This window comes from Nothobranchius furzeri, chromosome 5 (assembly GCF_043380555.1).
Source record: "Nothobranchius furzeri strain GRZ-AD chromosome 5, NfurGRZ-RIMD1, whole genome shotgun sequence".
Lineage (NCBI taxonomy): Eukaryota > Metazoa > Chordata > Actinopteri > Cyprinodontiformes > Nothobranchiidae > Nothobranchius > Nothobranchius furzeri.
This window is the reverse complement of record NC_091745.1, coordinates 11,112,813-11,178,579: the sequence shown is the minus strand read 5'-3', so window position 1 is coordinate 11,178,579 and position 65,767 is coordinate 11,112,813. Positions and strand designations below refer to the sequence as shown.

Genomic DNA, 65,767 nt, shown 5'->3' with positions numbered 1-65,767 from the left:
GAAGTGGACGATGCTGGAGAGGATCAGAAACTAAAAAATGTCATTTAACAAAGTATTTTTCAGCACAAGCCTGTTTCTACTGATGCATTTACCTCATGTTTGATGTCTGGTCATCTTCTTCAACACTCTGAGCCTTTTCACATGAAACGAGCTGTAGACTGTGCTTCTTATCCAATCATCAACATATTTAGTTTTACTGAATACGTTACATGTCTTTTACCATTAAAACCATGGTCTTCATGAAACTGACTGAATAAAACCGGTGTGTGTTTGTTTTGGGTGTGCAGTTCATCTCTTTGTGTCCCGAAGTTCATGGCGGGGTCACAAACCCTGTATGCAATTACCATGTGAATGGAGGTGTGTCCGTGCACACGTGCACTGTAGGAGCTATTATAATAAAACTACTATGAGTAGTTCCATTTTGTCGTGTTGGAATGTGTCCACTAGCTGGCAATAATTCGTTAGTGACGTACAGATTAATTGCAATTTTATGTTATATTCTTATTCATTTGAAAATATACTTGTTAAAAGTCCACTCTAGGCTAAAAACACTGCTGGCGCGACTTTTGGGATCTTTAGATCAGCTCGCTGCTCCTCACTGTGGGTGCTCAACTGTATTAAACAATGAGATGCTAAAAACACTGAGATGCTAACGTGAAAGGCTAACTGCTTTTGCCACGTCTTAAACAATGAGACGCTAACAAGAAAGGCAAACTCCGCTCCAGCCTCATGTACACAACAAGGACACGCTAAACATGAAAGGCTTAAATCACGAACAGCGTGTTAAAAAACACGAGGGAATGCTAAATGAAGGTTAACATAAACACGAGGGGATGCTAAGGCTAGTTAACACGAGGGGGTAAATCCTCTACTTGCTGGGCATTTCTTAAATAGTTGCTGCTATTATTCAGTGTTTTTGGTGCTGCAATGAATGGCCTGCAGAGCTAAAAAGACAACAAAATAAATGCTTACCAACTGGGTTTACGAGTGACTCCAGGATAATGGTCGCCGAGTCCAGGCCTCCTTCGCCGCCTAGGTTGGACGGTCTGTGTCCATAAATAGCGTCCACCACATCGTACCACTTCCATGTACTTCGCCCATTCCCACTACAGCCGTTGCTGTCCTTAACTTTTCTGTAGTGGGCTTTGTTTTTTTTCAGCTTCGCATGACGCTGTTCGAAGGTGTGCTGGAATCCTTCAGCTGCCATGCGCGGAGAAACTTCTTTAAAGACTTTCTCATTGTCATCCCATCCAGCTCGGCCTGAATGTTGCTATCTCCGATGATGGTGAGGAACGTTTGAAGCTCCGCATTGGACCAAAAGCTATTACTTGCAGGCATTTTCGCACAAGGAGCACAGCCAAACACAAACACTGGAACTCAGGTAGCTCTTTTCCATCTCCTGGGATTGTTGCGGGTAGTTACATAATCTCTCCCCCAATCAGAGGACTCTAGACCTTTTACGCTGTGGCTCCGCCCAGACCAAAAATCTCTGAACCCACAACAGAAGGGGTCCCGGTCTGGCCCGCTACTGGCCCGGTCCGGGTAGGTTTTCTGGACTGGTTTAACAATCGAAACAAAATATTTAGCGACCCGATCCTTCCCATTCCAGGCCAGTTTGGTCGGTGGAAAAGGCCCATAAGGGTCAAGACATGATTCTGTGTGGGTTACATGCAGCCGGAAAAAGAAGGAGCAGGAGTAGCCTCAGGATTACATCTGTCCATCTTTAAATGGAGAAAATGGGTGTAGCTTTTTCAGTAGGAACTGAATAAATCTGCACACAACATTTAAACGTGGAATCAAGCTTGGAGAATTTCTCCCTACAAAGCATTGTTCACTGCAATGGCCTGTATTTGATGCAGCGCCTTCTAGAGTCCTGGAACCCCCCAAGGCGCTTTACAACACAATCAGTTATTCACCCATTCACACACACATTCACACACTGGTGGGGATGAGCTTCATTGTAGCCACAGCTGCCCTGGGGCGCACTGACAGAGGCGAGGCTGCCGAGCACTGGCGCCACCGATCCCTCCGACCACCACCAGCAGGCAACGTGGGTTAAGTGTCTTGCCCAAGGACACAACGACAGCGACAGACTGAGCGGGACTCGAACCTGCAACCTTCTGATTACGGGGCGAGCACTTAACTCCTGTGCCACCGTCGCCCCGTCGCAATGATCAAGTTAGTCACACCGTTAGGCTTCAGAATGTGCTGTTTGTATTTTCACAGCTTTTTTTTAAATCAAATAACAAAGCTACTCAAAGTCATCTCAAAAATGGCCGTCTCTGATTTTTGGTAGGAGGAAATTAAATGGCAACACAAAGAAAGATCCAACAGAAGGCATAAAGAAAAATATGAAAGAAATGACTGAAACCACTACAAGAAAAAGGCAAATAACAAAAATAAATAAATAAATAAGTGTACTGTAGCATCATGAATGCCCTGTTTTTGACCTAAAGGTCATGATCTGCTGCGTCTGCTCGAGCAGAGACATAAAGTCTCTGACAAGCTAATCTACATGAGATAGTGGCCAAGGTCTTTCATGCACTCTGCTCATCTGAACTGCTTCTTCTCTGTTACAGCTCAAGGCGAAGACGAAAAACAATTTTGATAAACACATAAACAACCTTGTTAATTACCATTAATAATGTGAGCCCAATGTTCAATCAGTCTGTGAAATGACAATGCTATTACTTGATATTATAATCCTGTGATCAGTAGTATTTTACAAGTTATTATAATCTTGGACATTTGCACTAGACACTAAGGACACGTAATGCTAAAGCCACTCCACACATTTCCTTTTGTCTGATCCAATCAGAACCTTCGTTTCTGGCTGGGCGTGGTTGTCTGTGGTGTTTGTATAAACCCTCTTTTGCATGCCAAATTTTGATTAGCCAGTAAACCAGAATATCACAATAATAAAAACTATCCCACGCCACCTTTTCTTTAGTTCAAAGCGTTCTAGAGAAGTCTCGGACCGGCCATCCGGACTTCCTCTTCAGCCAAAAAGAACCTCAGACAAGCTGGATAAAATCTGTTGCAAGTTACACCTGGCCGCAACGGTTCCTTCAGAATAAAAGCTGAACCTCACGACCCCTTCAGGGTCTCGGAGACGCCAGTGATAACCTGTCGTGACCTGGAAGCATTCCAAGACTACTTTGGTCGGCACTGCTGCTTTTGTACCAGCTTCGGTACCAAAGAGGGTTGTTAAGGACTTGCACAAACCAGCCAGAGAAGCACTGCTGATGATTCTGAAAACTCCATTTTATTTTGGAGAAGCTTCAAAATTAACATGAACTTAACCTATTCAATGTAAACTAGTCAGAATGACACCAGCACAAGACACACGTTATCCAGAGGAGAAAAAACAACATTTCAGACACACCAGGTTCAACTTTAATAGTGGCTGATCAGACCACTCTACAAACAAGAGGGGAACAATTAACATACAATTAACACACACACACACACACACACACACACACACACACACACACACACACACAAACACACACACTAACCCGTCTAATCAATTCAGGTAACTCAAAGAACTAAATCATAATTACAAACTCCCTATCCATAACAGAAATTATCTACATTAAATTAAACTCAAGCATAAATGTGAATCTCCCCTCCCTTGGGAGTAGGTAGATCCCAGGAGTGCTGATTAGGCTTCCTGAGGAGATGAGCTGCAGGTGTGAGCTCCATGGGCCACTCCAAGTCACTGGTAACTCAAATAGAAGTAGAAAATTAACACATGCATTCATAAACAGAAGACTGTGTGCACATCAACCAGTCATCCTGGACAGAACACAGAAAACAAACATTACCAGAAGACCGTGTCCCTGAGGTGACAGACACCGCTGTCACAAGGGTCCATGAGGACCTCGGCATTCTGGATCTAACGGAGGCTTCCCCTGGGGTACGTAGACCAACAGATGGCGTTTCGTGTGTGTTATAAATCTCCAACTAAAGTTTAGAGCGAAACATTCACTCCCACTCAGAACTAAATGCTTCTCCGGATCCGCTGGTTCTGAATAACATTCCACACACACACCATCATAATTCATCACGTCTCACTGCACCTTAGTCCATCAGTACACAGAGTGTTAAAGTTAGTCTTGTTTAAATTGTGTAGAAATAAATTTCTTAACTATTATAAACCTGACTCTCTCTCTCCTCGGAGTTAATATGAAGTGTCGCTTAATCCCTGCAATAAAAAGTTCTGATCTTCCGGTTAAAATATTCAAAGATCCATCAGATTGATATTTCATATTTCTATGGAATCTCACATTTTATGGTTCATAAAGTAAGAGGTAAACGACTCATCCTTTACATTACAAACACTGGATCCCTACAGCAAATATAATCCCAAGAATCTATGGAACCCCAAAACACACAAACAGAACACCCTGCTCAGACCAACAGTAGACAGCACAGGTACACCGACACACAATATAGAACAACTTTTCTTTTCTGTGTTTTAAAAGAACCAAGAAATGAACATTGTAGTTACTCAAAATATTTGGCTCTGAAGCAAATCTGTCCGGAGTTACTTCCAGCTGTATTTGTTTTTTAGAAATCATCTCAAGACCCACAACAAGGTCCCAAGTCCAACCTGGGCCCCTCTTCTGGTCGATACAAACTAATCTCCCTGCTTTTGCTCCTCATCAGCTTCTTTAGAACATTTATTATCTATTGTCGTCTTCTATTTATTCCTAATGAACTTGTTTTCTAAAAGTTTTGAAGCTTTATAATTTTTTTTGCCAGAACTCTTAGATTGGGTCTTTACTATGAAACCAGCGGCTGTCAGCTTTTAAAATAGCTCTCACCGCTTTTCCAGATTGACTTCTTTATTTATTTTTCCCTTCCAGCTTTGTTTTTCCTCCATAATAGATTATTTTTTCATTAATAATGATCTTTCAGCTCAGAACCTTTTAGTAAAGCTACTCTTGACATAAGTGTGACTGGAACATTTATATGTCTGCTTGAGTTAAATGGACCAGCTGTAAGAACAAAAGAACGTTTCCTTAGAAATAAGCTGTTTTTATGTTTTTGTGCCAAAAAAAACCCAAATAAATAAATAAAACTATAATAACCAGGACTAGAGTTTATAGAAAATTATTTGTGTTGCATATGTTTGTGTGGGAAGGGCCAAACACAATCCCAGCCCTTATGTTGCGAACAGAAAGAGCATCACAGAGAAGACACGGGAGGGGGAGAGATGAGGGGAGGGGCTGGAGGAGGCAGACGGGAGAGAGAAAAAAGAGAAAGAGGCAGCCTCTCTGTAGCAGGTTTATTAGAGCAGCAGCCAGAGGAGGAGGAGGAGGAGGAAGAAGAAGTGAGGAGGAGACATCTGAACGAGAGTAACTGTCTGCAGCCAGGAGCGACACAAACCAGGACGGTAAGACCGCAGCTTGTCCCTGTCCCCGTCCATCATCCTCTTTCGGTGTGAACACGAGGCATCAGCTGGAGGATGGGAGAGGAAGGGGGACGGCTATCCAGTGTGTGTTTTCCCCTTCTTTCTCTGTCGGCCAGCTGACGGCACTCTGTGTGTGGAGAGAGCAGAGTGCTGTAGCACTGCAGAGAGGTGGAGAAGAGCGGGAGGGAGGATGGGGAGATGGAGGGCTGCATTATGCTCCACAGATTACAGGAAGCAGAGATGGAGAGACTGGGAGGAGGAAGAGGAGTGGAGACAGGAAGAGAGAGCTGAGATCTGCCTCTGTGTTCCTGTGCAGAACTGAGGGGTGGTGTGTGTGTGTGTGTGTGTGTGAGTGTGTGTGTGTGTGTGTATGTGTGTGTGTGTGTGTGTGTGTGTGTGTGTGTGGGGGGGGGGGGGTCAGCTGTCATCACCATTGGTGGTTCCTCACAGTGTTAGAGATGGGAGAAGTTTGTGTGTCTGGCCACACCCTCAGTGGGATGGGAGGCTTCTCTCTCTCTCTCTCTCTCTCTCTCTCTCTCTCTCTCTCTCTCTCTCTCTCTCTCTCTCTCTCTCTCTCTCTCTCTCTGTGTGTGTGTTCTGGAAAAACTGTTCTGTACTAAGTTCTGACTGGACTTGTGCATTTCCCTGAATTTGATGCCTCACTGCTTGATCTGTTTAGGCACCAATTAAACCCGAGAAGGTGGTGGTTTGTAGGTGTAACAGAGAGAAGGTTAGACAAGGAGTGTTTTCAGTTCTGAAGAAGTTATTGACGCTAAAAACGAATAACTTGCTTCATGTGTTTTTTGTCTCATTTGGTTGATCTAGGGACAAGAAAAAAAATTTCTTCTGCCCCCTAACGGCCTGTCTCCTATTGAAATGAGCTTGTTATCATTTAGGACTCTGGTGAGTCTTTTGTTACACCCCAGTGTTGCAGCTGTGTGTCACTGGGCCTCGGCTCCTCTCAGCTTGGCCGTCCTATATATGAAAATAATCTGACCACGACCCATAGACAGAGCTCAGTCGTGGTTGTCTTTTAAACTGTCTCTGCATGCTACTGGACAACAGACAATGTGACATACTCACTATGGATGTATGTCAACGGGTCGGTCCATCATACACAGACACACACAAATCCATCCTTTTCTAAATAAAGGACTTAAGTTCCTCTGTCTGCTCTAGATTCAAAGAAAAGCCCACGTCTAAATTGTCCAAAGCCGTTTCAAATGGTCCGCCGCCATCTGAGTTTCGCTCAGTTGCAGTAACATCTCGCCTACCAAACCGATAGAGCACTGTGATTGGCCCGCCACCAGAATGACCGGGGCTGCAGAGGTTTTAATGGAGGCTAGCTTCCTCTGCCTCTGGAGATCTGGTGGAGAAAAGTTTACCTGTTTCAGGGATTTCTTCGTGGTCCATAAGAGGACTCCACTTGACCAGGTTCTTGTTTTCCACCGACTTCAGGAAGTTCCTGTTCTGAGACCAGACTCACTCAGTCAGTCATGTTTGTAAAAAGAAACCGTCTCTGTCGTCGGTTCAGCTTATATTTTGTTGTTGCTGATTCATTTAGATCAAATTTAGATCGAATTCCAAATGGTTGAAATCTATTTCACCTTACTGTACATTTTTTCTGGGAATAATTATTTGAAACATCTCAATATTTTTATGTATTTGGTTCTTTTTTGGTTCCATACAAGATCTTGTAAATGAAGATGCTCTATTTCAGGGACTTTATCACCTTCCAATGAAACATTCCTGTTTGTACTTTTTCCACAGATTTCATGACTTAATGTTGAGAAACTATTTAGTGAGTCCGTTTATTTTGATGGTTCATTTTTAAAAATGTTGTTATCCAAATGGCCAAAATCACTTTCTATGTGGTCTATTTTGAAACTTTTTAAAGAAAGTTTTCACATTGAGATGAACACTTTTCTCCTTTTTTTTAGTCAGATCCATTCTTTTTGTTTTATAGTTCAGTTTTTCCTCGTTGATCCACAAAGGTTTTCGCTGCATCAGCCATAAAGTTTAGTGGATAATGCTGCAGGTCTTCATGAAGTGTCCCATCTGTCTCTGCTGCCCCCTGCCTGTCATCAGTGTTGGGAGGAACGCGGTACAAAAGTACTTAATTACTGTAATGCATTGCTTTTTGCTGTAATGTGGTAATGTAAGGCATTACAGGGAAAGAAAACGGTAATATTTACTCGGTACAATTGCCAGTAACGTGGTAGTTACAATGCATTTTTAAACCCAGAATCAAGATGTGGGTTTCCTAAAAATTCAAACTGCGGGAAGCCTGAAAAAAGATCCAGTATCCACATTTATGACGTCATTTATGGACTCAGCTTTGCGGGCATTCTATGAGCAGAGAGGACGCAGCGGTAATGGCTCAAATACTCCAGCTGCGTCCTGCACGCGGCCGCTGTTATATTCACAAAATCGCTCCACCAAAACAAAGTCATTCATTTGCGATCGTTTATATCAGCCCATATTCTCTGGTACTTCATGTACTTTTCAGCTGAGTTCATAATCTGTGGCCTGGTGATTTCAACTCATTGCTGCTGGAGCAACGCTACAACATATTAAGCTTTTTTTTTTGCGTTCGGTAGATCCTTTTGGCTGATTAGTTAGAAAGTAGGAAATCTAGGAAACAGTTTTTCTGGAAGACTGAAAACATGCAGCATGCAGGAAGGTTAGAGAGAGAAAGGGCAGGAAATTATTCAAATAAAATCAAGAAAACAAAACAAAGTGCTTGAAAAGAAAAAAGGTAGGTAGATTTATCCCCAATACACATATTTACCAGTGAAAAGCAATAATATGTAAGCATTAATATTTATACATGTGATGGAATCAGATCACCCCAGAAGTCAGTCCCACATCCAGGGCCGTATCAAGGCATTTGGGGACCAAGGCGAATATAGGCTTGGAGCCCCCACCACCTCACATCCTGCTCAGTTAATATAAGATGGCAGCATGCTGAGAGTACAGATTGTTGTTGCTTTTATTTAATAAACAATCATTTTAAAGCACTGTTATTATATCTGACTGTTTTTAACAGCAATCCTAGCTCAGACACCACATCACCTTCCTCTGGATGTGTCATGAGTTCACTGAGCATCACATGACCAGATTCATATTGAAGTTGTTTTGTGAAAGTAACTTAAAGTAATGCAAAAGTAGTGTAATGCCTTACATTTTAAAAATCATTAATATTGTAATGTAATGAATTACTTTAAAATGAGGGTAACAAGTAATAAATAATGCATTACAGTTTTGAAGTAACTTGCCCAACACTGCCTGTCACCTGCCCTTATCAAAATTCAAAGCCTTAATCACTGTCACCAGTTTTCCTCCATAAACTTAGCAGCTTAGGTTGTTGGCCCTGCTCGCGGTCATCGTCACGTTAGAGACTGTCGTCCTTGCAAACAGTGGTCATAAAGTTGGTTCCTATGACAGAAAACTGTGTGTGTGAGGATGAGATGGAAATTGAGAGAGTGTGTAAAAGGCTGTCCAAACATGCGTTGTGCTGCCTCCCTTCGCTGTCAGGCCAGTGGATAGTCCGTACAGGAGGGGACCGGCCAGGATGTGCAGTCACAAACACACCAGCGCGTCTCACTGAGATGTGTAAATGTTTACAGCCCTCTGTTCTTCACATCCGGAGCTTTGTGACTGAAACAGATGCCTAGACGTCCGGCTGCGTGTTGAAGAAATCCCCAGAAGGCAGGCTCCGTACGACAGCTCGCCTGAACATTTGTTGTTGTACTGTCCTGATGTCGAGGCGTTGTTGCATCATGTTGGCCATTTCACTTTTATTAAAGGGTTCGTTATTCAGGAGAATGTGTTTAGTGCTTCCACACACACACACACACACACACACACACACACACACACACACACACACACACACACACACACACCAACAAACAGCTCAGATGGCACATTTTGTGTTTGGAACATCCTCAGATAAACAGAACATATTTCTGCAGCAAATAAACAACAACGGCAGTACCACAGCAGGATGTTTCATTCAAACACACCAAAACATACGCTAACCTGTCAATTCAGGCTCACCAACATCCTAAAACAACCCCGAATGGTCCTCAGATCATCTGCATCCGAGATGAAGCCTCTGCATTCTGGTCCTGAATGGCTTCAGACAGAATCATGTTTAACAACTGTAATTTGTCATTTTGAAAAGACATATTTCTTTTTCTTATGTATGGAAACAAGCAGCGATGGAAGCTTAAGGAAAAAGTCATCTAATACTTGTTTAATTCAATTTTTCCTTTTTATTTACAGAAAGCTACAACATTTTAGTTTCAATTTAGATTTAAATAATGTTAAGAAATGTATGCCTAGTCTGATTCTGTTGCTGGAAGGAAGCAGAAAAACTCCTAAAGACACACATAAATGTCATCAATCTAAATGTCAGCATTGTTATTTAAGGGCAAATAAAAGTAGACACAATGCAGAGTACAGCCCTTGGATGGTAGCAGCTAATTAAAATAGGAAGAAAAAATGTGTTCTTTTAAATAACTACACTAATTATAAACATACAGTATCAAATACCTTTCATAAATAATTTGTTATTATTATTGTTGTTGTTGTTGTTATTACTTATGATAATAAAAATAATGAAGCAAATTAACATGCATTTATTGTTTACATCAAAGGGATGATCTGTTTGGCTGACCCATCTGCATTTTAGCAAAATGTTTCCACAGAATTGATGCTGTTATCTAATCATCTGACTTCTGGGCTTCATCGTGTTAGAGTGAGCTGAAGATAAGCTCTTAACTAGATTTGAGGCAAAAAACCTCATTTTTATTGGGATGAAATGCAAAGAGACTCATGTCTGGGTCTATTTCTGGATCAGTGACGTCTGATGGTTTGATGTTTGGAGTTGTGCTGGACTGAACTCTGCAGTTTATAAAGTGAATCAATCCAGGGAGAGGATGACGTTTTACATCAAAACGTTAAGGGCTGCAGTGTTAGCTCATATTTGGATCTGTTGGAGTGAACTTTGTACTGGTCTGAACTTAGTTCAGAACAAAACAAAGAAACAAACCAAACCAAACCAAAACTGTATATATATATATATATATATATATATATATATATATATATATATATATATATATATATATATACACACACACACACACACACTATTTTCCTGTCACAGGCTTCCTGTCAGTCAATATTTTGCTTACCACTAAAGGTTGAACTTTTTTAAGATGCACTGGGAAGGTTATATAAAAATCTAAATATTCAACAGACTCTATAAGAAAAAAATCATTGAACACAAAATAGGTTTTCTGCTTCTCTCCTACTGGTTGAAAGCAGAATTCCAACTGTCGTAAACAGCCCCGCCACAGCCCGCTGCAGCTAATGCTTATAACAAGCTAACACTAACTGATACTAAAACAAGCCACAAGGTAAAAAGATCCACAATGTTGAACATAAATATTATTACTTACAAGTCCAGTAAAGCCAGGTCACCATCAGTCCGTGATTCTGAGTCTATCTCCGTCAGTGTAGGCCACGCCAAGGTTCTGGTTTTAGCTTTTTGCTTCACCTTCAAAGACATTACTATCTACTTTTTACTGCCAGGCGTGTCCATGATACAAAACAATAAAATAAAATAAAATAAAACTAAATTCTTCTTCTTATGCTTTTTATTGACAGTCAGTTAACTGAAAAAGCTAACTGCTAGCCTTTATTGTCAGGATCTGCTCCTGCAGCACCTTGTGCCTCGTCTTCCCTTCTTACATGATGATGCGACTCACCTGCTGTAAAGGGTTAATTCACATGATATGTAATGAACCATTAGACATAAGATTCCATAGAAAATATGAAATCAATCTGATGGATCTTTGGGTACTTTTAACCAGAAGATTGGAACTTTTTATTGCAGGGATTATGTAACACTTCGTATTAACTCAGAGACAAAAGAAAGAGAGTCAAGTTTTAAAAGTTTAAAGATTTATTACTAAACAAATTAAAACTAGACTAACTTTAAACACTAAATGTATGGTGTAACTAAGGTGAGATGAGACAGAGAATGGTGTAATGTGGAATGTTGTTCAAAACCAGCAAATCCGAAGAAACAAATAGTTCTGATGGGAGTGAAGGTGATGTCTTCGCGCTAAGCTTTGATTTGGAGATTCATAAACACATAAGACACCATTTTTGTCGCTCCACACATACCATTAGAATGAGACCTCCGTACAGATCCAGACTGCCAGGTCCTCGAACCCCCCTTTCGGTACCGGAGCCGATGAAACAGCGTCAGCAGTATGACAGACTAGTCTTTGGATTGTCTCCAGGTAAAAAGAGACAGTTGGTTGACAGCGTCAGATGGACCCGGAGGGTCAATGACTTCAGCTTTTACTCTGAAGTTTTACTTACCCTGTGGATTCATCAATAAAATTTGTAAATATAGAAATATTTACCAAGTTATTACTTAATTAGGATATCCGTGGATATGCCTCAGGGCACCACCCCTTTTAACAGGGGAAAATGAATCCAAACCTCTATCAATCTGTCTAAAGTTCGTAAAATTCTTTTAACGAGCGGTGGTCATATTCTATCCAACACAGACAAATTCAATTGAGACAAAACTTAATTGGTGATAACATTTATTAACTAATATAACCACCTTAGCTCCTCCAAGGCGCTAGCCAATCAATATGTCAACCAACAGATTTTATCAAACAAACTACAAGCAAGGAAACAATGGAATGATACTGTGAAGAAACAATCTAATCAGACCGGTGGGGTGAGATGGTGATGTAATCAAGCAAAGGTGGGGTTGCTTGATGATGTAATCAGACAGAGATAGGCTGATTACCAAACTGGAGGGAGTTTTGAAAAACAAAATGGCGGATCCTTTGTTTGGTTGAACAAAGGATCAAAACTAGGTGTGTGTGTGTGTGTGTGTGTGTGTGTGTGTGTGTGTGTGTGTGTGTGTGTGTGTGTGTGTGTGGAATTTAGCCTGGCTTCCCAAACACGTATAATCAGTGGGCGTGGGCCCCTGATCAGACGCGTATTTGACAGTGTGAGCAACATTCACAGTAAACTTGATCAAAACACTTCAAATCGCTTCACAAAGCTCAAGAGAAAAAAACAACAACAGATCAATCATAAAGGCAAATTCAATATCTAAACAGTCTGTCTGGCCTGGCCACAGAGTGAAACAAACTTAGATATTAAAAACAACAAGAGAAACGGAGCTTACTTCGAGATGGTCCGTTGGGGAGTTTGGTACGGAAGCGAGAGACAGTCTAGTATTTTAAAGCAGTCACGTGGTCGACCGCTTGTTTTGGACTATTAGAGAAGCGGGAGAGAAAGGGAGAGAGAGAAAACAAAGAAAAATCTTGAATGAACGGACACAAGGCGTCCCTCTGTGTCCAGGGCTGAGCAGATCAGATGGCGTTGGTCCGTTGATCCCAGCAGCTAGGCCTCACACACACGCCGTCTGGAGCGGTAGGAGCAGAGGCAGGGGTCTCCTTACACCAGGTGAACTGGACAGGGGAGAGGAAAAGTTCCGCTCTGCGCCTCGGCTTTATAGACTCGTCCAGCGGGCGGTCTCTGTAGGGGCCGGTATCCACCGGGGGCCGGTCAGACTTGGTGTCGCTTGATGATGTCATCAAGCCAGGGCCGGCTTTGTCGACAGGCAACACAGGCGGCCGCCTGGGGCGCCATCTGATGGATAGGGCGCAAAATTTCAAAAAAAAAAAAAAAAAAAAAAGTTTCTTAAATTCATGTTTGTAATATGAAATGCACTCTCTGCATACTCAAAATTCCCCTTTGAAATGACATGAAATTAAAACATCAATATTTAAATTCTAATGATCTGGCTGCATTTCGAGCTCCCGCCGGCTCCTGCTTGAGCCACCCCTCCGAAGCATTTGACCGTTAAGGTTGCCATAGTTACGTGTGTGGGTGGCACTGTGAAGGACATCCTGTTGTCGTCGCGTTTAAACGTTTGATATTTTACGAGGAAAAGAACGCCTAAGCCATCGGGATCAGCATTCCGAAAGCGAAGGAAGGAAGAAGAATATAAACGGGCCCAAAGCAGAGGTATGTAGACTTTATAAGTTTTGCAAAGGAACTTTTTGCGCCTCTCCTGCCACGCACGGTCCACAGACGGACCCTCGCTAGCTGTTTACACACACAATACAGTATCTGTAACTTTAACCCATTCATTTTACTTTTGAATCGTCGTGTCCAGATGCAGTGAGACAATGTTGAGTCTCACTGTGATGATGAAGAATGTAATATTTTTTACTGGTTTTTGGAGCTTGATTGCAGCCTTTTATGAACGTTGTTTCAAGTTTTAAGTACGCATACAATATGAATTTAATATTTGTATATCAGAAGAACGTTAGGTGTGGGTGTAGCAAATTTTCAACTTTGTCCGACACATCGGGCGGGCGGCACCGCCGAGGCCATGGCGGTGACTCCCCCGCTGCCGCCGGGCCCGGCGGGGAGTGAGAACTGCCTAAACACAGCATGACATCTTATGCCGTCTCTTTCTTGTTTACGCTGCAGCGTCTTCTATCCAGGCATCACGCAGCAGCAGCAGCACATTTACTGAGCTACAATCTCAGCATCTAGAACCAGGTGAGTAAGTTACTTGTTAGGCTATTTGTAATCAGCTGTAGAAACGGACTTTTTCAAATTAAACGGCTTAACACATATATCGATATGCAAAATTAATTTATTTAAATCCACACCAGACACTTGTTTTTGGCACAATCAGTGCAGCATTGATTTAGCATTGAGAATATTAAATAATCTCAACATACACATCTGAAATTGTCTCCTTAAGATGTTATTGTCAATTAGGCTGTAAATTTGTAAAAAAAGGATGGACGTTAGTTTTTGTGACATAGTGAGTCATCTTCAAGGTATAAAGGTTTATGCCCTGAAGAAGGTCGTACCGAAACGCGTCGGTGTTTCCTTGTTTAATAAATGAAATCCTGCAGAGTGCCTCAGATCACCGGTTCTTCTTCCTCATATTCTACAATTTATTTGATGCTGAAGAGCACCTGAGAGTGAGACATAAGTTTTTTCAAATATTCCCCACTTCCACCTGTTTTTGATAATTTTATTCATGTTTTCATAGAACAGATTAAAAAAGATCAATAAAATAAAAAGTCCAGTAATATTAAAAATAGTGAAAAGCATCACTGCACATGACTGAGGAATATTGAATGTGAAAGTGGCACTGTTCTTAATTCATGCATCAGAGGGTTAAGTTGCTTTGTGTGTGTGTGTGTGTGTGTGTGTGTGTGTGTGTGTGTGTTTATTTTCTCACAGAAGAAGAACCCAACACCAGCAGACTCAGTGCTCCAATCCAACAGTCTGAAGAGACGCCATCATCAGCTTCAACAGATGTCTGTGAACATGTATGAGCTGCTGGCCCCATGGATCCTGCTGACTGGTCACAGCAGTTGAACAAAATGGAAAGTAGAACTTTCTTTATGATGACACTTTAATATTTGAGTTTTGCTTTTGATTGCACAGTTTAATGTTGCTTTTGATTTTGCATCCCCCCAATGACATTTGCACAACATTTTGAGTTGTCGGTTATTGTAATATTCCCAGGTTACTCATCTTTCAAGCTTACATTTATTCTTCAGGCTGTTGACTTTAAAGAGTTGCTGTGTGAATATTTAAAATAAAAAATTAGTAACTAAAGAATAACTGTGGAGTTGCTCTTTCCAATGTGTGGACTTGGGTTTGGGTGAGAAGCGGGGGGGGGGGGGGGCGCAAATGGGCACTCTCGCCTTGGGCACCAAATTACCCAGAGCCGGCCCTGCATCAAGCTGCTGCCAGCTGCAGAGGATCATGGGACATGGAGTCCCTGCTGGTGCTGATATTAACATGCTTTATTGTCTACGCTTCAGGGCGTAGATGGCACAGTCCTTTGGAGAAAATAAGCAGTAATTTTCTCATGAGGGCAGGACCCCAACATTATGTTTCCTTCTACAGGAGCCCATGAGGACAAAACACATTTACCGGTTTATAACGAGTGGTTACAAAATCTTTGCCATTCATGAACATTGTTTTACACATTTAACTCTTCACTTGTTGCCAGTGACAATGAGTATGATGTGTTTGTCATTTTTCTGGAGGTTGAATGATCCGACAAAGTACTTGATGGATGGATGGATGGATGGATGGATGATGGATGGATGGATGGATGGATGGATAGATAGATAGATAGATCGATAGATAGATAGATAGATAGATAGATAGATAGATAGATAGATAAATGGATGGATTGATGGAATGATGGATGCATGAATGGATGGATGGATGCATGAATGGATGGATGGATGGATGGATGATGATAGGATAATTGATTTATGATGGATGGATAATTGATGGATGGATGGATGGATGGATGGATGGATGGATGGATAATGAATGGATGGATGGATGGATGAATAATGGACGGAAAAATGATTGATGGATGGATAATCGATGGATGGATGGATGGATGGATGGATGGATGATAATGGATGGATGGATAATGAATGGATGGATGATGGATGGATGGATGGATGGATAATGAATGGATGGATGGATGGATGGATGGATGATGATAGGATAATTGATGTATGATGGATGGATAATTGATGAATGGATAATGGATGGATGGATGGATGGATGATGATAGGATAATTGATGTATGATGGATGGATAATTGATGTATGATGGATGGATAATTGATGAATGGATAATGGATGGATGGATGGATGGATGGATGATGATAGGATAATTGATGTATGATGGATGGATAATTGATGTATGATGGATGGATAATTGATGTATGATGGATGGATAATTGATGGATGGATGGATGGATGGATGGATGGATAGATGATAGATAGATAGATAGATAGATAGATAGATAGATAGATAGATAGATAGATAGATAATGGATGGATTGATGGAATGATGGATGCATGAATGGATGGATGGATGGATGGATGGATGGATGGATAATGAATGGATGGATAGATGGATGAATAATGGACGGAAAAATGATTGATGGATGGATAATCGATGGATGGATGGATGGGTGGATGGATGGATGGATGGATGATAATGGATGGATGGATGGATGGATGGATGGATAGATGGATGGATAATGAATGGATGGATGATGGATGGATGGATGGATAATGAATGGATGGATGGATGGATGGATGGATGGATGGATGATGATAGGATAATTGATATATGATGGATGGATAATTGATGAATGGATAATGGATGGATGGATGGATGGATGATGATAGGATAATTGATGTATGATGGATGGATAATTGATGAATGGATAATGGATGGATGGATGGATGGATGGATGGATGGATGATGATAATAGGATAATTGATGTATGATGGATGGATAATTGATGTATGATGGATGGATAATTGATGAATGGATAATGGATGGATGGATGGATGGATGGATGGATGATGATAGGATAATTGATGTATGATGGATGGATAATTGATGTATGATGGATGGATAATTGATGAATGTATAATGGATGGATGGATGGATGGATAATGAATGGATGGATGGATGGATAGATGGATGGATAATGAATGGATGGATGGATGCATGGAATGTTTGGGGTTAGAATGCACTAGAAATTGAGATGTACGGAATCACGTGACAAAGTCTCCATCCACAGAAGATCTGTAGTTGGTTCTCCAGCATGACTGGAACAACCCAGGTTCAGAGACAGAGGCAGATGTCACACCAGATATCAATTTCTCTTTAGTTCATTCACAGTTTTTTGCTGATTGATGACACTAAAAGATTAGCACTTCCATTTTTGAAATCATTCTTTTTTTTACAGCATTTCCCCCACACCAGTATAAGATCAAGCTAATTTCAGACATTTTTATGAACATATTTTGTGACACAAACTAAATGTGTAGTTTTTCTAAACATCTTTACTGCAGCACTTTCCTGGCATTTATATAAACATTTTTTTAAATGACTAACATACATTTCCAGTCAATAAATATGCTAATTATTGTGTAATGAATAGGAGTAATATATCAATAAACACTGCTTTTATGCAGCATTTTCCCAGTCATGTTGTTTTTTGAGTCTCCTCTCAGTCGATGCAACAGCTTTCCTATCAGAGTTGTGACACTGTGATTGTTTCCTGGTATCTGCTGCTCTCACACACCAACACAGAGCTCATGGGGCTTGGTGGGAGCTGGTGTGATTAATAGTTCAAACTGTTTTCTTTAAGCAGACATACACATCCACGCCTACACGTTCATGATCAGGGGAAGAGGAAAACTGCAGCCTGGATTTATTACTTAAAGCCCAAAAGCAGATGATGTATGGCTGTAATCAGACACAATTAGTCTCTTTCATAGTTAGCATGAATTAGTTTTTATGCTCTTGGATTTTTAAATCCCTTAAAGAGTCCGAAGGGTAAAGTTGAATCCTGTTTTTTCTCCCCACAGATTTCCCCTCTCACCTCACAGACCCATGGTAGAGGCCATGCCAGTTCTCACAGCAGGAGCAGGTGAGTCAAGCTGCCATGGAGACTCAACAGCGTTCATATAGCTCGAATCATGCTGCACTCCACCTGTTAGTGTTAATGCACATAAGTGAATCCTGTCCTCCGCAGGGCTCCACGAAACGCTGGCCCTGCTGACCTCTCAGCTACGGCCTGATGCCAACCACAAAGAGGACATGGTCTTCCTCAAGGATGTCTTCAGTGAGAGAAGTTTGGGTTACCTGATGAAGGTGAGGACTATCTTAGAGCATTTTGATGTTGAACTGCACAGCTTAGATTTTCAGATTGTTGGTTTTTAAGTTTAGGAGCATCAGATCTAAATCCTGTCTTCCCTTGTTGGTCCTACGTAAACAGTCCCTGGTGACCTGAGGGGTCGAGATGGTTTATGCCTGAAAATCTGAGATAAATTGGGTCACCAGCTTTGCCACTAACTCAGCATGCAGGCATCTTGCTGCATCATTTTCTCCATTGACATCTCTCACCAGGAACAGTGTGTCAAACCTTCTCACTCCTATCTACTGCATTCCTGCAGGACCTTTTTCCTCCTAACCCATACCTCCTATGGTAACAGCAGCTGTAGCTCATTTGATTGGTGCTTCACTAACATCAGGTACATTTTTGACTTCACTCAGACACGCTCAAACCCAACTTGTCCCACAACTGAGCTGTGTCTATGAGTGACGGCCAGACTCACATGAATAAGATGACTTGCCAGCTTATATCACGGCCTTAAAAGAAGCCAGGTCAGCCAAGTCCTCTGTACTTATAATGCTCAATTTATCAGTTGCATTTGCCATGACGGGAAGAGCACACTCTTTCTCTTTGTTTCTTGTACCATTGCTAGGCTGACGATACCAAGCTCTGTGATTCCCACCTGATGACCTCACAGGTTTAGTGCAAATCTTGGACTCTCTCTGTGACAGATGCATGCTCAACCTCTATAAAACTGAACTGCTTGTCTTTCCAGCCAAACAAACCATACTGCACAATATTTTTATCCAAACTGAATCCATATCTCTAACCATTAGGAGCTGTGATCAAAGACTAACTGACCTTTAAAGCTGCAAACAAGCTAGGTCTTGAATGCTGACATGGTCACTGAACACTCACCCTTCGCCTCAAGTGTCTTACCTGGATCCACATCCAGCAGAACCGGAAACCCACATTGCTAGAGGAAATGAGAGAGGATCAAACACCAGTCGTCGTTTTCTAGATCCAAACGATGTCTTTGTGGATGATTTCTAATGGTGTTTTTCTTTCTGGGACTCTTTTGTTCTGTTGCAAAATACACAAGTGTGTGGAGGACCCAGGGAAGTGCGGCTGGATGGTCCAATAGTTGCTTTCGGTCTGAAACATGTTGTTAGTGGTTATCATTGGTGAGGATTTCAGACAAATGAGAGAAGCACCTTATTAATAATTTTCCTTTGTTATTTCCACAATGTATCTATAGCTATGCTACATAAGTTATGTCTAAATTAGCGCACATTAGCCTTTTGTGCGTTGAGCTCCGTCAGCCACCCTTAACTACCTGCATCAAAAGGTGTGTTTCCGCAATCTGAACTTCAGGGTAATTTTACCGGAACTTCCCGGCATGCATGTCTCCACTTCACCGGGCTGGCCAAACGGGCCGTTTACTGGTCTTTTTTTCGGGAACCAATGGAGTACCTGAACAGGGGTAGTTACTCGTAAAGCTCTGTCGAGTTGCTGAGCTGGACTTTAGGTTACCTCAGGCTGATAACTCAAGTATGACATGACATTAGTAGACGTCATCCAAAAGTTGCTTGAGAAGCAGAATGGAAGCAAAAGCAAATACGCTCCTTTCACGCTGCTTACAAATCACCATTACTAACTCCCAACACCAGAAAACGAAGCGGAATTCCCCACACAACAACATACTTCATGGGGCTTTGTGGGTGTCACAGAGCACCATAATAAACGATGCTTTCTCTGGTCATTGAACACCACATCTTACATCACACAGCAGTTCTTCTGGCCCTCAGAGGTGATTACATTATGCTGTAGGGATGAGCCGGATACTCGTCTGAAACGAGTATCCGGTACGGATAAAGCATTTTTGACGAGTACGAGCATGAAACGAGTAAAACTTGTTAATATCTGTAATCGTGCTGAAGGAAAATCCTCATTGGGTAACTGACTGTCTTCACGCTCTGTGATTGGCCAGTCAAATAGAGCGCCTGCCCCTCCCTACACACAAAACTCTGCAGCCGGGAGCTCACAGCTCAGTCCGCGTCCGGTCCATCCACGCACACACACAGACAGTAACGGATCTCTCTGTGCTTGCCTTACTGTTGCTCACGTTTCTTCAGTACTCCCTATGTTTTCTTCAGTTTGCTTCTTTTTAAAGTTACTTTAAAGTTTTTTAAAGTTACTTTTGTCGTAACGTACGTGGTGCATTTGACAAGACAGAGCTGAAAACGGCTCGTGCTGCGTCAGTCACCGCCTCCGCTCTGGTCGTTTTTTTTTCTCTCTCTCTTTCCTCTTCCTCAGGATGCACTCCCTCTTTCCTATTCACTCTCTCTCTCTCTTTACATTTTTAATCACAATTGTCTATTTTTTTGCTCATTTTAAATATATTTTAATCATTTTCTAAATTCTTTTTTCTATTTTACGTTTTGTTTTTGTGAAGCGTCTCGTGATTCTTATCTTAAGAGGCGCTATAGAAACGATCTTTTCTTCTCTCTCTCTTAATCCATGCACTTAAATATTAATGTTCTGATTTTATTTAAAAACTTGTTCTGTAATAGTTCCTTTACTATTGTGATTAAAAACATTTAATCTCAACTCTGAGGCTGCTCTGTAAATAGTTTTCAAATAAACAATACACATAGCAACTTCTGATCAGACTTAAAATAACGCATTGATGTAAACCACACCCACTTCCGGTTAAACTACACCCACTTCTGGGTTAGGCCACGCCCACTCCGAGTACAGATACAGATAATTTAGATGGTTGAACAGATACAGATACAGATAGTGGTGTACTCGCTCATCCCTATTATGCGGTACCTGCTGCTGTATTTGCTTTTTGGTGTGACATCACTCACTGCTGAAGCAGTCGGTATATGCTAACATCTGTGCAAAGTCCTGAAAGGGCTGAATTTGAATATAGACACAACAGATGAACGGATCGGGTCATCTTATCTCCCGGTCAATTACCTTCTTCCAGAATTTTCTCTGAAGTTCCAACAATGTAAACACACCTTAATTTGTCACTGATGCTAGCCTGCACAGTCCGGATTTGAAAAGCTCCCATCTATTTGAATCCTCTTCCAAAGGCTTACGCCACAACCCGATTGCTCCGGGTATCAAAGGTCACTAAAGACAATCCAGACTCTCCTCCTGAGCCGTTCCATATCGGTGGTTTGGCCTACCGAGCACTACCAGAGCTGGGGTATCCCTGTCTATCTGCATGAAACTCTTGAAGTCCTAACTCACCGACACTAGCACCTACTCTGAACTTCCCTTCTACTACTGCACTCATTTTGCTCTTCCGGCTGCGCTTGCAGTCTATTTCCACTGACCCTTGTCACCCCTGGCAGAGCCGGTCTAGTGTTCTTCCCTCTAAGTAGTTAATGCTTACCCATCACTGCTGTGTTACTTTCTCAGTTGGAAGAGGCTTTGGATGGAAGTGTCTGTCAAATACATTAGCATAAGCATATTTAGATACAATACAAGAGAGTTTTTAAAGATTTTTTTGTTCCAACCAGGAAACCAGTGCAGTGAGCTAGCATTATTTTGAATGAGCTCCAGCTGTCCGGCCAATTGCTTCTTAGCAGCTGTATATAACAACAACATCACTATGACAATATAAGTTTTTTTATTTTACACTTTAAACAGTTTGTTGTTTAATTTTTGTTTTAAGATGATAGTAAGCTGATTTAGTAATAAACTTCATATGGCCTTACCTTTAACTCTGAGTCCCTGATAACACCTGGTTTCTGATACAAGCTTAATTATTTCGTGCTACTGGGTCTAGATGAATGCTGATCACTGGTCTCAGGCCAAACACAGTGACTTTTGCTATTACTGGATTGGGCAAAAGGAAAATCTGACTCATCCACTCATATTTAATGGATACACTCTTTCGTCACTGGATGCACATCTTCAAATAACTTAGAAGAGACATAAATGGCTAAAGCCCAAAACATTTTTGAAATATAGAACTAATATTTGGTATTAATAATGCTATTCTACCTCACTTTACAAATCAGTTAACCTCTGGAGACATTTCTTTCAGAATTTGTTCAGTGTCCATGCACAGAAGGCTGAGGGTTGAAACTCTGGTGACTCCAATAAAATAATCCTATATCGTTTTTGTTAATCCGTCACAGATCCATGAGAAGCTGAGACAGTATGAGAGGCAGAGTCCCACCCCGGTCCTCCACAGCGCCTCCTCTCTGGCTGAAGACGTGAGTTTATCATTCACACTTTTTTCACTTAGGCACAGTTAGCCACCGGGAGTTAGCGCTCACAGAGAAGCAGAGCAAATATCTGAAGGGAATTTTAACGTTCTCAGAGTGCTGAGTCATCATGATGCTGATCTAATAAAAGTTCACATCCTGGTTTTCTCAGTGGACAGAAACTGCTGAGCTGAGCTGCTTGCTGCTTATGTCTGATTATTAGCTGTGTGCTTCTCAGGGCTCATGCATGTGGTGGTTTTCAGGTGGCAGACGAGCTGCAGGGTGGACCAATGAGCACAGAGGAGAAGGAGCTGCTGCACCTGCTAATATCACCTCACCTGAAGGTAAACACACTTTGAGCTGCTGTTGTTAATTACCCATCTCAGTGTGTGCACCACTGATTTTGTTTCCTTGGTTAAAGTTTTTTTATTTTGCTGACATCACCCCAAGAGCTGCTTAGCACATTTTTGCTCTCAGTGTTTCTCAGCAGCCGAACATCAGCAGTGTAAACTCAGCTCTCTCCTCATCAGGCCGTGCTCTCGGTGCATGACATCGTAGCGCAGAAGAGCTTTGACCCCGTGCTGCCGCCGCTGCCCGATGACTTCGAGGATGAGCTGGATGAGGAATCTGTGAAGATAGTCAGGCTGGTGAAGAACAAGGAGCCACTGGTGAACTGAGACTGGAAACGGATTCAGAAAGCAGCTGAGGATGACCTCAGTGGACAAAAGAAAGATGTTTTCTTTTCTTCACCCATCAGGGAGCAACCATCAGGCGGGATGAAGCTACAGGAGTGGTGATCGTTGCTCGAATAATGAGAGGAGGAGCCGCTGATCGAAGCGGTAAATTTATTTATCATCTTCTTTTGTGTCAACAGAGGGATTAAACCAACTGTTGGTGAGTCGTAACTGTTTGAGGCAGTTTCACTTGCACACACAAAACAAACGTCTTAAAATTAAAACACGACAAGAAAATTGTCCCAAATAGTTTCTATGTGAGTCAAGCAAAGAAGGATTAAATATCAGGACTAGGATTATTGCGGATGAATCTCAGTAATAGATCCAGTAAAACTAACAGTGTTAACAGAATAAACAGCTGATTGTTTTTGTAGGTGTTGTGATTTGATCGCAGAGCCGTTACAGCAGAGTCAGCTAATCTAAAACGGTGGATTGCAATGTTCAGGAATTTGAGCAAGATTCTGCACGAAGGTCTGTAAACTGAGAACTATTGATTTCTGTTTATCTTGCTTAGGCTGTCAAATTCTATAAGGGAAGTTTATTTTCTCCCTTTTAAAACCCGTCAGAGCCTCATCAGATATCCAGTTTATTAGTAAATTACAAAAAGACAATAACAGCCTTGTTTGTTCTGTCACATGGCGGTTTAGACCGGTTCTTATGAGGATTTTAAAAACAAAGCTGTCAACAATCAGTTTAACAAACACTTAAACCAAACAGGACAAATACATATATTTATCTTTTGAACTTCCTGTTTTATAAGCCTGCAAGGAATCTGACTTGGTTAAAAATGGTAAAGGTCTAACAAATTATTAACATTTTACCGTAATTTCCGGACTATAGAGCGCTCCTCAATACAAGCCGCACCGGGCTAAAAGCCGCAGATATCTACCGAATTGAAAACGTAGTTTAACTGAACGTAACTGAACTGATCAGTTTCAAACAAAACAGAAAAGTTATTGATTAGTTTATTCATCGTCATCCTGCTCACTGAAACCACTGAAGTCATCTTCTTCAGTGTCGGAGTTGAACAGCCTCAGAAGAGCTTCGTCACATACCTTTTCTGTGGTGATGTCAGTGTCGCTCTCCGTGTTGCTGTCATCATCCCCGGGTGACGCTGGGAAAACAAGCAGCGCCGTTTTACTTTGAAAAAAATCCTCCTGGGCGCTTTCCGTAACACTCCTTTAACCATTCCTTCATTAGACTTTCTAGCATCCATCCTTTCTGGTTGACTAAGGCCTAGTCCACACGTAGCCGGGTTTTTTAAAAACGAATATCTGCCCCTCCAAAAACGTGCATCCACACCACCGCGTTAAAAAAAAAAACTGTCCACACGTACCCAACTACCCCTGACTGCATCCCGGAGATCGGGGCGGGGCTAAATGTGGGCGGGGTCAAACGTTTAGAGGTGGGCGGAGACAACTATTTGACTCCTGCGTCCTGCCCCTCTCAATGGAACCAGGAAACCGCTATGCAATGTGTGTGTGCAATGCTGTGACAGGTGTCGGGACAGAGGGAAGTAGCTGCCAAAATGGAGGTAAGCTAGGATTTTTCTTTCTCTGTTTTAACAATATCGAGGACCAGTGTTGGGCGAACGTTTTATAAACTTGGAAATTAAAGGTTTTTTTCCCATTATGAGTTTTAGATGATACATATAGCCTATTTTACACATGCGGGGCGACTTACTTTTGAGGAGAAATGTTTATAGGGTTCCCACGGAGTCTTAAAAGCATTGAATTTATGAATTTGAAAGTAATACCTTTAAAAGACTGGAGAAACCCTTCAATTTTGGCATCTGGGTCTTAAAATTTGTGTTGGATGTAAGTTTTCTGTACTGCATTTTTCTTCTGAAGTTCATCAAAATATTCCAAACAAGTGATGACACCAAGAGAAGCACTATTTTTAGACATTTATTTCAATTTTGTGTCTTTACTGTTTGCACTGTTGCTTTTATACAATAGAAATACTGCAAGAAATTAGGGTAATAAAATTAGCAATAATAAAAAAAAATGTCTTAAAATTAAACTAAAATATAGGCAACAAAAATTATTAAGGTTCTAATGTCCAACCAGATCGGTTATATTTTTAACCATTTGTTTAAAAATATTACCGATCTTCTACCAAGTGCCCACCCAGTGTTTTGTCAAAATATATTGGTAAAGTTGTATAGATAAATAAATGAAATTAGTTCAATAATTTTATTTTATTTATTTACTTTTTTGCTGATAGTGCCGTGAAATAGGTATTAATTTTCCATATGGCTTTAGAAAGATCTTAGACTTAAATTTAAGTTGAAGAAACCTGTAGGAACACTTTTATAGCTTTGGGGAGATATGTTGTGTGGTCATGATTACTTTTTGGTGGAAATATATTTTACAGGGGGAAATATGTTAGTTTTTTAAGCTTTTTATGTTCGTATCTGAGTTCTACACCTGATGGGCTTCATTATTATGGTTAGAGTGCTAATCTGATGTGTGTAATTATATAAACGTTTTGCTCAGTCAAGTGTCAACAGAATAACATGAATGTTTTCATAGTGAATGAATGTTGTCATTGTATCACCAAGGTCTGAGGAAGACAGAGTGCAGGCACGGAAAAGACGGAGAGAGGAAAGAGTAAAACAGGTGAGAGACAATTTGATTAATTCTTGTAGTTTAACTGTTGCTTGCAGACTAAAGCATAATTCCTTCACTTATTTCAGGGCCTGGAAGTGGTCCCTCCTAAGAAGTCCTGCCATACTGAATGAGTCTGTGCAGCATCAGGTATTGTTCAAACAAGTATTATTGTACACAACCCCCTAGGTTGTCGAAATGGGATGTGGGAAGATTCAAGATTCAACCTTTTGTCATATGCACAGCTAGAAAAACACACTTTCTGCACAATGAAATTCTTACTTTGCCAAGATTAGAAAATTAAGACCGTTCCAGACAGTGCACTTTTTTTTTCAAAGCAAGTTTTTCAGTCATTTCTCTATTTTCATTAAACCAGAATACTAAGCAACTGATCTTTTTTACAACTTGCATCGTTAATATGCTTTTTATGAACCACAATCTTTTTCCTTTCTAGCAGAGGCTGAGAACTTGCTGGAACTGGACTTTTCTTGTGTCATTGTTTCTTCTCCAACCTCTATTTTAATTAGAGGTGTCAAATAATTCCATTACTTGCAATTAATTTTTTACATCCATGATTAACGTGTTGTATATTTTTATTATGTTTATCATTTTTAATCTACTGCTTCTTTATGGGACTTTTAAATAAACCAATTTCTTTTCCTGTTCTTGAAGGGTTGATGTAAACTCATAAGTTGAAGGGTTGACGTTACAGTGACAAGACCAGTGAGAGATTAGCTGCAGCAGTGTTTATTTCAGCGACCTTGTTATCTTTACTCTGTTTTTTTCACCCTTCTTGCAACTTTTTCCAAAGTTATTGTTACCATTTGGATGTAATGGGTGTGTCACTGAGCATCAAGGCTGCTGACAGCTTCTCTCCTGTATCAGACGCACCTCCGTGCTGCAGTTTGGAAAGACCACAGCATCAGCTGTTTGGCTAGCTGTTAGCATTGAAAATAAGGCTTATATTATGTACAGTTATTAGATTAATTTGAAAGATTAGATTACTTTCAGATCATACATAATTAATGTAAAATATGTTTTTAATCTCTTGACAGCAGTAATTTTAATATTGTCTTTATTTTTGATTAGGAGAATTCTCTGCTTGAGGACACCTTTGAGGCAGCAAGGTGGTGTACCACAAGGTCCTACAAAGGAAGCCTTTCCCTTCCCCAGGTCATCACCATGGACAGGGAAGCTTGCCGGAGGGCAGTGGAGAGGTCAGGCTTCTGTGATGGCCTGGATGAAGAGGAGATGAACGATTGCAGGGAACCGTTCCTGTTCATGTTTAGTTTTCAGTCAGACTATGAGGAGTTCTGCAGAGAAATTGAGGAAAAAAGGAAGATGAAGGTGTTTCTGGTTTTGAAATGCCATAGTACAGCGGTGTCACAGTTTTTGCATTCTTTTTCCTCCTCACATTGTTTTTTTTGGAGGTTCTCTTGTTTTTTGTGTGCTTTTTGGTTCATTTGTTTGTACTTTTTTTATTCCTGTGTTGGCTGTTGTTTGCTCTATTAAATTTACCTTTTTTGAAAAATTTAGTCTGCATTCTTGGGTGTCTCACACAATGTCTCACCACCCCGCCTCAAACCCTGGCATGTTTTAAGAAGTATCAGCACAATTTAAGTCTCTGTTCCTCTTAATGTAGCTGATATAACTGAGTGTACAACAAATTTACCCGTGTCTGTCTGTACTGTTTTACACTCACTTGGGAAATGACTATTAAAATACAGGCAGCATTGATAAAATCAACTATTAAAATGGTTTTGACAGGTTCAAAGAATAGTCTATTAAATGCTTGAACCTTTTATAGAGGTACCAAAAGTATAGCTAAAAGACACAAATACCTGGCTATGTGCTATAAATACACATACCATACAAAAGTAGAAAAAAGAATAAAAATATCAGAACAGATTGGATCAAAAATGGCGCCTGTAATTATCTGCTCTTTAAAATTATCATGACATCCAGCAAACAAGTCATTTGATTACCAATGTTATGCTTTACATGGGTTTTGTGGGTTTTTAGGGCTTTCTAATCCTTAGAAAGGGGCTACTCGCAGTTTCCTGGTTCCATTGAGAGAAGGGCAGGAGTCAAATAGTTGTCTCCACCCACCTCTAAACGTTTAACCCCGCCCACATTTAGCCCCGCCCCGATCTCCGGGATGCAGCCAGGGGCTACTCCACGTACCCGGACAAATACGTTGTTAAGGACATGCCAGACCTGTAGGCGGCAGTACTTCCCCCGTTCTTAACCTCGTCCTTCGTCTGTGGTCTTCCGCAAGGAGCAGTAATTCCGCTTGCAAAAACAAACAAGCAGAAAGCGCTTGGACAGTTGATGGATCGGGTAGTGACAGAGCGCAGCCCTGAGGGCTTCCATGATGCCGGCTAGTGTAAACACAGGTCGCACACGTGATGTCAGCATTTTTCTGTCGTGGAAAGTGACGTTGCGGACCTTAAAACTCCGGTTTTGTCCGTCCACACGCAGACACCCAAAACGGAGGAAACACAGATCTTCACTTTGGCCGGAGTTTTTAAAAAGATCCGTTTTCGTGTGAAAAAACTCCGTTTTCGTGTGGATGACAGGCCAAAATGTAGAAAAATATCTATGTTTTGGCAGATCCCCGGCTACGTGTGGACAGGGCCTAAAGCCGCACCTCATTATAAGCCGCATGGTTCGAAGCGTGGGAAAAAGTAGCGGCTTATAGTCCGGAAAATACAGTAATAATTTTAATAATTGAAAATAAATGGAATATGACACAACAAAAGTAACCTTTTTTAACTAGGTAGAAATCAAACTGACACCTGGCCATGTTCATCTGTACAGTTGCTAAATTTATTAACCGATGTTGACCAGTGAGTGGAAAGACTGTTGTAGTGAACCTGATTAGGCTCTTTTAATTATGTAGAGTAATGGTTTATGCTCTTTTATGAAAGAGGAACCATCCTACATATTTTATAGTTTTAAGAAGACTCAAAGGTTGTTTTCATCGATAAACTGTCGATAATATCCGTGGGTCTGTGTTTCAGTTCAATGAAGAGACAAGTTTGAAAGTTAAAAGATTTAATTCTTCAAATTAAACTAATGATTTTGAAATAACAAGCAGAGGAACAACAATCAACATTGGCAACTTTGTTGAACAATCTTTAACAGTTGATATTGTAAACTTGCTCAAATAGACCTTGTGTTGGAGGTGCTGAAGATTGAGAGTGATGTGATGTGATTATGGATGCGCGTGTGCAAAGTGTAGTGAACATTGAAAATGAGGTGAGATGAATGCGTGTGTGTGTCAGATTTTGCTTCAGGAAGAAACAGGTGTCTGAGTGAAAAGTGATGGTTTGAATAAACTTAGGTTTTGTTGGAAAAGATGCATCAAACGTTATCTATGTGTACTGCCTCACCGAAGTCGGACACTCTTTTAGATCCGGGACGCCAGAGGATGGTGATGTTTCATCCAGGTGACACCAGCGGCTGGCAGAGGAGACGTAGATGTCCGCGACCCGGTCCAGAGATGCCCGCGGGACACGTTGATGGAAAAACGTTTGCAGATGCGTTTTCTTAAGCTTAGTTCACTCAGAAATCAAAAGACTCGAGGCGAGTCCGCGTTAGTTGTTGCAATTCAGCTATTCCTGTCTGACTTGGAAAGAATAGCGTGGGGGGGGGGGGGGGGGGGCGATCGGCTCTGTCCCCCCTTTTGCGTTTATTCAGGTCTTCTCTCTTTCGGGGTCAAGCACGAACTGAATCATCAGACTGAAACTTACCAAAAGCCTTTCTCTTCTCAAAGCAAAACTTGTGCGTCAGCAAATGTGTTTTGGAGTTTACTGTGAGAGTGTGTGTGTGTGTGTGTGTGTGTGTGTGTGTGTGTGTGTGTGTGTGAGTGTTTGAAGGTCACCACTAAAACATCTTCAAACATTATTTAATTAAGTATGGATTCATTATAGTTATGATTACCCAAAGCATAATAATCATTCATTTGATTAAAACACATTTATAATGAGCAAAGTGATAATACTGATCATTTAACAACTTAAAATAAAGGGAAGAAAGTTTGTTATGTTATGACTACTTTTCCATGAGAACACATCTTCTGGCGCTGCAGGTGGCAGATGTTATGGTTTCCAGCAGACTCTTGCAGACTTCATGTCTGCAAAGGTCTCAATCTGTGGGTGAAAGTTCTCAGCGACCGAGCTCTTGACCCAGCCGAGTCAAATGACCTTTGGCACAGAAAACCCATATTTCCTCACGTTACACTGTTTATTTATTGAAAATGAAAGAAACAACTAAGTGTCACGTTGTGAGCCAAGAGGAGGTTAGGACTCAAAGATGCAGAGATTCCAGATGACACAGGGTTGGTAGAAATAACGTAAAAATCATTTTATTAACAAATAAATCCAAAACGGCAGGGAGCCAAAAACCAAAATCAAAAAGCCCTAATAACAAAATCTAGAGATATCCAAGAACGTACGAAACCAAGAGATACAAAATCTAGAGAGGGGAACGAGACACGGCTGACACAAACAATGACCCAACAACACACTGAGACGCAGACAGGGTTAAATACACTAGGACAGGATGAGTGGGAGATAAGCTGCAGGAGCATGGGGAGAGAAACCTAGTGGAAACAATTAACTGATCAGGGAAAGTGAGCAGAGGAGGGGAAACTAACATAACCTAAGAGCAAAAACAAAACCTAAAGACAAGAGCAAGCTAAATAACTAATGTTCTAGGGAGGAAGGAGAACTTCAAAAACCGGTGGAGAAGGAAACACTAAAGGAGACTATTTAAATGAAAAGCTGAACCTTATAGAAAAACTGCAGAGGGGTGACTAGGGGAGACCAACGGGAGCACAGGACCTGGGAGGGATAACCTGGAGGGGTTGCAGACCAGGGTACACATGAGGAACACAAGAAGACACACAAGGCGATCCTTAGAGGGGGATGGAGCACAAGGAGACACATGAGGGAGACACAGACCATGACATTGTTTTATAAAAACCCACTTATGTAATTTAAGACATTTTATCTGCTCTTTCTGCTGGGCTCGATCATTCTATTATTACTGACAAAAGACAGCAACGATAAAGCTGTTAGGTTTGGTCTTTAGGGCATGAGCCTTACATTTAAAATGATTTGAGAAGGCATGCATCTTACCTAAAGTGGGTCCCTACACAGATGCAGCACACTGGCAGGACAAGAAACCTTCCTTTGAGCCAAACAAATGACAACTCTTCATCCTAAAGTCTCAGTTTAGAACGATTGCTAGCAAACTCTTTAATGTAGTTGACATTGCCTAGTTCCCAAAAACAAACTCTTCAAGTTAAAACTCCCAGAAAAAAAATAATCCATTTAAAGATGTTTGTGTCCAGCACTGGTGAGAAATGCCACGAGAGGGAAAGGCATTCTTTCTATGGCCCTGAGCCAGGATATTACAGAGCCGGGGCCTCGAGAGACTGCCGATCTTTAGTGACGTGTGACTGCATCTCTTTTTTGCACCAGCACAACCGTTTCACGAGAAAAGCTCCTAAACATGAGAGGCTGCAAGCAGGAGACTGATTTCTGAGAACAGCCTGATAGAAGTCTGAGTCTGGCGGACGCTGCAGCAGGACAAAAACACAAAAGAAGCTCCTGTTCTTGAAGAACAGAGTATCTGTCACGTGATTCACACTCAGCAGCAATCCACAGAATAGGGGTTACCATGGAAACATCAACCAGATGTAAATGCAAGTGATATTTGACATTACAAATCCACAGGGTGGTCCAATGAACCAATTAGTGTCGACTAGAGTGGTGGTCGACTGTAGCTTCCTGGGCGCTCTATAGGTGGTGTTTAAGAGGAGGTGGGGGTCTATGCTCCCCCTCCACTGAGCGCCCTGACTTAGTGTGGAAGACCTGATGCTGCCGGGGCAGACGGCTCCTCTGATGGCGTTTCCTTGCCTTACCTTACTTTGCTCATCTGGACTCAGCCAAACATAATTTTTACTTGTGTGTGTGTGTGTGTGTGTGTGTGTGTGCGTGCGTGCGTGCGTGCGTGCGTGTGTGTGCTTGCACATGTCTGTTAATGTTTTTAACCTGTTATGGGAATCTGGGGTCATTTTATAAAGCACTTTGTTTGAAAAGCGCTTTATAAATAAATCTGATTGATTGATTGATTGATTGATATTAATTAAACTTAATGTCTTTCTGACTTCCTACTGTGCAGAATTGTTTAGGTTGGGCCTTGGGCGATGGTGTGTGTGTGTGTGTGTGTGTGTGTGTGTGTGTGTGTGTGTTTGTGTGTGATGTATAATATCATCTGCTGCACGCTTCTCTGTTGTGAGGGGAAGTCATGTCGATCCCACCCCCCTCAGCTTTTGGTTTCATTGTTGTGGCTGCAGCTATAAAGATCTGATCTGAAACAAGAGGTTTCCTGAGTCTGCGGATCTGATAACAGCACAGATGTTCAGATACAACTGAACACGACAGACTTGTCACGGATAGCTCTGCAGCTCACAGAGTCTCTGTTCCTCACAGGTTTGGTCCACGTAGGAGATGAACTCAGAGAGGTGAACGGCGTCTCTGTGATTCACAAGAGACCAGATGAGATCAGTCAGCTGTTGGTAAGACCAACACAGAATCTTGATACAGCAGTTCAAACTTTTTCTCCCGAACCTTAAAATGAGTTGTTTTAATATAAACATGTTTTTTATCAAAGTATTCACCATTATTGGAGAGATTGTTTAAAGAAAGGACTTTCTACGTGCAGAAATGTGATGATGTCAGTATTCAAAGTGAAAATATAGGGAATATGTTTTGTGAAAATTGAAAATTTGAACGTTGAAGTAAAACGTGTTCTATAAATCATGCATGCGTGCCTAATGAAAGCTGTTTTTAGAAGATCTCACAAAAAGGGGTTCTGCATCATGTCTGATTTGCTGCAACAGTTAAATCCAATAAATTCTGACTCTAAACCTGGGAATGCTAAACTACAAAAAGTATCCTCAACTCATATTTTATGCATAAACTCTTTAATCAATCACAGAAACCTTTTGAAATCCACCTTAAAACCAGTTATTTCGCTCTGAATGTTAGACTGCAGTCATATTTGCTCTTCTACTTTCTTCATATCTGTCGGATCGCTCCTTCTCTGTGGCCGTCTCCAAGTTTCGGTCCTCCACCACCTCCCTCACCCGCGGTGTCCCACAAGGTTCTGTGCTAGGGCCTCTACTCTTCCTTTCTCTATCTGCTTCCTCTCCAGCACATCCTGAGCTCATTTAAAGGAATCTCCTATCATCTTTATGCAGATGACATCATATTGTACATCTCCTTTAAGCCCCATGAGATGTCTAAGCTGCAGCTGTTACACTCCTGCTTAGACTCCATTAAAACCTGGATGGTGGGAGCTTTCTACAGCTGAACGAAGATAAGACTGAGATCCTCATCTGTGCCCCAGACAAGCTGGTTCCCAGTGTCAGAGATTCTCTTGGTCAGCTTGCTTCCCACACCAAACCCTCTGTCAGGAGTCTTGTCTAAATGAAGGAATGAATGAATATAATTTGTCATTTATTTGAACATACATCAGCATAGTCTCAGCTAATACAATAATAACTAAAGTGTGCATGCACTCAAAAGGAGCAAGACGAAGCATAGCATAAGCCTACTGGTTGTGCAGCGCACCAAGCTAAAGCCTGATTTATACTTCTCCGTGAGCTTCCCAATGGAGAGACACACACGGAGTGTCTGAAAGCTTTTCACATTTGAACTTCTGTTCAGGCAGCGGAGCGTTGCAAAGCAATTCCCCGCCAGGACAACAGAGGGCGTAGCGCTGTTCTGTGGTGTCCTGCATCCATAACACTCATGTATCCGGTCCTCAACAGTGTATTTACTAACATGTTTATACAACTCAGAATTTGTCATTCATTCTCATCCACCTCTTCATGTGGTCGCCACCTCTGAACCCACATGTTCTGTCATTTCCGTCCACGTTTGCTTTGTATTTTGGACTCCTTCACTCACGGGTGAATAAATGTTAATGTTTTCAGACTTTTTCTGCAATGTGTTCTTCAATCTGTTCTGCTTCTGCCACTAAATATCTGTTTACCTTTTAACGAAGCTACAGCGGTGCTGGTGACTACTATACAGGAAGCTGCGTCCTGACCAATCACTAGCTTGTGGTCTTCATCACTTTCGACGGATGTTTAAAATTTTGGACTTGTCTCTGTCACCCTCTATGAGCCTGTCAGAGAGACCTTATGCTGACGCATAATGGCGTTGCGTGTCTCCGCACCGACACAGACGGAGGCGTATAAATCAGGCTTGGAGACCAAAGGTGACAGATCATTTGCTGCTGTGGCCCCCAGACTCTGGAGCTCTCTCCCTCTGAGCCTGAGATCAGTGGACTCAGTGGTCTCCTTTGAAAGGCAGCTGAAATCTAACCTGTTCAGGCTGGACTTTATGTGGCCTTCTGTTCACGCTCTTCTTCCTCACTTCCTTCTCTTCATATGTGTTTCTGTAAATTGAGAGTATTATGAATCCGTGTTTCACTTTTCATTTTTATTCAAACTCTTTTTTCTTATTCAAACTCCCCCCCACCACCACCACCACCACCAGCCTATTTTTATTATGATCTTTTATTTAAATAATTTATAATTTTTTAAATTATTCCTTGTAAATCACCTTGTGATCTTTATCTTCAGAGGTGCTACATAAGACATGTTTCTGCTCCTTCATCTTTCTCAAACTCATTTTTAATCTAGTCGCAGTCCCAAGGCTCCATCACTCTAAAGATAATCCCAGCCATCAAAGAGGAGGACCGCCTGAAGGACAGCAAGGTGAGATGAAGCAGGACCACAGTGTGGAGATTAACCCTTACATGTGCTTTCATCTACACACACAGCGCTAGTTTTAACAGTGTTGACTAACCTTGCACTGCAGGTGTACATGAGAGCCTGGTTTGACTACACCCCACTGGATGACAAGGCCACGCCCTGCCAAGAGGCTGGACTTCCCTTCAAACGGGGAGACATCCTGCAGGTTGTGACCCAGGATGACCCCACCTGGTGGCAGGCTAAGCGAGTGGGAGACAGCAACCTGCGGGCTGGACTCATCCCCTCCAAACAGTTCCAGGAGAGGTGAGAACATCCAGTGATTTTTGTGACTGGGTTGCAAAAGTTGGCACCAAACAGTTAACCCAGATAGCACCAGTACGCCTCGTTCAGCCAGTAATAATCCTTTAAACCCACATTCATGTGTTTGCTAGCAGAGGTCAGCTGTGATTAGATGGAGCATCTAAGCAGCATGGGAAAAATGTGGGAATACAGCATTGTGCAGTCGAACGCTGATACTGAGTGTCTTAATCCGTGAGTGGGATGATCTCAGCAGGCTGGGAGGTCCCTGCCAAACACCCCAGTTATGACCGGATTATTCACAGCAGCCTGAGAGAAGAAGCAGAACGCATGGATGGAGAGTTTAAACATTTGGAATGAAAGGATGAGTTACTAGACGACTGGACAGACCAGTTCAGGCCTGCTGTTATAGAACAGATGGCCGGGTGAGTTAACTGGGCTCTTGGTTTATCGTTTCTCTACAAAACAACTAAATAGAGAGTTACATAAATAAATAAATAACTGCTGCCATGAAGTAAAACCGATGAACTAAAATCAGCAGTGAAACTGATTCAAGTTGTGCTTCACTGATCACCCATTTTTGAAATAAGTTTAACATGCAGGCTGAACATGAAAATAGTCTCCTACATTTAGCTCCTGCATTAGTTTCTGACAGAAAATAGACGGTTAAGTTCTAGGATTTTAAAATCCTGTCAGATCTACGTCACTAAACAACGCTGTCGATCTGCCACAACGCCGTGGCGGCGTCAGGGACCCTTAGGTTGTTTATAAGTTGTCAGACCATGGTGGTAATGTGGCGCAATCGTGTCCTTCTTATAAAAGATTAGGCAACGGTGGCACGACGGGAGCATGGGGGCGGTCTCTGCTATGCTGCAGACCTCTGTGTATCTTGGACATAACTTGTTTTTTTACTGCAATTGAAGCCGCAATCGTTACGCTTTTTTAACAAACCGCTCCTATAGGTGTCTGTCCTCATCAGTCCCTCTGCAGTCTCTGGTGATCTGAGCTCTAACAGAGAGAAGCTCATGGAGCGCCGCGGTGCTCCAGATTGCATGTCTTAGCTGATTTTGTTCCAAAAGCAAAACTTACTGCCCGTGTTTCCTTTCATTTTCAATTTCTTTTCCCGGCATTAACTCCCCACGTCATCATGGCATCTCCCTCCGTTGCACCATGGAGCATTAGCCTTTTATAAGACAGACCATTATCACAATATTATTACCAAGCGAGGCAGAACGGATGCCACAAAATTCGCGCAACGCCATGGCGTCTATTGTAAAAAGGGCTACAGTCACTTAACGTTTCTGGACTCGCCCATCTTGACTCACGACGAGGAAGGCTGTTGTTTTAAAGTCCAGAAAACAGCAGGGAACATCCCGACTCCCGTTAACGTTAGCAACACCACCACACAGCAGAAACTCCTCCAGGTTTGAGTTATTGGTGGAGATAAATCATCAACAGTGCAAGGAAAGGAGACTCCAAAACCTAAAGTTCAGCTGTGATGTGGCTCACTTCTAGTTCCTGGAAATGGTGCGCCAGTGGTTTTTGCCCTTTGAGTGTGACTTACAAGGCATTCATTCCTACTAGAGACCACTGCAAATGTACTGATTAAATGAGCGGACCACTCCTTTAAAAGGCAGATGGACATAAAGCCAGCTGCTCTTTATCTTTGTCTGCAAGTAAACTTTATGAATTGTTTTTTCCTCTTCTTACATTTTGCTTTCTGATTCCTCTCCTGCCTTCCTCCTCTTTGGCTCCTTGCCATGCTGCACGTTCCTCCAGGCGACTGGCCTACAGGATGAAAATGGGAACACTCCCGAATCCTAAATCCCCTAAAAAGCCTCTCTGTAAGTTTCTGCCTCTTGGGGTTTCACGCCATCTTCTATGTCCTTCCAGAACCTTTTCCACTAACAAACTGACTCATCACAGAATTTGTGTTGACCTCTTTTGCTTTTTATTGGTATTCTCTAACCTCTTTTTTTTAAATTAGTATTCACTCTCCATCCTCTGGTGAAGGCTTGCTTCGTTTTAATTTTTGCCAAAGGGATGAGAGGGAGATGAAGAGCCGCAGAGATGGAGGGAGGGATATGAATTAATCTCTTTCATGTTTAGTCCATCTGGCCAGCTAGTAGACAGCAAGTTCAGCCTAAATGGATCCAGAGAGCAAAGCAACAGCTGCTCACTGCATCAAATTGAATGCTCCTCTCACCTGATTCTATAGAAGACATGTAGACATTCAGGTGAGCGAATAAAGAGGCGCATAAGCTTCAGGCGATCCGATTAGGCCTGAGCCATGAGGAGACGAGGGCTTATCAGGACAGCAGCTAGCTGTGCAACACCACACAGCAGCAACCTGCAGGAACGCCCCAGTCCAAACACCTCCTGCTCACATTACTTAACCAGATAGGAGCTTACAGATGTGGTTCCCCTTCTCATCTCGGACATCAGCCTCTTTTTAAGTAGCCCATAAAACCTCACATCCAACTGTCATGCTCACAAAACGTGTTTTATTGTCCCTAACGATGTTTTACTCTTCTTATAAGCTGAACAAGGATGCGACAAAGGTGGGTCTATTTGCAGCCACACACACACACACACACACACACACACACACACACACACACACACACACACACACACACACACACACACACTTGTTCAAACAAACATCCACCCCCCTAAATGTACAGTGCAGCTTTAAAGCTGGGATGTGTGTGCGTGAGTGAAAAGCTTTTGGGATTTCTTCTGCTTCAAGCTTAATTCCCTCCCTCCTGCTGCTGGTGCGTCAGAGCAGAGGTTCTCTGCAAGACTCGTGTGTGTGTGTGTGTGTGTGTGTGTGTGTGTGTGTGTGTGTGTGTGTGTGTGTGTGTGTAGTCTCAAACGATGCTCAGGTAGAGCATTGCTCCTGGAGACGTTAGCCGAGTGAAGGATGCTGAAGAAAACAACAGCTCCTCTCCTTATTTGACGTCACATTCAGTTCTCATTTGTTTGTCTTCATGATGCTGTTTTATTTTATTTTATTTGTGTCTGTTTATAACGTTTTTTGAGAGAAATCTGCTCTCAATTGGCTGAAAACTAGCAGCTATTTCTCTTTATCAAGCATTTCTTAAATAATCCTTCTTCCCTCCAGTAGCTTCATTTCCTCCGTGACGCCCCTCCACCCTCTCTCATCATGCCGTGTTGCTTTCTGAAGCCGGGCACACACTGCACTCCTCTTGGGTCGAACCCGCACCTTTCCATCCCCCGCCTGCCTCCCCCTCTTTAACTTTTCCAGGTCTCCAGTGCTTACCCCCTCTCTCCCCTGCTTGCCTCCCTACAGAGGACTGTGACTGTGAGGGCTATTTCAATGGACAGTACATAGGTGAGAGCGTGCACGTCTTTCTCCACCATCCTCTTCCTCTCTGCTGTTTGCCTGCTGCGGCCTGGCTGTTGACTGTGTGCTTACAGCTGGGGGTCAAACTTGCTGTTTATGTTGAGTCAACCTGAGGACGAGATGAACAATTCAGACAAGAATGACTAGATGAGCAGTTGATCTTTACAGACGAGTAAATGGTTCAAGTGCTTGGGTGAATGAACACATCCCACATGTTGGCGTGTGCCAGTTCAGAGACTTCAGCATTAGTTTAGTAGTTTACCGATCCAACACAGTTTCAGAATCACTCAGAATTAAAGTAAACACACCAAACAACAACAACAAAATGAACTCGAACATTTCTGAGGAAACTTCAAGGGAGGCAACACTTAATAAACAACAACTGTCTGCATCTGAATTTATAAATGGCATCAGAGGTGTAAAAACAACCGACATAAAAAAAATGCTTCAAAAATGGCTGCCGGTGGCTTTTTAAGGTCACCATGGTAACCAAATGAACCTGACAGACAACTCAATGAGCGAAGAACAGCACTAACATGTAAGTGTCAGACAAACAGTTCTCAGAAGATTCAGAACCATGAGCAGCAAAATATTTGGAATTATTTGGCAGTTGAAAAATCTGTGGCATCATTGTTTTTAAACATAAAACTTTAAGTTTGATTGTGTAAAACCATAAAATAAATGAAAATGTCAGCTCAGCGAAGACCAAATGTATGTAGCCCGTTTAAACTTTAAAGGTTTAAAGTTTTAAATCATTTTCTTGAGCCAGGATGTGCTAAAATGACCCTTTACAGGGATAATGAAAAATCACTCTGCCCCTTCACTCCCTGAGGCCAGAATACTGCACTTGCAACCTGAGCCTCTCCGTACCACTGCGCTCATAAAGTCACACTTTACAGCAATCCATGTTAACACCTCAGGACAGACGAGCTGTGCATGGTGAGCATTTATTGTAACATGTTTATCATGGTGGAGCCTCAGAAGAAACAAAGAAAACTTTTATCTCATGGAGCTGAAAAAAGAAAAAGAACGTCCCTTCACAATATAGGAGTCAAACAAGAGTCAACATTGGGAGTTTTCAGAATCATGCATGCTCTAAAACAAATAAGGCTGCAGACTGATTTGTTTTGTTTGTGAATGTTTGAGCTTTCACTGGGTTTCTAATTATTTATATAAGTTCAGTTTAAATTCAGCTTATTTATATAGTGCCAAATCACAACAAGAGTCGTCTCAAGGCACTTCATCTAAAACATTCCAATACAGGTCAGTTCATTAAGCCAATCAGAAAAAGTTTCCTACATAAGGAACCCAGCAAATTGCATGGAGTCACTGCATGGTCAGAGTTTTTACAGCAATCCTCATACTAAGCAAGCATTTAGAGACAGTGGAGAGGAAAACTCCCCTTTAACAGGAAGAAACCTCCAGAGGATCCTGGCTCAGTAAAAGCAGCCATCCTCCACGACTCACTGGGGATGGAGAAAACCGAGCAGATACACACACACACACACACACACACACACACACACACACACACACACACACACACACACACACACACACGCATGCACGCATGCACGCACGCACGCACACGCACACACACTGTTTCCTTGTGGGTGGCCAAAGGGCTGAGACTGCCTGGGGGTCCTAGCTCGTGAGAAGTGGTGTCTTGGACTGAAGGTTTCTGGCCCCCAAGTTGGTCGACGGTCGATTGTGTGATGGAGAAAAAGACTCGTTCCTCTGCAGTGGCTTGACTTTGTGTTCCCTATGTTTCTGCTGCACCGAAAATGTTGGATTCAGAGCATGGGTCCAAATTTTCTAAAACGAAGCTGAATCGGAAAAACTACTCCAAATTAGTTTAACTCTTATAGTGAAAATGTTACCAGACCAAACCGGCTTCCGGTTTGACGTAAACGGTCTAAAAACAAAACAAACTGAGTTGCCGCTGAATTATACTGTAACTTTTGGGAGCGCTAATGACTTGAGAAACTTTGAGAGTGGTGTGTTGCTAGGCGAGGTGGAGAGCCTAGCCAAATTCCCTCAAGGCCTGGTTCTTTGTTCTTTGCTCTGCTCCACGAGGTTTGAAAACAAGGTTTTTATATCTTTTCCTTAGACACGCCCACATGCATTTCCCTTATTAACCACTTGGTGGCACTGTGGCTCTTCCAAATAAACTCAGCCTTTCCAACCATAAAAATCAACATCACAATTTACCAAAATGATCCATATAAGGCATCAAAAATTATTATTTTAAACAGGGAAGTACTAAACTCATATCTTAAAACTTGACCATTAGCATGAACTTTTAACTGGTGAAACAAAAATGGCAGAGTTTTAACATAAAAGAAAAACAAAACTGATAAGAGTTTAAATGTTTACTTTGAACACATTGACTTAAATAGTAAACAAACTAAAACACCTTTTGACTGTTGATGAACAAATATATTAGGTTTCATAAAGACTAAATTCTGGAAACTTCCAGAACATCCTCTGAGAAGTTTCATGGGTACCCACGCCTTAGGTGGGGGGGTCAGGCCATGACAGTTTGATATAGAACATGTCCAGTTCTGATACCGTCCGGGGCCTCCGATTGGTACAGGAGAGAAGCACAAGTCATGGTAAAATTTATGACTTGGGGATTGAGTGTAGGAGTTTAACTAGATGTGCTGGAAAGGAATTCTGGTATTTATGGCTGCAGGCCAGTTTCAAATTTCCCATCTGCTGCAGTGTAAGAGAAACAAAAGCTTTGTGTGAAATAGTTTGTTGTCATTCTTCTCGTATATCCAACCAAAGCTAATTTGAGAATGTGAAATATGGATTTCTGCTACAATGTTTTAATAATGTTTTAAGCCTAGTCTGAAAAGTGGACAAGGTGTCTGCCAAAGGGACTAAAGTTGGAAGCTGGTTCCACAAGAGAGGAGCCTGATAGCTAAAAGATCTGCTTCCCATCCTATTTTGGATATTCTGGGAACCACCAGTAAACCTGCAGTCTAAGATCGGAGTGCTCAGTAAGGAACATATGGGACAATCAGGTCCCTGATGTATGATGGAGCTTGATTATTAAGAGCTTTGTATGTGAGAAGGAGGATCATAAAATCTATTCTGAATTTAACAGGTAGCCAATGTAGAGAAGCTAAGACAGGAGAGATATGATCTGTCTTTTTAATTTTCATCAGAACTCTAGCTGCAGCATTTTGGACAAGCTGAAGACTTTTAACTACATTCTGTGGACTTCCTGAGAGTAATGAATTACAGTAATCCAGTCTTGATGTAATAAATGCATGAACTAGTTTTTCAGCATCACTCCTGGAAAGGATGCATCTAATCTTAGCAATATTCCGAAGGTGGAAAAAGAAAATCCTATAAACCTGTTTAACGTGGGATTTGAATGACATGTCCTGATCAAAGATAACACCAAAGTTCCTTACTTTGTTCTCGGAGATTAATGTAATGCCATTCAGGTCAGGTGACTGACTAAGCAATTTCCTTTTCTGAATTTCCGGTACAAAAATGAGAACTTCAGTCTTGTCCTGATTTAAAAGCAGAGAGTTTAGAGTCATTCATATTTTATGTCTTCAAGACAAGCCTGTAATCTACCCAACCGATTAGGTTCATCAGGGTTAATGGATTGATATAACTGAATGCCGTCAGCATAATAGTGGAAGTTTATCTCATGCTGTCTAATTATTTTACCAATTGGAAGCATATATATAGTAAAAAGAATTGGTCCAAGCACTGAATCCTGTGGTACTCCACAAGTAACCCTGGAGTATGAAGATTTGTCATGTACATTTACAAAATGAAATCTACCAGACAGGTAGGATTTAAACCATCTTAGGTGTGTTCTTGCTGTGTCTTTGTAAATCCATGCTTTCGTTCTTTTTTAAACACAGAAACAGTTTTGTTTACCTGTTTGTAGCTACGGTTTCGCCGACAGCTGCCGGCTTCTTCAGGCTGACGCTGATGGTGGCGCGTCACTTCCTTCTAAACAACAGATGAAACAGATGCTAGAAGACAAAAATACATATGAAATACTTAAAAAAGATCCAACAGAAAACATTAAGAAAAACATGAAAAAATTACTGAAGCCACTGCACGAAAAAGGCAAAATAACAGAAAAAATGTACAAACACTGGATTCCCACAGCAAACATAACACCAAGAATATATGGAACACCAAAAATACATAAACAAAACACCCCACTTAGACCAATAGTTGACAGCATAGGTACACCAACATACAACATGGCAAAAGATATCAGCAGAATCATCAGCCCGTTATTAGGAAATACAGACCAACACTGCAAAAATAGCATAGAATTGGCAAAAGAACTAAAGGAAATTACAATAGAAGACAACGACATACTCATCTCACATGACGTCACATCTCTGTTCACAAAAACACCAACCCAAAAAACCATAGACATAGTAGTTAACAGAATCAGACAAGACAAAACTTTACATAAAAGGACAAACCTCACAGCAGATGACATAGCACAACTGATAGGACTGGTAGCTAACTCCACTTACTTCACATACGACAACACAATATACAAACAACTGGAAGGCTTCGCCATGGGTAACCCGTTATCAGCCACCCTGTGCGAGTTTTTCATGGAAGACCTGGAACAAAAAGCCATAGCCACCGCCCCCCCAAACTGCAAAATAAAACTATGGAAACGCTACGTAGACGACATACTGGAAATCATACCAAAAGGTCAAACAGAAACACTAACACAACACTTAAACAATATTGACGACACGGGCAACATAAAATTCACTTATGAGTCAGAAACAGAAGGCAGCATAGCATTTATGGACATGAAAATCACCAGGCAGACCGACGGGACCCTAAACATAAACACATACAGGAAACCAACACACACAGACCAATATTTATTATGGACATCAGAACACCCCACCATACACAAAATGTCAGTAATCAGAACATTAGATCACCGAGCAAACATAATAACAGAAGAGAGAGACCGTAAACAAGAGGACAAACACATACAACACGCTTTAAAGACCTGCAGATACCCGACATGGGCAATAGACAAAGGAAAACAACAAACAAAAACAGAAAGCAAAGAACAACCCAAAAAAAGAACCAGAAACCCAGAAAGACAAGAACCAAAACCAGTGATAACCCTACCATACATCAGAGGCATAACGGAAAAAATAAGAGCAACAATGAAAAAACACAACATAAACACACCAACAAAACCATATACAACAGTTAGAAACAGATTAGTACACCCAAAAGACAAAATATCAGCTGGACAAAAATGTGGAGTCATCTACGAAATCCCATGCAAAATATGCAATAAAACATACATAGGAGAAACCGGACGCCAACTCAATACACGGACAATAGAACACAGAACGGAGTGCGAGAAAGAGGCAAATCGTAAACACACAAGAGCAGCAAAAGAAGAAGCAGAAAGTACAATAAAAAAGTCAGCCGTAACAGATCATTGCTTAAGAGAAAACCATATAATGGACTGGGACAGCACACGGATCATAACCACTGAACAACAAAAATACAAAAGATGGATCAAGGAAGCAATAGAGATAAGGAGACGTGGATGTGGGACCATGAACAGGGACGACGGAGTTTACACGCTGGACCACGCATGGGACTGCATCGTCGGAGAGGGGAGAGCGGGCAGTAGAGGGCGACAACGTCCTCTGCTGCCCGCAGATAAACGGAGAAGGAAGTGACGCGCCACCATCAGCGTCAGCCTGAAGAAGCCGGCAGCTGTCGGCGAAACCGTAGCTACAAACAGGTAAACAAAACTGTTTCTGTGTTTAAAAAAGAACGAAAGCAAGGATTTAAACCAGCCTAGCACTGTTCCTTTGATCCCTACAACATGTTCAAGTCTTTCTAAAAGAACATTGTGATCAGTTGTGTCAAAAGCAGCACTGAGATCTAACAAGACTAGAACAGACACAAGATTCTTATCTGAGGCCTTGAGAATATCATTTTTGACTTAATTAATTTCTTCTAAATATGTTTGTCAGGTGGTAGTGATCACTACCGCCTGACACCCTAAGACCCACATGAGTTCTCCTCTCACCTGGCAAACACTCAGTCATTGACGCTTCTGCATCTCTATCCAAGGTTAGTTAGATTAAGGGGCTAAAAACATGAACGCACTGCGAGGAAAGTTTCATTTTTATTTTTTACAACAGTGAATTAAAACTGACAGTAATAGGTACTAAAAGCAAGCTAAAATTAAAGCTGCAAGCAGCGTCGTTCGGCCCTCGCAGCGAAGATGCTCACCCTCCTTCCGCACCCCCTCCGCTCCATCCCCGATGCTCTCCAAACCCAACTCCCCGCCGCTCCGTCCTGGCCGGCAGCACGGGGCACCAGGGCACGTCCACGGACTGAAACGTCCACCACCCTGACACCAAGAAAAGCTAACAGTCACCTCATCCACACCTCACCCTGAATCAGCATCCCCTCCGAGCCTACCATTATATTACATGTCTCACCACTAGGGCATACTTTATCTTTAGCACACTGTTGGTGTGATGACACAGACCAACTTTAGTGCTTTTTTGCCCATATTTATTAAAGTTTTCGAAAGTTAAAGTTATCTAGGGGGCGCTGTGATCAATTACAGAAAAATCCCATTGAGGTCAGCTTTGGTTGACAAGGACAGTTTTCTGTTATTTTGGCATCAAACGGACGTTGTGTGTGTTATCTAAAGCCAGTGAGCTGAAAGGGGCGGAGCTACAGGGATTTGAATCAACAACCACATCAATGTGTTTGGTGCAGTCACGTGATGTCACAAGCCAAGTATAATGCCATTCTGACTTTGACTTTAGAAGTTAATAAAGTTTGAACCCATCTAGGGGGCGTTGTGACCATTTACAAGTAAATGCCATAGAGGTCATCTTTGGTCATCAAAGATGGTTTTCTGTTAATTTGGAATCAATCAAACGTTGCATGGGTCATCTAGAGACAAAAAGCTGTAAGTGGGTGGAGTTAAAGTGAATTGAACAAGTGATCACATACATGTGTTGATTGCAGATGTGTGATGACTCCCACAATGTTTGATGTAGTTTGGAACTTTTTTGCAGAAGTTACAAAGGTTTTTTGTATCTAGGGGGCGCTGTCCCAAATTTAAGAATTATTCCATGAAGAAGTTTGTAGGTTGATGACAGTCATTTGTGTGCAGTTTGGTGTGAATTGCATCATGCATGTGTTATTAAGGGCCTAATATCTGTCAGGGGGCGGAGCTAAAGCAATATCAACAACTTACCACAGGACTGTGGTGGGTGCCATTGTGTGAGTACACATAGCAAGTTTGGTGCAGTTACGACCTCGTCTGTAGGAGTTATTACAGTTTTAATGGTGTGTAGGGGGCGCTGTGGTGACATTACACAACTTTCACCAACGGTGTGTGCCTCGTTGAATAAAGGGCATGATTGTTGATTGCCATGTTCAGTCTCGGGCAGATCGGAGGTTGTTAGTGGAAGTTACAGTCAAACGTAAGGTCACGGCGTCACGCCAGAATTCGCCGTGGCATCAAAGCCCTTCCCTTTCTGAAAAGCTATCAGATCTGAATGGTCATTACAACATCATGAAGACAGTGCATGACCTTAGTGTCATGTTGACTAAAGTAGAGGGGACAAATATGGGCATTTCACCATTAAAAAATAGACTTCCTGTAGTCAGGGGGCGGGGCATAGGTGATGTCAGCTGTCCACATTGTCATTGTCTTGAGATGTGGTCAATGATCACACAGACGGAGTTTGATATAGATCTGATCATGCACATGGGAGTTGTTAAGTCAAGTAATGTAATGGCGAAAGGTCAAAGTTTGAGGCTTAGCCACGCCCACACCTTTATACTTGTATAAAATCCGACGGTTGAATTTTTTCCTCTATGTCTTAAGATTATATAGCAGGAGTTTGAAGGTGATAGGTGGAAAGGACGACGAGACATCATTCTCCTAATAACGTGTGTGAAAACCACTAAATCGAGTAATTGGACCAAAATGGCCGACTTCCTGTGCGACTTTGCACTTGGCTCAAAGAGACTTTTTTGTAGGTCCTGAGACCCCACATTAGTGTACCAAATTTCGTACTCCTCAGTCAAAGCATGGCTTGGGGCTGACAGTTTTAATGGACCTAGGGGGCGCTATTTCAGAAAATAGGCCACGCCCATTTGATGTTCACATGAGATCTTTTGGGGGGCCGGACTAGGATCACTCACAAGACGTTTCGTGACTGTATCTATAGAAATGACGACATGGGAGGCACATGTATGGTCACGGCGGTACGCCTGACTTCGCCGCGTCGCCACAGCCCCGCCTTCTGCAGAAAACACCCATAAAGTGACGTCAAGCAACGCCAACTTCTCTTCAGTTACCTGCTACAAATTCGGGCTGATTATTCGACAGGGCGAATTTTGGAAAATTTCCCAGTAAAACTTGACGTTTTAAGTCCTGAGGGGGCGGGGCTTGTGTGACATCATCCAGCGACCATTCATTTGTCTTCGGGGGGCGATGACGATTATCCATAGAAAGTTACTTTAACTGTAATTCTTTCATTTGTGAAATTATAGCAATTTGAATTTTTTTGGCGAGTGCTCGAACTTTGAGGCCTGGCCCCGCCCCTTCAGTATTTACGAAAAGTCAATTTTATTTTCTCATTTGAAGCGTCCATCGCTTCTGTTCGATGGCACACTATTTTTGAGACTATGGTACGAAAAATGACGAAACTGTTCAACCAAATATAGACCCTAGAAATGGCCAAAACGGCTAAAAATCGCCAATTCAACCCAAAATGGCCGACTTCCTGTTTTATATTGACCATGGTTGCAAGAGGCTTTTTTGTGCGGACTGTTGAGTAGTACCAGTATACCAAATTTCATAACTGTACGATAAACTAAGCTTTATGGAGAGGGGTATTTTTCACTCTTTAGGGGGCGCTGTCGAGCCACTTTTTTATCAACTTTCACATCGCCAGTGAAATACGTAAATTTCACGCACTTTCTATATTGGGCCAGAATTTGGTGACTTTTTGGATATGCTAAGACCCCCTAAAGGCCACCCAAAGACGCGGAAGAAAAAAGAAAGCGTAATAATAATAAACGGAGCAGATACAATAGGCCTTCGCAGCGCTTCGCTGCTCGGGCCTAATTATAGAGTGTCCCTTCAATAATATTTAAACTGTGTCTGTCTGAGTTAAAGTACTCCAAAAAAAAGGAGGTGGGGGTGGGGGGTGTTTCACCTGTAACACTAATATCTCATTTTAGTCCATGAAGATTCATTCAATCAGAGATTTTTCTGTTTTGTCTACATTGTAAAATCGAAACGTACCACAGTTCATAGGTCTCTATTCCTCATTAAATCACATTTTGATGATAAATTAGTTTGTATTCTTTACGCTGTGGAGAGTAAAGACCTGACAGAAACTTAAAACTGCATTAAATATAACATATGTATTGTAATGCAGTTACAAACTTGCATGTAAGTTACTCAAATATTGTTTTAATATGTGTTATTCTAACAAGATAATACAAAATGTTATTCAGAAAATATAATAATATTTGTTATTGTAATAATATAGTACAATGTGTTATTCTAATATTATGATACAATTTGTTATTGTTATAATATAATATACATTGTTATAATAATATATTACTATGTGTTATTCTAATAATATAATACTATATGTTATTGTAATAATTTAATACTACATATTACGACATTTGTAATTTTATGGTCAGATCCAAATAATATCGGGCAGTCTGGTAATAGGTTGAGTATGGAGTGTGAAGAAAACAAAATATACACTCAGATATTTTAAACACAAAGACAAAAACTTCTATTCCTTATAAATCTTAGCAATTTCAAACTAATTTACAGCTTATGCAAAAGGCAACCCTAGTTATAAATCTGCTGGCACAATTAGCTTTTTTGCTACAAAGATTTAAAAACAGTTGGGAAAAAGTATTACTTTTCGTTTAATAATCTCATTATCGATATTTCACCTAAACTGCTGATGTCTGGGGTTTAACGATGCACCTCCTGTTGTTAGGGTGCAGAAACCAGGGACTCACAATTATCAGACAGACAGGAGAGAGCACAGAATCGTTTTGATCGTTCTGTTTAAACCACTTCCTTCCCTTGAAGGTGCAAGCTTGTCGATGAATTTTAAGTTTAACTATGTAAAATGAACAAGGAGGATAGTCGAAAGGGCGTGGTTTCAAAATGTCATCCTAATCGTTGTTGAGGGGATTTATCAGTGCCCCTCCACACCTCCCTGTCATCTCCCCGCATCATCCTTTTTCAGTCCCACCTGAACATCACTTACTCCCCCACCCGCCCTGCTGCTCTAATGGTGCTGAACACCAGGAGTGATCTAAACACAGCTGAACGCTCACCAGCGTCTGTTCTCTGTGACAATAAAAACTTTATTAGGCAGTTTTGTGTTTCCTGTCAACCTGCTTGAGGCTGAAATCCCTCCATCCCTCCATCCTCCACCTCTACCTCTGTGTTTGGATCCTCCTAAGCCTCCCCTCCTATCTGCCCTGCTTCTAACTGCCCCCGCTGTTGTCAGTGCGCTACCCCCCCTCAAAGCAAACTCTCCTTCACCTGCGCCCCCCCCCCCCCCCCCTTTTGAGGGCCCTGCTGCGTTGGACGCATTGCACACTCAACCAGGCACGTTTGTTGCTTGTTCACCCTTGTGTGGAGGTGTGAGGCTGAGTTGTGTGATGCTCTAACGCCAGATATAGTCTCTCCGAAGTGTAAAGCAGTGGCGCCCTCCTGTGGCCAGGTGTTTTCCTGGGAATTTTATTCAGGTAAAGTGCCCGGCTCATTCCTGCAGGTACATACCACTGAGGAGGGGGCGGATCCGGACCTTTCTGACCCTGGGAGACCCTGAATCTAGTCCCTGACATTTAGCACAGTGTCTCCCAGGGCCAGGCTGTCCTGAGTGTCCTGCCTCAGCACTTAGCCTTGACCAAAGAAGCATGCCTTACACATGATGACAGAAATATTTCTCATCTACCGCTGAGATTTCATGTCAAACGCTGAAAGTGGTTTTTTTTCTAGAAGCAGAAAACTAAATTTCTTTAATGCGTCTTATCAGCTGCATGCGATAATGAAAATGATGAAATGCATGAAACTGGAGTTTTAATAACACATCGACTATCACTAAAAATAAGAACTTGCAATTTTGATCCATGTGCACCCTTTATACTTGATTTCATAATGCATGACAGCAGACTTTAACATTGTATTTATGATACGTAAACTGCATATTTCAACAGTCCATTCTGTTCTTCTCCTCTTTCCTCCCGTGGCCTCGCTGTAGCCGGTTTACGGAGGAGCTTCCGGCTGAGTCGTAAGGATCGGCAGGGATCATCAGGAGAGGGATTTGAACCCGGAGATCAGGAGTTTCTGACGTACGAGGAGGTGGCCCGCTACCAGCAGAGGAGCAACGAGCGACCACGTCTGGTGGTTCTGATTGGTGAGTTTCATGCATTCTGAAGACACAACAATCTCCTGTGGTATTTGGGATGGCTAATCAATAATGTGACACGTTCTTGGAAAAGGATCACTTGGAGCACGAATCAATGAGCTGAAACAACGAGTGATCGCTGATAACCCACATCGTTATGCAGTTGCTGTTCCACGTAAGTCGGCCTCTGAATCACACAGCACCAGGCCCATTTCAGTCGGAAAAACGCCAATAATAAACATGTTTAATCAAAGGCTTCTTCACAAAAATCTGTTTTAATTTACTAAAATAATTGTGATATTGTTTATTAAGCTAACACAAGCAAAACGACGCCCACCCTATGCTGAATCTGATAAATAAACACATCACATAAAGAGTTCCTGTCCCAACAGACACCACCAGGCCCAAGAAACCTCACGAGAAGGACGGTGTGGAATACCACTTTGTCACTAAACAGCAATTTGATGCAGATGTTCTAAACAACAAGTAGGTTTCTTCTTCTTTAACCGTTCTTCACTCAAACTGGAAGGAATTCTTGTTGAGGTTTAACGTGTTGCCTCCCCACAGGTTCATAGAGCACGGGGAATACAAGGAGAACCAGTACGGCACCAGTATAGAGGCTGTCCGCTCCGTGCAAGCTAAAAACAAGATGTGCATAGTGGATGTGCAGCCCGAGGTGAGTGTGATGTTTTGTTGTCTGAATGCTTAGAATAGATTTCAGATCAATCTATTATATGTCTTGATGCCGACTGTTGTGGTTTAAAACCAAGCAGGTGAGGGCGAGTCACAGCAAACGTGATCTGACACGTCTCTGGTGACCTCGATTTAAGCCGGGCGTACACTGTGCGACTTTTTCACTCGCAGCGTTCAGCTTCAGCTCAAACTGTACGACTTCCTCGCAGGGCAGATCTCACGAGTCATGTGCTCACACTGCACGACCCAGTTCTCGCATGCGACCTGACTGCTCACACTGTACATCTGGTAGCAACACGTCGGCCCTAAAAATATGCTAAAAATAGCAGTTTTTACTCAACACGTGGGACTTTTTTGTCTTGTTTTGCCTGTTGTCCTTCGGGAGTGCTACAGGAGGACACACAGGGATTTATGGGGGTTGGATGAGGAAAACGAAATAAAGAAAGTAAATCTGTGTTTTGTGATCAGTTTAATTTGACATGAACACGACAAACACGCTTTCTTGACAATCTTTGTGAGTAAAAAAACGTGTAGAAACAAAAACGAACAGCGTGTGTTATTAGGGAAATAGCGAGCGAGCGGTGTTGATGCAGGATTGCGCATGCGCCGTGAGCGGTTCTGGTACATTTTGGGTCGCAGCTGCTCGCAGCGCCGCTTCAACAGTGCGATACCCTCACGAGGGACGAGCGAAATTTTAAACACGCCAGAAGTCTGTGCCACCTCACGACTGCTGATCGGCAGCTGGTCACGTGGTGTTAATCGCCTCTCGTAACCCCCTGTACACTACACGACCGCTCGGCGCAAAACTCGCCCCGATGTCGTGGATTCTCGCACGACTGGAAAATCGGCTCAAAAAGTGAAAAAGTCGCACAGTGTACGCCCGGCTTAGACAACTTTCTTCCCTCCAGGCACTGAAGAGGCTACGGACAGCAGAGTTCAAGCCGTATGTCGTATTCGTCAGACCTCGCATTCCTGAGAGCAGACGCCGTCGCAGCGCCACCACCTCACCGGGAGGCGGAGAGCACGGTCGTGTTACAGTGAGTCCTGCGTGCGATCAAAATGGTTAAGATGCAAATCAGACAAAACTGGATCTCCGTACAGAAAAGTCACTGGCGCAGTAGATGGAAGGAAGGACATCACTTTTAAGGAATGCAGGTTTTATGCTCTAGGATTTTGAGACATGGAAATAACTAGCCTAGTGAACTAGACCAAATTCTTGCTTTGCAAAGTTTGGTCCAGGCACGCTCCATTGGAACCTCAGCAGCTCCTACCAGGACTCTGGCTAGCCAATCACAGCTCTCTAGAGGGGTTTCAAACACATAAAGAGCTGTGATTGGTCCATAATCATAGTGCTCTATCTGCTTAGTGAACAAATCACAGAGCTTTATCCGCTTTGTGGGCCAATCAGGGCACTCTATATGCCTGGTGGGTGGGATGATGCAACAGAGTGAAACAAGAGTATGTCACATTCATTGTCCAGTGGAATGCAGAGATCATTTGAAAGACAACGGTAGAACCCGCCCCACAACCGAGAGCCGTCAATGGAGCGCGGCCAGACTAAATAATACATTTATTTAGTCTGGCTTGCCAGGCTAGGAAATAACCACAAAAACATTTAAATATGAGTAAGAAATTTATTTACAGGCAATTTATATAGTGGTTGGGGTTTTCCATAAAGCTGTAAACATATGGTAAAGGTGCTTAACTGGTAGCAGTATGTGGGAGAAAGACCTCAGTCATGTGCTCAGAGAAAATGCAACCAAACTTTTTATTTTGGTGGAAATCTTTTATGTTTATGTATTTATCAGATGCTAAAGCTACTTACAGGTAATAATCAAGCCAGCAGGTCGCCCTTGAGGCTAACAACAAACACTATTCAGTCATTCCTAGGTGGCAGTGAGGCAGCGTAATCAATCAGAGAAGTGAACATGGAGTGAGCAGTACAGTGGGGGAGGGGTGAAGGGAGGGTGCCAGTTTAGAAGATGCTCTCTGAAGAACAGGGGCCTCATTTATCAAGCTTGCTTACGCGCAAAACGAGGTCGGAAAACTGCGTAAGCAACTTTCCACGCAAACTTTGGGGTTTATGAAAGAAAACTTAGTGGGAAAATGTGCACAACTTTAAGTTGACTAAGGACCTGGTGTCACACCCTGTCCTGTCTTCCCATTCTGTTCAGCCATGTGTCTCTGCTAATGGCTCCCACCTGCCTCTCGTTTTCCAGTCTCCCAATTTCCCAGCCCTCATGTATTTAAACCCTCTCAGTTCCGTGTCTTTTGTCGGTTCATTGTTTCAGTGTCAGCGTGTTTATAATTAAAGCCTTTAATCGTTCGTGTCTGCCTGCCTACCTTCTTCACCCGCGTGTAGATCCTCACCTCCGCTTCACTCACCAGCACACCTGACACCTGGCTTACGCACATGTTGGACATGGAGAGCACCTGCAGTGCTGCTGCTGAGAAGATAAAATTATGAAATCCTGCAGCATTATCACTTGTACTGCGTCGCTTTCACACAGAACAAGACCCCCCACACGCACGCGTACACATACATGCACGAACACTCACACACACACACACACGTGCGCACACACAGCCTGAAGCGCAGAATACGGAATGCAGAATATCATCAGGAGGACAGATTGAGACAGAAAGTCATGCGTCTGTAAAGGTGTGTGTCCTGTCCAGGGGCAGATTTAGGACTGAAGAAGATCCGGGGCTTAACACACACACACGCGCGCACACACGCATGCGTGCACACACACACACACACACATGACACGCACTAGTCAACATATATATTCGTCTTGTACCACATAATTTTTAATCTGAAGCTACACCTTAAGCATTTTCAGGGCAGAGTATTGTTCCTGTTAGTGTTTAGTGTGAGATGATAGTAAATATTCCCATTCTTTCTCCATCAACTTTACCTGATAGTAAGTTAACTTTAGGCAAACCAGCAGCACAACAAATATTTTCAAATAAGACTCACAAACCTGAGTCAACACCAGTCTCATCAAAGCTGGGGTTCTGTCGTTGTACTCTTTGTCTAAAAAACGTCCTTATGTCCATCTTCACTCATGCGTTTCAGGCAGAGACTATAGAGCTCCGGGAGTTGACGTCACTTCTCCCGGCATGCAACAGTTCAAATCGAAACGGCGCCATATTGGCATGCAGAAGCTGGCAGCTGGACTATTTGTTATTGTCAGAAAACTCAATCAAACGGGAAATATGGTAGATTCCTGTTGTGCCCCAGGATGCAGAACAGACATGGAAGACATAAGGAATGAGCCATCTACAGGATTCCCCAAGATCCGGAGCGCCGCAAACGTTGGATCATTGTAATAAAACGCGCTAGTGACCGGGCTAAAATGAAACTGTGGGATCCCGAGAGTAAAGGTTTTCGCTTATGCAGCGACCGCTTCATATCAGGTACTTAAACCAACGTTTCCTCAACTGTGTATGGTGTTTATTTTAAATGCTTTTATTATGATTCTTAGTGGGCTTCCTAAACTTATTTTGGCGTGGCTTTTTCTGTCTTATTACTCATAGCAACAAGTAAACATCACGTAAAACGTTGCCTCGTGAGTACTGCTTGCTGCCGTTTCCGTGTTTTATGATGACAGCAAATAACCGGCTAAGCTGTATTTAATTTTTAAGCAATGGTTGATCAGATCACACATAAAAAGCACTTTGGATTGCTATTATCTGTCTCACCGAGACTACTTACGTGTAAATCTGTTATTTGTGCGTCCATCCATCCATTTTCATCCACGTATCCGGAGTCGGGTTGCGGGGGCAGTAGCGTGACTTCCCTCTCCCCAGCCGCCGGAGCCAGCTCCTCCGGGTAAATCCCAAGGGGTTCCCCGGTCAGGTCCGGTGTTGTGCCGGTAAGAAGCCCGCTCCGACAGCTTCTGGCGTCGGAGCGGGCAGTAGAGTCGAGAGTCCCAGACCTTCTCCCCAGCTCCTCCGGCTGGGGGAATCCCAAGGGGTTCCCCGGTCAGGTCCGGTGTTGTGCCGGTAAGAAGCCCGCTCCGACAGCTTCTGGCGTCGGAGCGGGCAGTAGAGTCGAGAGTCCCAGACCTTCTCCCCAGCTCCTCCGGCTGGGGGAATCCCAAGGGGTTTCCCCGGTCAGGTCCGGTGTTGTGCCGGTAAGAAGTCCGCTACGACAGCTTCTGGCGTTTTTAAAAAGTATCCCAGGGGCACGGTAAGGGTCGGAGATGTTTAGTCTATTTAATTTCTGACTATATAAAACGATTTATTCTGTTTTAAAGTGTGAAGTAAACTCCGACGAAGTAAAATCCAAGCGGATCCTGTTCATGTTCATGGTTACATCCGTGTTTGTTTACCTTTTTTGCATGCCAAAATGGCGTCCACTAACTGAGAGTCACGTGGGGTCCGGAGCTCTATAGAAGAAGCCGGCTGCTGAAGGGCTTCTTCTTCAGTGGTGGAGGCTCAGGCAGGCTGTGTACAAACTACTGCCAGCTGCTCCCTCTCTGTTGGACTTTGGTACTGCATGTTACTTCCGCGATTTAGATCCGGGGCTTTCCATGAAACATCCGGGGCTTCAGCCCAAGTAGCCGGGCCTAACGCCGCCCCTAGTCCTGTCACTGTGACCTGATCGATCATGCGCCCTGGCTACTTGGACAAGGGAGACCTCCGTTTGGCTGACTGGTTGGCGCGCGTGACTTTAATCTGGGAGTCTGGGGATCCAATCCTGATTGGTTTATTATTTTTATATCCGTCACAGATCTCTCTGAAGAATTCCTAACATTGACGGCTTCAGCAACGCTGTGCCACTCCGTGGATTTTCTCTTATTTGTTTTGCTAAAGCACTTCCTTTCATTTCTCCACTTCACCCACAGGTACCTCAACTTCTGCTTGTGAAATTGCACTTCCTTGATCTGCCTTGATCTACAGTCGCCATGTCATTGGCGGAGCACTGCAACAGCCGGGTTATGTATATGCATGAGATCCACAAGGCACTTTGCATTGACTATTTATGGCAGAAAGTGGGCGTGGTGAGGGCGGGATGTGACAAAAATGCAGCTGAGAAACATTCTCGTTAGTCTCCGATTTATGAAGCGGAGACTGTGTGCAGCTGTGCGTACTCCATGTTTGATAGATCACAAACCTACTTGGCTAAGTACATTCTTTTTGCTGAGCTTAAGTACGGTTTTAGTAAGGATTCTACGCAGTGTTTGATAAATGAGACCCTTGGTCTTCAAGAATTTCTTGAAAATCGACAAGGATGCCCCTGTTTTGGCAGTGCTTGGTCGGTCATTCCACATCTGTGGAACGACACGTAAAAAGAGTCTGGATTGTCCTTTTACCCCAGCTACTGATGAATCTGCTGTTTCACATGACCTTTACAAGGAACATGCAGCAGGTAACACACCAAGAAACAAGAAACATTAAAGATGTTGAAACTAAATGTGTGTAAACTGAAGTCAAGCAGAAGGGAGTGACAGAAGTGACTTCACCAAGTCCCATCTGGTAAAGTTCTGTCATAGAAGACGTTCTGAAACAACTTTAAACACCACCTTGTGTTTCTGCCTGTGATGGACACATGCAGACTGACAGCTAAGTAAAAACTCAGATTAGTCTTTCTAGATATCAGGAACAAAGTCAGACCTGCTGGACCTTCCTGAGAACTGGTATTCCAAACTACAAACACTCTCATCCGTCTACTTGAAAAACCAGGATTGGACATTTAATTTGGCGATGAATAATATTCACATTTCTCCTCAATTCTAAATGCATCAACTAAGAAAATGCTGCTGGGTTTCCTACCTTTATGATCATTAGAGCATAGTGCTGTGTTGGTAATGACTCCTGCGCAGGTGTTGAGTCCAGATGTTCTACACTCATCCTTATGCTGCAGGAATGGTTTTAGATTGGTTCAAAACCTTAACTACTGTTTTAGTCAGACTCACACAGTCTCTGTTTGAGATGTCACAAATGTACACCGAATGCAGAACAGAGGCGGTTTGGTTTTCGTGCGGCTTCGACAATGATCAAACATCTTTTAGCCCTATCAAAGCATTTACACCAGCTACGGTGCCGCACAGATCTGGGTGCGGAGATCTGAAACATTTCTGCATGTTTCTACCAAATGCAGATTGTCATGAAGTAAAAAAAAAACATATATGAGCCAGAAAGGACGTGAGAAGTGGAACAGCGTGGTGCATCCAGTTAATTTTAAAATAAGATCCATGTCACGTTATTGTTGATGGTTGTTGTTTTAATATTAATAACAGCAATATCAGGTCACAGCGTATGATGGTTCATGTTACTTTTACAGGTAGGCCAATATCTTCAAACATGTCAGATGTTTCATCATTTGGTGCTGTTGTTGGAGCAGATATCTGGAGACATTCAGCACACAAACTACAGTCTGGAAACCGGACCGCCTCCAAAACACATTTGGGTGTGAAACAGGCTTTAGTCTCCTTAGGCCCTGTGTCCACATATGTGGGCATTGACTTCTTGCACTGTAAAATTTCATTCTCTTCAATTTAGACATGTTTTATTTTTTAAAGACACTCGATGTTGACTTTGGGTTTTAAAAGTTCACTTTTTCTTTCTTTTTTTTAAAGTTACTCAAAATTTTCATTATTTATTTATTTGTCAATTTGTTTTGTTCACGTTTATGAGAGTCGACTAATCTGTAATGACTAGAAGTGTTTTTCCTTTAAATCAAACCAAATACAAATCCAAGTGTTAGGAGGTTAGAGCCTCTCAGCTTAGAGCGACCCGAGGAGAGGATGGGTAGGTGTGGCCAGCAAAAGCTTTTTTTCTTAAAGTGACAGAGCCCTGAAACGGCTCATTCTGGAAGGCACTGAAAATGTCAAGTATAAAACAGCTGAAACTGCTTGTTATGAGAGGGATTGTTTGAAAAAATGCTTTTTATAGACCACAGAACTATTGTAACTTAAGAAACAAAGTCATGATATATCCCCTATACTCATCAGGATGAAGACCTCCAGGAAATGCGTCAGTCTGCCATTCAGATCGACCAGCAGTACGGGCACCTGGTGGACCGTGTCCTGATTAAAGAGGACTCTGCAAGCGCCTGTGCAGAACTGCGAGGTGTTTTAGAAAGGCTGGAGCGAGAGTCCTTCTGGGTTCCCCTGAGCTGGGTGAGGACCTAAAACCAACCTTCCAGAGGGGCTCATCTGATCCTTGAACTGGTCTTCTCCTTGTGAGTCTGCTGAACTCCTGACAGGAGCGCTAAAGGCAGAGAAAGTCAAAGGATTACCTCAGTTTTTCAGCAGGTTTATGCTTCAAATTCAAATGATCAGTAGTTTACTCTGGAAAACTCTCCTTAAAACACCACATATCGTAAAATGTCGGAGAAGGTTTTAGAATGTTTCAGATGCTTCAGTAAAGTATCTGCTCATTGCATTTAGCACAGAAAGGAGGGTCATGTGTGTTTGGAGAATTGTTTCTTTGGAAGGCCTGATTAGTCGCCTTTACAGCAAGGTAGGACATGAAGGGATGGTGCATCTGTGAAAAAGCAACAAAGCTAAATATGTGGGTACGCCCCTCACAGTGTCAGGATCTACTGCAACATTGTCCTGTTGCCGTGAATGTCTACAGGACGATGTAAAACAGGTATCTGGCCGATCTTTCCAGGGCACAACCCACACATGCACAGTGCTTCCAAGTTCTGTCTCAAAGATTATGAAACACTACCGAGATGTTTCAACAAAGAAATAATCAATTAAAAGCAAATGTCCCTACTTCTTCGGCTTAAGTTTGGTACCTTACATTACTTTATTTTACATTATAATGAGTGCCTTTTGGACATTTTAAGACCAGTCAGTGTTAAAATAAAATGTACACAACATCAAAACAACTTCCCCAAGACAAAACCTTTTTTTCTAGTTTATACAATGAAGTCTGACTTGTAGCATCATCGTTTTTCCTTTTCATTACCAAGAAAACACCAGGGCTCAGACGCAGGACAACACAGAAGGTGTGTTTGTGCGAGAATGTGTTTTTAGCATCACTTAAAGCTGACATGGTGCAGTTATCTTTGTTCAACTTCACCATCCTCCTCAGGTTCTGTGCATGCTCTCATAAGAAACCAGTATGTTTGTGTTGATTCAGAGGTGTTGACAATATGAAGATAATCACAGGAAAAGTACAGTTTCTACAATTATTACAAATGCTCCTGAGGTTGTTGGTTGTGCAGATGAAGTTGGTTGCTTTATGGACAAAATTTAAGTTATTCGGTATTTTCCGAAAATATAACAGATTTCTGAGCAAATCTAAACACAAAAGGGAATAATTCAAACTCCTTACCCACATATAAGACACCTCATTATAGGGCAATAGAAGAACAAAAAATATGATTATTCTATACATGTTCATTATTGGTGTGAGTAACTTGTTTGCAGTGGTCTTTGCTAGGGATGAATGCCTTGCAAGCCATACTCAGGGCAACAAAAGCCCAGAACTGCTTGTTTCAGCACCGACAAGTCTGCACCTGCAGAAAGTGACAGCAGACAACAGGATTTGGAGTCTTATTTCCTGAAGTTTGAAAATCCCCCCTCGAATTGAATAATAGCAATGGGACTCTACCACCGACTCTGCTCTGCAACATGGATGTTTTATCTCTACAAATAACACAAAGCTGCAGGAGTTCTGCTTTGTGGTGGAGTTGCAAATGCTAACTGTTAGCTTCTGCTAGTCAAGGTGTTGTCTCCTGTTTCCTGGACGCTAAACCAACAACAGCCTTCCCCCTTGTGAGTCAAGACGGGTGAGTCCATAGGTCTGTCAGGCATTTCCAATCAGAAGCTAATGCATGAGATGTAGGAGACTATTTTCATGTTCAGCCTGTAAGAAAAAAACCAGAGTGACTGATTATGATCAGAAATAATCACAAAAATGGTTTTTCAGTGAAACACGCCTTTAATTAACCTTATAAACAACAGTTAATTCTCTGTGTGTGTAGGATTGTATGCATCTGAGCCTGAAGGGAATTTTTCTTCCTGACGTGTGGTAACTCCTTTTAGATGTAAGGAAACCTGTCACCATGATGTTCTACTCCTCACTTTGCTGCAGTCATCCAGCAAAATGTTCCTGTGCTGGGCTCTGGAACCCCAACCCTCTCTGACTCCTGTTGGAGTATCTTTTCAGTAGCATGGTTTTTCTTACCTTTACAGCTTTTCTCACCTCAGCCGTTGCCGAGTGCTTCCTGTTTGTTCCCACTTTCTTTGCATCCTGTACAATCAGCAGCAGAGTGGGGAACGTTACGTGAAAATCACAGAACACTTTAACTGTTCACTCATGATTTCTTTAAGGAATGTGATCCTTTTGTTTTCAACAAAACACTTTTAAGGAAATGCATGATGACTAATTGCCTAATTTCAGATGTAAATACTGTAAATGCCACTTCTCGTGTGCCAATGAAAGATGTCGTGGCACTTCAATGCAAACTGTTTACCTTTTGGGACTCTTCATCAGTCTTGAGTGTAAAATACCGTGCACATGTATGTTTTGTGTGAATGGAAGTCACAGTGTGTGTTACCCGACGTTGGTCCTTTTGCATACAAGAATGGATTTTGTACAGCATCTTGCACATATCTGTATTTTTGGCTGAAGTAGAAATGTCTAAAGATTTTTATGCAGAAAAAGGCCAGTGGACTTTGTTCCCATCTTCTCCTAGATTCTAGAGGAATGACTGTAGCAACCATGAGCTGTTTCATTTTTTTTAGCATGAGTATTATAATTAAACTTGAAGACTCTGACACCACATCAGGAAGTAGAGACACGTCTGATGTCATTTTTTTGAATGTGAACATCAGTTCCTGGATCCTTTCTGTTAACACATAACGACACATGAAATGTTCATTCTGGTGGGTTGATACGGTTTGCCAGCGAAGCCCAGGATGTCGACTTTGTAACCTGACATGTACAAAGTGCCATAATAAAGCAAGTTGATTCAGAAAGTGTGAAGCCCTTTTTACCTTATTCTGTTAGATCTACTGCATGTGGATGCTTCACAGTCCCCTGGGGCCTCTGCACGCCTCATCTCTAGTCTGTCAGCCATGTTTCCAGGTCAGAGATTATTGTCACAAAGATAAGCTGAGAGCAAGTCGAAGGTTTAGAAAAGGAATTCAGATGCACTTCAGAGAGCCCAAAAATGTTTTAGAAATACAGCAAAACAAAAAAATGTCCGTGAAGGTTCTCAGTCATCCAGGTCATTGTAGTCTAAGGAGCTTTGAAAGAAAAGCGTCTGGACTTCTTTGAGTTGCTTGAAGACGTTTCACCTCTCATCCGAGAGGCTTCTTCAGTTCTAAGGTCAAATGGTGGGGAGTCCCATATTCAAACCCAGTGGGAGTTTCCCCCCGAAGAGGGAACAAAAGACCCCCTGATGATCTTCTACATAAACACTTGAGCCAAGGTGTGAGGGTGGGTGTTCAGGGGATCTTCAGGGGGTCTTTTGTTCCCTCTTCGGGGGGGGGAACTCCCACTGGGTTTGAATCTGGGACTCTCCTAGCCTGGCAAGCCAGACTAAATAAAAGCAAAGCAAGAATTTGGTCTAGTTCACTTGAGCCCCCTTCAGACAGGCCATGAAAAACGGAAATGTTCCGGACTCTGTCCGTTAGACCTTTGTGTCTGAATACAAACATCCGGATAACGTGTTCTGGAATTTATCCGGACGAAGCCCCTAGTAACAGGTCCGGACATGTTACGGACAGGGTGGCTGCTTCAGACAGGTGAGGTAGAGTTCCGGACAAGGGGGAGGAGGAGGGGACCAGGGGACGCTGTGCGCACCCCGATAGCCCACTGCTGTGGCATGCGGCGAACCATGGCAGCTCGCCTCCTACGGTACCGCCTAGACGCGCGACAGAGCGCTTCACACTGCTTCAGTGATTCCTTTAACCATTGAGCTTCATCATCCAGGTCTCTTATGCGTCTTCGTGTGCGCAGAATTATGCTTAAGCGCCTCGTGATTTTTAACTTGAGAGGCGCTATATAAATGATATCTTCTTCTTCTTCTTCTTCTTCTTAACATGAGTCCGATTCTCTCTCCCCCCACCACCCCCCGTCGCCGTCAGACATCTGGAACTTTTCCCTGCTGTGTGAACGCAGCCGAAAGGACAAGTTCCGGTACAAAAGTGGTGTGTCTGAAAACACAGTTCCGGTTAAAAACCGGATTGAATTGTCCGCAAATGTTCCAGAGTGTCTATCTGAAAAGGGCTTAGGCTAGGACTCTCCACCATTTGACCTTAGAACTGAAGAAGCCTCTCGGATGAGAGGTGAAACGTTTTCAAGCAACTCAAAGAAGTCCAGATGCTTTTCTTTCAAAGCTCCTTAGACTACAAAACAAAAAAGGCTTAAATTAACATATATGTCCAAAATTAATTTATAAGTATTTATTTTCTACTAAATGACATTATTTTTTGGGGACTTCCATTTAAAGTCAAAAACCCAACATGGCTAATAGTTGAAACATTTTTAAGCATCATTGTGACAGGCTCATTTTTATCACTTTAGTGACATCTAGTGTTGTGAGCACAAAGCACAACATCTCCTAAATGTCTGAGAACTTTACAAGAGTTACTCACAACTGAATATAAAAATGTTGTTTAGAAAATGCATGAAGAGCCCAAAACAAGGTGAAACACCTGCAGTCATTTCATCCCTGAGCTCATCAGTCTGACACAAGTTGAAACAACTAAAACTTGCAGGATCTTGCTAGAATCTGAGCGTTGGTGTTCAGAAGGGATACGGGAGGCACAGTATGCTGGATGTTTACTTGTCTTCGGTATTAGTGTAATGCAAGCCTCACTGATGGGTACGGGTACCTGGTCCATCTTACAAGCTCTGAAAGGACCAAACACAGAACCAGTGACAGTAGTCTGACATTCCTACCCTCACCTATGGTCATGAGCTGTGGGTAGTGACTAAAATGAATTTTCTGAACAGGGTGTCTGGACTCTCCCTTAGAGATAGGGTGAGAAGCTGAGTCATCCAGGAGGAGCTCAGAGTAGATCCACTTTTCCTCCAGATGAAGAGGTGACAGTTGAGGTGGCTCAGGCATCTAGTTAGGATGTCTCATGGAGCACGTCCAACCAGGAGGAGACCTGAAGGAGACACAGGACATGCTGGAGGGACTATGTGTCTGTTAGCCACGGAACGTCTTAGGAGGAGCTGGCCCAAGTAGCTGGGGAGAGGGAAGTCGGGGTCTCCCTGCTTAGGCTGCTGCCCCAGTGGCCTGACCCCGGATAAGTAGAAGAGGATGGATGGATGGATGGATGGATGGATGGATGGATGGATTGATGATGGATGATGGATGGATTGATGATGGATGGATTGATGATGGATGATGGATGATGGATGGGTGGATTGATGGATGATGAATGGATGGACGGATGGATGGATGGATGATGGATGATGGATATTGGATGGGTGGATTGATGGATGATGAATGGATGGATGGATGGATGGATGGATGGATTGATGATGGATGGATGGATGGATGGATGGATGGATGGATTGATGATGGATGGATGGATAATGGATGGGTGGATTGATGGATGATGAATGGATGAATGGATGGATGGATGGATGGATGGATGGATTGATGATGGATGGATGGATGGATTGATGATGGATTGATGATGGATGATGGATGGATGGATGGATGGATGGATGGATGGATGGATGGATGCATGGATGGATGCATGGATGGATGCATGGATAGGTGGATGGATGGATGGATGGATGATGTGCTGGTGACAAAAAGAAAACCCTCTGAATAGGAACCAGGACACCCTTTATGAAGGAGCATCAGGGGTTTGATTAGCTAACTAGCTTGCATTAATGAAACTCAAATGTCAATTAATAAACATTTTTGAACAGACCAAGTACTTAAGATAAGATAAGATAAGATAAGAAGAAACCCACGCACGAATGGAGAACATGCAACTCAACGCAGAAAGGCCACAGCCGAGTTTTGAACCTGCAACCTTCTTGTTGCAAGGCAACAGTGCTAACAACTCCGCCACCATGCAGGTATTATCATGCAGCTCCACCTTTTAATCCAGATATTATCATTTCTGCACTCTTAGGACAAAAACAAATATGTGTCATCAACAAACCATCAGTCAGGCTGTTTCTCCACATGGGACCTTGGAGTTAATTTTTTAATGACTTTAGTTAAGTAACAGTGTAGAATTGACGTTTTTTAAACTATTCCAATTAAGTTTTTATAATTAAAAAAGATAGGAGGCTAATTACTGTGACTGTGTGATGCGGATTTCCTGGGACGATTACGAGGAGACATCATCAACAGTCCCCGTCCTACTCAGAGGTCCCTCTGAGGATGCGGTTGGTTGAGTCAATTAGACTGTGCAACAATTATTCTAATTAGCAAAGCTGCTCTGCTGAGAAGATGGGGCTGCGTTATATAAAGACATGTAGAAAGAGAAACAGATCAGTGTTAAATATGAACAAACAAAATATGATTTAAAAGCTTGCTTGTGGTTGTGGCTGCACTGTAGCTCATCACCCTCAGCATGTGACTGGATGAATGATATACTGTTGGGTAGAGTGCTTTGGAGGCCTCTGACTCAGAAAAGTGCTTTGTAAGTGCAGATCATTAATCATCAGCATTTAAATGGAAGAGACCTTTTCACACATCTGTTTTGGGGGCAAACATCTTTAATCACGTCAGTTTTCCTTAAATGATTCAAACAGGTTTTATGAAATGAAGCGTTAACAAATCTGGAGGGGGGGGGGGGGGGGCTGTCTCCAGCTGTCTTTGGGCAAACAGGTGGGGTACACTCTGTGCAGATTGCCAGTCCATCCCAGGAATTTCATAAATACACAAAACATTTTGAAAATGCTTATTGCTCAGTTTTCGTTGAAAGAAGCAAATGTTTGAAAAAGCTCAGTGATTCATCTGACATGTAGAACAAAATAAGTGTTTTCCAGAGAGCAGCTAAATGTTTGTCATGTTTAATTCAGAAACAAACTAAAAACTGTAGGGATAACAGCTCCCTGCAAGAGGACAAATGTGCCTTGATTACGATTTCAGATTTACATGGATCCAAACTTTCATTTTCACCTCTAATGTTAAATAGCCTGTATTTGTGTAACGCCTTCTTAGGGTTCTACAAACCCACCAGGCACTTCACAAACAATCAGTCATCCCTCCATTCACACACAGGTGATGATGAGCTACTCTGTAGCCACAGGTGCCCTGGGGCACACTGACAAAGGCCAGTCCTGCCATACACAGGCGCTACCGGTTCCTCCGACCACCACCAGCAGGTGGGGGTGGGGCGTAAGTGTCTTGCCCAAAAACACAACAGCAGCATTCTCCACCAGGAGCCAGGATTGAACCTACAGCCTTCCTATTACTGGACAACTGCTCTACCTTCTGAGCTTCTGCTGTCCCTAAAAATGTTACTGATAATATAAACAGTTTGTTTACACTCCTGCTTTATATCTGTGTTTGGTCTCATGGATGTAATGATGATGATGATGATGATCACGGTGAAGATGGTGATGATGAAGAAGAAGATGGTAATGGTGATGGTGATGATGATGATGATGATGAAAATGGTGATGATGAAGATGAAGATGAATATGAAGATGGTGATGGTGATGATGATGATGATGATGATGGTGAAAATGGTTATGATGAAGTGAAGATGATGATGATGGTGAAGATGATGATGGTGATGATGGTGAAGATGATGATGATGAAGATGGTGATGATGATGATGATGATGGTGATGACGAAGATGAAGATGGTGATGGTGATGATGATGGTGAAGATGGTGATGAGGTTGAAGGTGAAGATGGTGATGATGAAGGTGATGATGGTGAAGATGAAGATGGTGATGATGATGATGGTGAAGATGATGATGATGAAGATGATGATGGCGAAGATGAAGATGAAGATGGTGATGATGATGAGGATGATGGTGAAGATGATGATGATGAAGATGATGATGGCGAAGATGAAGATGAAGATGGTGATGATGATGAGGATGATGGTGAAGATGATGATGATGAAGATGGTGATGGTGAAGATGATGATGATGAAGATGGTGATGAGGATGATGGTGAAGATGATGATGATGAAGATGATGATGGTGATGATGATGATGGTGAAGATGATGATGATGAAGATGGTGATGAGGATGATGGTGAAGATGATGATGATGAAGATGATGATGATGATGATGGTGATGATGATGATGATGATGATAATGATGATGATGATGGTGAAAATGGTGATGATGAAGATGAAGATGGTGATGATGATGTAATGTCCAGAAATGGTCAGTTTTCATGTACAGTTTGACCTCTTCAGTATCTGGTCTACATGGAGACAGGAGTCTACATTTGTTGCCTTTAATCTGCT

General features: G+C 42.3%; 1 protein-coding gene and 1 long non-coding RNA gene across 5 annotated transcripts; both read left to right on the top strand.

Moving 5' to 3' along the window:
• Positions 1-5,244: 5,244 nt before the first annotated feature.
• On the top strand, positions 5,245-60,332 carry mpp3a (MAGUK p55 scaffold protein 3a). Of its 4 annotated transcripts, none has more exons than XM_054741298.2 (20): positions 5,245-5,404; positions 17,926-17,987; positions 18,093-18,211; positions 22,334-22,411; positions 22,666-22,746; positions 22,933-23,070; positions 23,160-23,241; positions 32,249-32,334; positions 34,471-34,545; positions 34,649-34,845; positions 36,619-36,683; positions 37,380-37,400; positions 38,156-38,197; positions 48,956-49,027; positions 49,543-49,698; positions 49,784-49,864; positions 50,082-50,175; positions 50,257-50,365; positions 51,291-51,419; positions 57,348-60,332. In XM_054741298.2, the coding sequence occupies exons 2-20, from the start codon at positions 17,951-17,953 to the stop codon at positions 57,525-57,527; spliced, it is 1,842 nt and encodes a 613-aa protein (XP_054597273.1). In that variant the 5' UTR covers positions 5,245-5,404; positions 17,926-17,950; the 3' UTR covers positions 57,528-60,332. The 4 variants fall into 4 exon arrangements, with proteins under 4 accessions (XP_054597273.1, XP_054597275.1, XP_054597276.1 ...); XM_054741299.2 differs by lacking the exon at positions 5,245-5,404 and adding an exon at positions 6,042-6,325; XM_054741300.2 differs by lacking the exon at positions 48,956-49,027 and having other exon boundaries at positions 5,246-5,404.
• On the top strand, positions 23,248-29,394 carry LOC139069960 (uncharacterized). Its single transcript, XR_011520625.1, has 3 exons — positions 23,248-25,757; positions 25,835-25,895; positions 26,835-29,394. It is a non-coding gene; the product is annotated as an uncharacterized lncRNA (long non-coding RNA).
• Positions 60,333-65,767: the final 5,435 nt, after the last annotated feature.

Coding starts and splice junctions, on each gene's coding strand:
- mpp3a (XM_054741298.2), top strand. CDS start 17,951: ATGGTAGAGGCCATGCCAGTTCTCACAGCAGGAGCAG. Junction 17,988..18,092: donor AGTTCTCACAGCAGGAGCAG/GTGAGTCAAGCT, acceptor TGTCCTCCGCAG/GGCTCCACGAAACGCTGGCC. Junction 50,176..50,256: donor GCAGATGTTCTAAACAACAA/GTAGGTTTCTTC, acceptor GCCTCCCCACAG/GTTCATAGAGCACGGGGAAT.